This window comes from Melozone crissalis, unplaced genomic scaffold (genome assembly GCF_028551555.1).
Source record: "Melozone crissalis strain CALT ecotype California unplaced genomic scaffold, PUWL_Pcris_2 ptg000027l_1, whole genome shotgun sequence".
NCBI classification, from domain to species: Eukaryota; Metazoa; Chordata; class Aves; order Passeriformes; family Passerellidae; genus Melozone; species Melozone crissalis.
The window spans coordinates 60,454,913-60,513,219 of record NW_026535805.1 but is presented as its reverse complement, the minus strand read 5'-3'; the positions used below and the strand labels follow the sequence as shown (position 1 = coordinate 60,513,219).

The 58,307-nt window shown below is 38.3% G+C and overlaps 1 protein-coding gene across 1 annotated transcript; it reads left to right on the top strand.

Moving 5' to 3' along the window:
- Positions 1-480: 480 nt before the first annotated feature.
- On the top strand, positions 481-55,555 carry GREB1 (growth regulating estrogen receptor binding 1). Its single transcript, XM_054279605.1, has 32 exons — positions 481-637; positions 5,243-5,368; positions 6,075-6,251; positions 12,927-13,109; positions 13,396-13,539; positions 14,822-14,947; positions 16,884-17,006; positions 17,869-18,006; positions 18,174-18,359; positions 18,889-19,239; positions 19,947-20,075; positions 21,629-21,754; positions 22,205-22,402; positions 22,493-22,673; positions 24,144-24,336; positions 24,917-25,053; positions 26,021-26,360; positions 27,905-28,020; positions 28,734-28,933; positions 30,700-30,789; positions 32,155-32,729; positions 39,710-39,812; positions 40,527-40,685; positions 42,390-42,532; positions 43,294-43,455; positions 45,254-45,458; positions 46,275-46,449; positions 47,367-47,585; positions 49,849-49,984; positions 50,527-50,727; positions 52,660-52,798; positions 54,461-55,555. The coding sequence occupies exons 1-32, from the start codon at positions 481-483 to the stop codon at positions 54,622-54,624; spliced, it is 5,802 nt and encodes a 1,933-aa protein (XP_054135580.1). The 3' UTR covers positions 54,625-55,555.
- The last annotated feature ends 2,752 nt before the right edge of the window (positions 55,556-58,307 follow it).

Genomic DNA, 58,307 nt, shown 5'->3' with positions numbered 1-58,307 from the left:
TTAGCCAGGTTCAGCCATGATGGACCGTGCAAAGAAAAGTACACAAAACTGTGCTATTGCCCAGATCATTTATTCTGCTCAAATCGCTTGAAATAGAAAGGCTGTTTAACAATAGACTGATGACTATTGAAAGCACCTCTCCTCAGTTGCTATATAAATCAAGGAATTACTTGAATCAGATTTCTAGTCACTTTTTCAAGAAGGTGCTAAAGCTTGCTGCCTTTCTGCTGAATTAGAGAAAGCTGTTACTTTTAGATAACTTCCTGTAATTTACCAGCAGGATCTGCTCAGTGACTGCTGCAGTCAGTGTTCTTTGCCTTTCTTTGTGGACAATGGAGCATTTCTCTTTCATGAGAAATGTTGAGCCTGGCGTCAGCATGCAGTGATGGAGTTCTGGGTGCTTAAATTGTAATATCTTTCTTTTTTTTTTTTTCCCTCTTCCTCTCTCTTTTGCCTCTTTTTTGTTTGTTTTTGGAGAAGATGGGAAATTCTTACGCTGGCCAGCTCAAGACAACACGGTTTGAAGAAGTGTTGCATAATTCCATCGAGGCCTCTCTCCGCTCAAACAACTTGGTTCCCAGACCAATCTTTTCTCAGCTGTATTTGGAAGCTGAACAGCAACTATCATCACTGGAAGGTAGGAAAAAATGGGATTTCTATTTCTGTCAAAGGCAATTCTGCTATTTGCTCAGCCATAGCCCAGCATACACATTTTAAATCATAATATGGATAAGCATAAGTTTTTATTTGGATTTTTTTATTGTCTGCAAATATATATGCATTAGAATTGGATTAAAAATAAAAAATGCACTGTCTCTTATTTTGACAAAATCAAGCCACTTGCTCAGATTCATCTATACACATAAATTGAAGTTCTAGGAATTGTTCCATTACATTTATGAGAAGTCTTTGGAGATTTGGAAAATAAATCTGTTATCCTATAATTTATTATGTACTGCTCAAAGTCATGCAGTAAATGGTAGAAAACCCATTATAGATTTGTAAAACACGTATGCTAAGACTGATTTTCAATGTGCATAAATACAGCAGAAATATTTTTCAGCTTTTGAGATGGCTTATAATTACTGCAGGCATAATATTTGTAGTTATTATGTGGTTGCTAAGGTAAAATTTAGGATGTGTAGTCTCACAAACTCTGCACAAGTTGATAGTTAATGAATAGGATTTCTCACTGAATTTGTGGGTGTGTTTACAGAAGCCTGCTTTCTCAGTAATGCAGTTTAAATGAACTGTATGGATCTGCTAAACAAACTAGTGATGCAGTTTGGTGTCTGTTACTTGTAGTGGTCTTGTGGTTTTCAGTGAGTTTTCTGGTGTGTGCATGACACTGGCATGGTGGTGTAAGGTTAAGTTTTATAATTTGATTATTTAGTCATTTCTGTCAAGAGGGTGGAGTTTCATGTCTTTTGTCCACACCTACTTTCCCTGTCATACTTTGCTGCTGTTAGTGAGAAATGCATGAAGGTCCACAGTAACACACACACACAAAATCAGGCCAAGGAGTAGTAACAGATAACAGTATTTTGCACAGATTAAAGTCTTTGCTATTGCCTCACAGTGACAGCTGTGAATATTTCTTGAAAAATAAAATCCACTTGCACATCATTAGTAATTTCCTCTTTTCTTCTTTTTTTTTTTTTTGCTAATACAGGACAAAATAATGAATATACAATAATTGTTTAAATACATATGCTGTTTATTCCCTGCACAAAGTGATCCTTCTATCAAACCCTTCCATAGGAATTTAATAGACTTACATGGTAGCTGTGATGTCACAAAATTGATTATGACATCATTTGGGAAAGATAGCACAGGAGCAGATGCATTGTTCAGGAACAAAAGTGCAATTTCACACTTCTCTAGTTTCTTTCTTTCTTTCAAGACTTTCAAAGAACTTTGCAAACCTTGAGGGGCCGATTCTGCATTTGTTGTAGTTAATGGAAACAGAGTTGAAGTGTAATTAAAAGTCTCATAACAGCCTGGCAGAGAGCATTCCTTTCATGAAAGTTTCAGACAAGGGGAACTCTGAAGTGACCTATAATAGAGTGCCTCCTAGGTTGTTCCTCAGGTGGAAGAGGTCTTCAAGCTGCTCTTACGTACTGTAGCCTTGTCAGAAATTGAGTCCTCCACTTCTAGCTACATGAATCCCTATGCTCTGAGGGCCAGGAGGCTCCTGAATCAGAGAGACATCCTAGGGGGCTTGGGCAATGCTAATGAAACCCTTTACAGGTGGCAGCAGCTCATGCTTGAGTGCTTTCTCTTTTACTCTTTCCACTTTTGAACTGAAAACGCTGTAGGTCTAATTTCTTAGTCTCCACTTCCATTTTCCATTTCTTTCTTAAATCACCTACTATAGTTGAACAAACCTCACAGTTTAACTCTGTCCAAAATGGAAATAAAACGTATTCTATTTTGTTCTCTTCACCTATCCATACGGTACCATTTTCTCCCTTTTCATGAATTTTGCCATCTTTTGGATATTCCATTCTGCTAATTTAATACATAAATCCTGCAAAAAGAAAAGAGGAAATTGGTCACGTTTTTTTTCCTTAGTTGGATTTTTTGCTGGTTAGCAAGCTGGGATGGCTCAGGAAAGGGTACATTAAATGTCAGAGCTGGTACAAAGAGGGAGGGAGGGAAGGAAGGAAGGAAGGAAGGAAGGAAGGAAGGAAGGAAGGAAGGAAGGAAGGAAGGAAGGAAGGAAGGAAGGAAGGAATTCAGCCCTTTTGCATTGCATTTGGATATTAGTCAAGGTTATGTCATAACACATAACTTACCCTTTACTTTAGTAGCATAGGTGAAGAGTTTCATTTTTCCCTTCATTCAATTGCAGCATTTTTGTCTTTAGACCATACCCTTTAAATAGTTGTGTTTAGTGTTCTGTTCTTAGTTGTGTGCACCACAGAACTGGAGCTTAATGTTCAGAGTTCAAAAGTAAATGTACCCTTCAAATCCTCTTCTAGATTTGACTGTAAATCTGAATGACCTTGACAGATAAATCTTTACATTCGAGATTTACTTTCTCTTCTCTAGCTCTCATTTATCCTATAGTAGTTGTCTAGATGATTGTGAATAATTTGTCAATAAAATAAAAGGATCTTCTGAGGCGAGTCATAGGAAAGAAAAGAGAAATCCTTGGTGATATCCTATGGGACTCTGAGTACCTGATCCGAAGTCAATTGAAGCAAAGAGAGTACGTCCAGTTGTCACTGAGCTTTGGAGGATGACTGCTCTGCTTCACTGTTTTTCTGTTTCAAGACTAAAACCTGGATCTGTCAGGACCCAGGACATCCCTCTGGCTGTCCTGAGCAGCCAAGACCCCTGCCAGGGGTTTCAGAGACCCTGGCACAGAGCCCAAAATGCCTGTGGTTTTGATTATGACCCATGGAGCAAATTACCAACCTTGTATGGAGATCAGCAAGCCACAACAGTTTAAGTAGAATATTAGTGAAGTTATCACAGGGTGGAAAAGTAGATTTTAGGGGTTTTGGTATGGGGGTTCAGGGGGCAAGATGGAGGGAACTGGGTGTGTCCAGCTTTTTTCCTTCTTCTTCTTGGCCTCCGTCTTCTGCTGTGATGTCGGCACTTTTAGATTGGTTTAGAGTAGAAGCTCACTGTCTAACATAGGTGATAGGTATTGGAAAGTAATTGTAAACATTGTATACATAGTTTTTAGTCTAAAGACATAACACCGTCCTGTGGGCAGGCAGAGTGCCTCGGACTATCTTTGTGAGGTGACCTCGGCAGGGCCGGAGAAAATTTTTTATAGATAAGATAAAATAAACAACCTTGAGACCGAGAAGTGAAGAGCCCTGACTCCTTATTTAAGCGCCCGGCTGGGAAGACAGACTTTCGAACTTTTCTCAGGGTCACTCTGACAAGCTAAAGATCCCGACATGGATCAACAGTGTAATTTCTATAATTGCCTAACTGCTCTTTTACTTGCCCAAATGCAAGCAGCTATTCAGCTTCCTGCTGGTCCTCAAGTACCTATAGCCCTTCATGACCCAATTTTGTCAGGGGAAGCTCTTGCTGTGTTTGCTGCAGACATGTCCCTACAGATCCCTAGAAGCCTACAAGCCTAAGACACAAACCCCACTGGGTTCACTTGGTACTTGTGCGCTGTCTCTCTTGTATGTAAAATGTTCCTCAGTCCTGTCTGTGGAAGTGTTTTCCCCTTCTCCAGTTAATTGCTCTCCTCTGCTTGCAACATTTGTCCGGTTTGCCTGGAGCATGCCTGAGCCAGAAGAGGGGATGGAGCCATTGGTCAGTATGGTCAGTTTTGCTGGAGCTGTTGAATCATTCATGAAAAAAACTCTTTGGGTGGAGAGAGGAGGCAGTCTCTAGTTGAAGGGGTGAAACACACAGCAATAAAGCCCTCTGAAAACACCTAACACATTCTAAAAATCGAAGCTTACATCATGTATTCCTCTCCAGCTTTTAGTACTACCTCCATAGTGCCTCCTGGACTAGCATGGCCCAGGTCCAAGAGCAGGCTGGAGTGAATCATCTTCCTGAACATCTGCCTTCCCTTGACACTGTACAGGGAGTGTTGGTGCATTACTTGGAGCTCTGGATTCTGGTAGGAGACAGACGGGCTGAGAATTATGTGTTCTTGTCATGGCATCATCTGTGGTGAAACTAGTTTCTAGCAGGAACTGTTTTTTCACTGTCCTGTACAAAACCAAGGACATGGTCAATGCCTAATTAATAAATACTGTACTTGGACTGTAGCCAGGACATTCTAAAGTGCCAAGAAGTAATGACTTTGGGTTTTATTGGCTGTTAATATTCTAAACAAAGGATACAGTTACACTGTTTTGATCAGCAAGAGGTCAAGCATTAGAAGCTAGTCCCCTAAAAATTGTGCACTTATCTTAAAATATTGGGATTTAAAAATTAATAAGTTGAGGCTTCTTTTTGTTTATACTTTAAGGTGTTTTACTTTCTCAGGTGCAGTTGAGTCATGTTTTTTAACTTGTTTTGCACAGGAACTAACATCTTTATTTTCTTGGTTAAAGACATTCTATCATAAGCATGACTGGAAGTTGGAGCTTTAAGGAATAACAACTATCAAGAGTTGGTAACAGTAAAGTCATTGTCAAGAGAAGAGAATCCAGTTTGCTGTAATACTTTCTGTAACTGGGTCACCCTGTTCACTCACTGATTTGTTGCCAGCATTTTCTGGTGTCCAAGTCATTTATGCTATGAAAATTTGCAGCAGGCAGCAGAGCAGATAATGAGGAAGAAGAAGAAGAAGAGGAGGAAGAAGAAGGCTCAGAATCAAGTAGTCCTCCTGTTTCTTACCAGGTGAAGCCTCCCCCAGAAGGATGTTGCACTACTGATGGTAAGAATACCAACTGTGCTGTCAGAAGCATTTGCCCTACTGAAAAGGGTAGAATTTGGGCTGTTTCCCCTATAATTTTTCAGAATGAGATAATCTATATGATATAAAAATCCTAAAAATGTCAGTGTTCATTACCTGCCAGATAAAGCTGGATGGCTCTCAGTTGCTCTTCTGTTTGACAGGGTCTTTGTTAGGTGTCAGATAAGCATTTGTGTTGGAATGCCTGGCACAAGGACAGAACTTCTGTTTTCTTACGCAACATAGCCTTGAAATTTTCGAGTTTGCAGGCATAGCATTTGCTAAAATGAGTGTGATAATTCTTACTGCTTTATCATCAGTCTTTCCTGTTTAAAGTGTAAAAGTGTTTTAAAAAATATTTGAAAACCCAGGAGAAGCTGGTGAAATTGACCAGATTTTGAGACCTATTTTCTCCCTTTTTGAATGTCTGACCTAAGTTATGGTGTTAGTGATGATAGTAGTCCCATAAATATGTTAGTTACAAACTACCACCAAGAGAAACTTCATTGTGCATTTTGTTTAGGCTGACCAAAACAAGGAAAGAAAATTCTCTTTTAGCATGCCCTTGATCTTAGAGGGTAAGACTTTGGCATTCAGTAAAAATATAGGAAGTCCTTTAACAAAGACAACTGTGAGCAGGAAACAAAAATATCTTTTCAACTTAAAATAAATTGAATTTTTTTTCTAGGTTTCTGCCAGGCTGGTAAAGATTTGAGACTGGTTTCAATTTCTAATGAACATATTGAGGTGCCATCTGGATTTTTACTTGTTGGTGCAAAGTCACCAAATTTACCTGATCACCTGTTGGTGTGTGCTGTGGACAAAAGATTCCTGCCAGATGACAACGGGCGCAATGCCCTGCTGGGTGAGTGTCTGACTGCAGTAACTGGGTTCTCCTGTGGCTTCAATTAATAGCTACTTGTGGTTTTGAGTTCAGCAGACCTTATTTCTGTTCCACATCTACAGCAATGCTCACAGGTCATGCACAAGAGGATAACAAGTCAGAGCTGGCTGTGTTTGCTTTGGAAAGATACAGAGTGAGCATCTTCATTAGAGATGCTTCATCACCTTCTGTCCATCAGGCCAAGGCTAAAGTCATTATTTGGCTGGTGCATGTCCTAGTTGCTGGAACTGCACCTCTGGTAACTGGACTGGTTGAACTGCTGCCTATGTCTATTGTGGCTTTCCAAATATGGATGTGTACAGACTGTAGGCCTGTCAAGTGGAAATTTCAGGTTCTTATATACATATAAACAGTTTAATGATAGTTTAGACCACAAAAAATAATGACCCTTTCAATTTACCTCTTTGAGATAGGGATAACATTCTCCACTGTGTTTTGAGCAATAGCCTGGGTTCTGTTCCTAACCTATGACTTCCTGCTATCATCATAATATAAATAAATGAGTGATTATAAGTTGAAATTTTTCCCATATGTGCAATCAGTTAGCACTGTGTGTTTGAAAAATACTCTTAAGAGGATGTTTCAATTTATTGTGTTTAATCTACTTAAAAGTTTAATTTCTGACATAAAAAGAGATCCTTCTTCTGACCTATAAAAATAGATCCTTCTATCTATTTTTATTGTAGTCATTCTGATTGCCATTAACTTTGTTCAAATCAAGCCAGATAGGGAAAATCTGCAATCATGTGAATTACTTAAATGAATATTAATGTTATTAAAATGGAATATTTTTTATATTGGAAAAAGTGGTGCATAATTGGAGGGGGAACTCAATTTTCAATCAGGCACTCTCAGGTATGTGTATATTGTTTTCAGAGTTCACAAAAAAAAAAAAGATGCATCATATATTTGTGCACCAGCCTGAGCTTTGAATAGCAAAAGGGAAACATTTCCCAAGAATTCTAAGAGGTTTCTTTCACAAACACTGAGGGATATGACATGAGTTCAATTGTTATCTCAGTTTGAGCAGGTCTCCAAGGCATTTGGGTTGACAGTGGAGTGTGAAGGTGCATAATGTGATCCTATGTACAGTAATTTCTTTTCCTATGTGATCTTGTAGAGTTGGATTGGTCACAGTGCATTTGACCAGTGATTGTAAAAGAATTAGGAGGGTTGTAAATCACCCACGTGTTGTCATTTTAAAGATAAAGACAGGAATGTTGTACCACTCAAGTCATTCAGTGCTAGCACTATTAACAGCTTAAGCTCCTTAGGCTGTTGGCAGAGAGGAAGTAGTGTATTTGTTAATTGCGTGCTAAACAAGAACAGAAAAAGGCAACAGGAACATAATTGGGAGGGTTTTATGCTACTTGCATCCTCAGTTTGCTTATTTAATACATTTTAGTTTCCTGAAACTATTGAAATGCTTATTTTTGACTGTTGTTATACACTTAAACCCCAGTTAACCATATTCTTTTGCAGAGAATTCTAGTAACTCTGTAGTATGACTTTTATGTGTTCTACAACAAGCCCAAATACAAAAGAGCTTACATGCTGCAAGATCTGAGGTCTCCATCTGGAAGGTGGAGATCAAATAATGTTCCTGGTCCCTAATCTAATGAAAAACTTATGTATCATAATACATAATTTAATAAAAAATTTATGTCATGCTAGCATGAGGATGGTATACCATTTGTACAGTAGGACACACTGTGGATAGAAAGGATTGTTTGTTTCAGGTTTTCATATCCCAGTGCAGGTCAAATCAGGGGAAGTAAAATTAGAAGTAGACATGAGTAGTCTGATGGTTTTGGACACATAGTGGGATATAAACCAGAACCATCACTGCTCTAAATAATCTCCTAATGTAGCACAGTGACCTCTGTGTGGCAGTAGGTTTAAACTGAAAACACGCCATATGAAGAAGGGAAATGATTTAGTGTCTTGCTTTTCAAGACAGCATAGAGGTCTTATTTTTGGTATTCTGAGTTCTGTCAAACATGTTGGCCTTTTGAAACAGCATGGAAAGTGGTCCCTTCAAGCCTTTGTAAGTTTAGAGGGAAATTGAATTGGATTCATTTTGAATTGAAATTAGCTGTCATCGGTCAGAGTATATATCCCACACTTTTAGTAAGGCTTGTTGGTGATATAGACACAGGATTTGTAACCCTTCAGCCTCACTGTTTTTTTTTTTACCTAATTTCATGTTTTTGCTCTTAATACACTGTATTTTTGTAAGGCAGCTGTTCCTCAGTACTGCCGACTTTTTTCAGAAGAGTTTATTTAAATAGAGAAGACACCAATGAGTTACCCAGTAGTTTCCTGGTTTCTTACGGGTGTTTGTGAGGCTGCCTGTGGATTGTATAAAAAGACCAGAAGAAAGCAGGAAATGTCTCAGTAGTTTCAGGGCCAGATTTTGACTTTAGATCTTGTTCCCATTTGGGAATGTTGATATTCCTCTGAGGCATGTGCCATTTTATTGATAACGCTACCAAGTTGTCCCACCAATCAAGGCAGATGTGCTTGTGATTTGAAAGCAATTTCTGTTGGAGGTTGTTTTGTTTTTTAGTTTTTACAATTAATGTATTATTCCATAGGAAGACAACCTCAGCAGTTTCTGGAAAAGACGATATTTTTGATAAGGAAAATGTCTCTAGGCATGTTCTTCATCTGATTCTGTTAATCATGTTAGATCACAAATTTAACTGCTTTGCAAAACAGATGCAGGTTTTTGCCTTTAGGAAGCTGTTTCTTGGGTTCTATGCAGTCTAAAGGAATGCTTAGATGGAGGAAGTGATCTGTGAAAGTGAGATATTTATTATTTCCTAATTAAAGCAGCAAACAAGTATCACTCCCAAAGGTTTTTTTTCTCTTCTTGTTTTGGTTTTTTTCCCTAGTTCTTGCTATTCAGGAGTGTCTCTCATGATAAACAAAACACCTATTCACCTATCATCTTCCAAAAGACCAAACAGCTGCCTACTTTCCTATCAGGAAACAAGAACTTTTTTTTTTCTGTAGGACCCTGAGGTCAGAAGGACAGAGGAAAAGATTAGTTTGCTTGCATTGTAAGCTGTATGTAAGAGGAAAACATTGTAGTATAAAATACTGTGACTGCTTCTTATAAATATGCAATGATCTGTTGGGCTTTTGTAGCAGTACTGAGTTGCCATACAATGGAGCTCTCTGCCCTGACCATATTGATTTTATTCATTTTTTAAACTTAGGACTTCAGTCTTCAAATGGAGTGGTACTGAGTAGGTGGGAAAACCATTGAGCATTGTCAGTGTTTGAGTGCCTTTTTCTATGAGTAGAACTGAAAAGAAGAAATACTTGTGGTGAAAAGTTGAAAATACAATTATTCTTTGTTTAAGCAAGCTGCAAACTTTCCACCAAAATATTAATGTTAATTAAAAGCCTATTACTCATTTAAAACAAAAACAAGAAGGAAATTTTCTACTACTTTGTGAAAGATTTGACTATGAAATATCAAGTGGATGTCCTTCCATTCTGAACTCCTCTCTTTATCCCTACACAAGCTCACTGTTGATCCAAAGGAACCATTTTATCAGTGAGAAGGTAGGTCAGGTTTCATAACCTTTTGGTGCAAGGTCCTTCTTCGGAGCACAAGGTCCCTGCTGTGGAGGAGCTTTTTAAATTATGGGCCATTGATTATTGTGATGTGAGCAAATTCAAGCAAATGCATATGACAAATCACAGATGCAATCAAGCACCTTCTGATTAAACAAACTTCAGAGGGAACAGCCTTTAGTCACAACTGAGCCGAGCTCAGTATGAACCAATGACCGAAGGGTGAAAGGCTTTTAGCCCCTAAACTCCAGGCATTGATTTCTAATTCTCCTGTGAAATCAATCCCATGACATAGATATATTGGGTCACCTTATGGCTGACCCAAGTCCCCTGACCTTTGTGCTCTCTGTAATGTATGGAAGAATATTTAATGCAGCTTGTTTATGAAACAAGCTGTCCCCTCTGTCAGCTGCTGCCTTGGGCCATGGCATGAACAGGGCATTCAGAGGAGGATGATGAAATGTTTGGGTTCTCAGTGTTACTCAATCTGCCACATGAAATGCTCTGAGCTGGGGTGGCAGAGCCCAGCAATGAGAAATGACTGAACAGCATTTTATTGCACTGGAGCTGTAAGAGCATGCTGTGTTCTATCTGTGGTTTCAGAGCTGAGCAGCATTAATGAAGAAATGGCTGTGACCAAAGAGTGTCAGTCAGAGGGAATGGATGGAAAAGGATGTTGGCAAGAGCTTGCAAGAAAGGACTGAGTCACACTCAGAGGGCTGGAGAAACTAGACATAGAAGATGATAATTTAACTTAAAAGAAAATTAAAATATAAACTTTTAAAATGTCCAAGAGTTTTTCAAAACAAGTGGACAATTTAGATCTGTTTAATCCTTACTAGCCTGACCTTATGCTATATAGAGTGTAAACTAATTTCCCTGTAGATGCTGCAGAGTTAAGAATAGGTGATAAGGGCAAAAGGTTTTTTCAGGTAAAAGTTATTGCTAAATCTAGTTTGGGCAGATGTAATTTACAGAAGTAATCTGAAAATCTGAAGTCCAAATGACAAGATTTTGTGTCTGCTATCCAACTTGGATTGAACAAATACTTTAATATATGGCTTTGTCAAGTTGCTTTTTCAAGACACTGCTAGCAAAATGGTAAAACCTAAAAAGTGTACTTTTGGAAAAAAAAAAGAGTAAATTTGAAAACATGCTCAATCTTGCAGGTGGCCGCCAGGCAAAAATTGCAGTGCTGCTGCTGTGATGCTCTGTGTGCTGCCAAATAGATGGGAAGTTTTCATTTGCCAGCAAAAGCATTTTTGATGATTTCTTAATCGGCATAAAATGCATGCAAACTCTACAGCTTTTGCCACATCCATTCTAATTTTGTTTCCTTTTGTTGTTGCTTTTATTGCAGCTACTCAAGGCTCTGTGATGTTAGACAGATGCTTTTGTGCTGACTGATATAACACAGAGGATTCTGCAGAGTCATGACTTGTCCTGATTTTATGAGTCACAATGACTTTTATCATCCTACTGACTAGGATCAGAGAGATAATAGGCAGCTTTCAATGGTTGTTAGCCACTTGTTCCCATGGATACCAGACCAATCTCCACATCAACTTTAGTTTTTAATAAATTCTTCTGAACCTTTTGAAAACTAATGAAAGTGCTCGGGTTGAAAACCAAACAACAGGTGTTTACAGAGAATTATGTTTCAGTGTTTGTACTTTACAAAAAGAAAAAAAGCATTGATCATTAGTTTGTAAATTTAATTGTTTGAGATATGTGATGGGAATTATAAATTTCATAAATGTCTCTTAATTTGATTTACCATATTATTGATCCTTTACTCCAGTTTTTTCTTGGACAATGGTATTGTCCACCTTATGTGTAATATATTTCCTTTATTTTTACTGTGTTTCAATTCACTGAATAGAAAGGAATGCTTAGATGGAGGAATAGACCCTGAATAGACCCTTTTCAATTCCTGTTATTACACATAAAAATGTACATTACATATGATTAAAATTAAAGAAAAGTTCATACTTCAGGTCATGTGTAGGGAACAGAGAGAAAATTTCCATGGGGAAGATTATCTTCTAATTGCTCAGTATAAGATGAGAATAATAATAATAATAATAATATTTTCAGATAGTTGCATTAGTCTGATGAAGATGAAAATGTCTTAAGAAATACTTTGTAAAATGGGCAAAAGAAAGAAGAATCTTGAGGCAGCTGTGTGAGCAGAGCCCTTTATTTACGATGCTAATGACATCAGCACATGAGCCCCTTGCTGAGGCCCAGGCTGTGTATCTCAGAATGAGAGGAAATGGCAGTATCCCTGGAAATGCCCCATCAAGCCTGAGTACAAAAAGCTTTACGGGGAAGGACTGTGTCTCTGTTGTGTCTATAAAGTTGCAGACACTTTGTTCTTGTAATCATAAATAGTTTCAACTGCTGTGAAGTGCTGACACAGTCCAGCCATAATTTGACAAAGCTGTTTTAATTTAATTGCCCAGGAATCCTTTAGTAGTTTCTCCTCTCTAAAACAGTGTCTGTAGCAGGAACTTGGTACTGAAATATGTTTAGATCTATCTAAATATGGTAGGTTATATATACTTAATTTCTTGAGACTTAATTGCATCTTTCATTGAATTGAGTGAAGTGAAATTCAGTGAAATTGAATGTATGTCAATGAAAACTGAAAGAGAAGTGAAGCATGTATGTGCTGTGGTGCTGAATAGGGCTGGGGTTAAGCAATTGACTCAGAGCTCTTCAGTCAGACACTTTTCACAGGTAGGTAATAAATAGGAATTGTGATATTTTTCTATGGGAGAAAATGGAAAATATGGCCCATTTTATTTGTTTTTTAAATGTGGGGCCATGTTTTTGCAGTCTGTTATCTAAAGTGCAATACACTTTGTGTACAAAGTGCAAATACTTTTTTTGAGGAAAACAGTAATAAAAATTTCACTTTCTGAAAAAACCAACCCAAAACCCCAAACCTAAATACAGCCTTTTCTCTGGAAATAGTCATGTTTGAATGTTATTAATAGTGACCCACCTATCTCATTGGATTATGTGTATTGTTTATTTTATCAGGCTTCTCTGGCAATTGTGTTGGCTGTGGCAAGAAGGGTTTCTGCTACTTTACAGAATTCTCAAATCACATTAATCTTAAACTGACCACTCAGCCCAAGAAACAGAAACACTTAAAGTATTATCTGGTCAGGAATGCACAGGGAGCTCTGACCAAAGGATCTGTAATCTGCTGGAAAGGGGCAGGTAAGATAATGAAGCTGTCTTCCTCGAGCTCTGGTTTTCATCATCCAAGCTTAGCTATTATGGGGTCTGGTGTCTGTGTAAAGCCTGAGAGATCCTTTGAAAGACTGTCTAAAGCCAGGTGACTGCTGGAGCAGCTGTAAAAGCCATTGTCTGACCTAATATGAGCCTGGCATGTCTGAAGACATTGGTTCCTTCATTCCAAGTGCTGTAACCTCTAAGCAATTCATGTGTGAAATTATCAGAGAGATAAAGAAAGTTCTTTTTTTTTTTTTTTTTTTTTGTTAAGAGTTCAGAGGCCGGCAGTCTTCAACCAGTACCTGCTCAAGCACCTTGTTCCAATTGCCAGAAAGCTCAGGCCTCTCAGGAAGCACCTCCAGTGAGCCTCTCCCACCTGCAAATGCCAGTGCTCCAGCTGGGACTCAGCCAACAGGTACCTCTTGGAGGGAAAACATGCTGGGGTTCCACTTCCACTTAACTCCTCTGTGCTTGCGTATTTGGGTGCTTGTACTTGTGTGAAAGCAAAGACAAACAAACAAGTGAGCACATTGCCTAATAAAACAAGCTGAATAGAATTAGACATCTATTACAAACAAAGAAAGCAATTATTCTTTGAAGGCTTCTCGCTGTCCATTTTCTCACATCAGGTTTGTGTATAAAAGGTTAGCAAATAGTCAATAGGTGTTCTGCAGGTTACTCACAGCTGAACGAAATCAGAATGCTTTAAAAAGGCTTTATTTCTGAAGTGTTTTTCCAGCTGTCACTTGTCTGGTCACAGATGACAACTGTTACAGCATCCTGTGTAATTTTAGCTTTTTTTGTCTGATCCATTCTATTTTATGCTATGACCAGAATCCTTTTCAAAACAGACAGTATATGGGCATCAGCTTGAAAGCTTATGAATTTTTTCTTCTGCTGAGAAAAGTGACTTTAATATTAAAAAACAAACTAATGGTTAGTATCTGTAACTTTCCTTGTATTAAAAATTCTTTTTCTGACCTTTACTTTTCCATTAACTTGACATAAATTAAATGTGATAGATGACAGAGGCTAGAGTGATCTCTCTGAGCTTCTTATAATGAAAACAGCTCTTTAGTGTCTTGTGACTGTTACAGGTTTTTCCTGGGTTTTTACACAGGGGAGCTGAGCTGAAGCACAGCTGTAGTTGTTATGTTCTATATATTCTCTGTGTGAGATAGAAGCCTGTTAAATAGTTGTGATCTGGAGTACTGGTGCCCTTCCAGAACAAATCATCAATCTATGGTGACAGATTGTCTTTTTCTTTTCTCAGATTTTACAAAAAAAGCTACATTTATTACAAACATATCAAACATATTAGGCTTGAGAATTTTTTTTTTTCTTAATGCAGCACAGTTCAAAAATCTTAGAGAAGGATTGGGATGGAGGCTTAGTAAATTTTAAACATGTCTCTTTTGCCTGGTTCTTGAGTAAACTTTATGTAAGAGCCAGGGTCATGCAAAGAAGTTGTAGTTTCTGACATATGCATTTAATTGAAGAATCAGATTTTGCCCAGGCACTTAATTGGGAGTAGGAGGTCAGAAGTGGATTGTTTCATTCATTCATTGTATTCACTCTTGGGCAGAACCCAATGGCTCTATTCAAGTAAATGATGAAATGATTTATTTGTTGTATCAGCTGAGGATCTTGACTTAGAAATGTTTAATGTGAACACTTTGGGTTTTTTTCCTTGTCAGCTGCAGCTGTAGATCACATCCCTTCAACAGCTGCATTCAGCTCAGCAGTTTATAATGGCAAGGAATCACCTAAACAACAGATGATGAAAAATAACCTGTCTGCTCTGACAAGACCTTCAGTGCTAGGTATTTGTATGGATTTGCTGTTTAATAACCCTAAACTCTATGTGTATAACAGAAGCATTGAACAAATGATATCATGATTGTAATTTCCTGAATGAATAGAAATTACCATTCCCTTCCAAGTCCTTTCTGACCACAATACTGTTTTCTGTATTAATTTCCAGGGAAAAAATTTCTTTAGATGTTTTCAGCCACAGTTTTGTTACAGTTCATAATATTAGCTGGATGTTTTCCTCATATTTACAGTTCATTAATTTAATAGAGACACAGACCAGATTCTGAACCCAGGTTCTTAAGGAATGTGTCAGTTTGCATTGATTTCACCAACAGATTTTGTGAAGGGAATTAAGGAATATTTATTAGTAATCACTTATAGGATGATTCCTATTGCACTTCCTATTGAACTGTTGCACCTCACTTTGGGATGGAGAGCTAGACTTTGTCAACCAGCTCCAAATTCAATAAATTGTCCTCACTATAGCATTATTATTAGGATTGTTGTTAATTGTTTTCTGTCCCAAACTGTGTCACTGGCTTGTATAAGGAAGAAAATTAGTTTTCACTATGGCTAGACACAAACTATAGCTCTATTTTAGGGTAAGTCTTCCCAGGTTTCCCTGCTGACATCACAGACAAATTCTCTGCCCATTCAGGCTCTTAATCTCTTTTTTCCATGCAGCAGCCCATTATTGCTAATTCATTTCATAAGGATTTATTTCACATATCAACATATCTGCACGAAAGAGCACAGCACTGCCAAATAAAAAATCCTTTGTATTGCTCAAAGTATCTTGTGACTTTGTCCCAGGCAATGCCAGGAATCCAAGCGAAAGGATGAGCAGCAAAATGGCCAAAGGCTGCCCTCGCGTGGCAAAAGTGTCAGGGACAAACTCACTGGAAATCTGTGTCTGAGGGTCTGCTAGAGAACCATCTTCTTCTAGATCTGAAGGCCTCGGTTTTTTTTTTTTTTTTTTTTAATTTTAATAAATTTTTAAAAATTAAACCCGCACTTTTTATATTAAATTCTTATGTTGCCTTGCATTTTATGTAGGACTAACTGTTCTGCCAGGAGGTGCAGCCTTGGCAGGGTGAAGCAGTGCTATGACCTTTGGTAGTCATGTCCAGAAGCAGAAATAGCTCAGTCCTGTGAGTTTCTGAGCAATTCCTGGAGGACCATTGACTCCCAATAATTGGAAATTCATGATGTTAGTGGAGGCTCATCATTCTAGGAGTTTGCAGGAGTGCACAAGGAGACTCAAGAAAATGATGAAAGAAAATAAAAGAAGTTAGTCATCAGGATCTCCTAGAGAAACTGTGAGAAAATTGCTTTCACAGAAAAAAAAAAAAAATTGAAGGTATTCATCAGTAGGAGGAAGGTGTAGAAGTAGTTTGATAGGAGTTGATATGGGATAGAAAAACCCCAAAGATGGAATCAGCAAGAAGTGGCAAAAATCCACTTTTTTCCACTTTTTTTTTTCCCACTAAATGGGAAAATTGTTGAAAAGAACTCAGATGTTTATTGCTATTATTCTGAAACCCTTGGGAATATTATTTTTTAGTAAGTTACATGTAACACTATGTCATGTGTTCAGAAATAAAATGAGCAAAATGCCCACAGTCTTGACTTCAAAATATTAATACTTTTAAGGATTCTTAGTATGTCTCCTACTATACTTATAATGTACTTTTCTTAGTAGAGAGAAAGCATTGGTATAAGATAGGAAAATCTGGATAATTAGGAGTTCTCTGCTCCAGAAATTTCCAAGAAATTTAATCAGGACACAACAAAATAAAATAAACCACGCAAATTATTATATTCATAGACTTGATCTTTTCTACTACCGTACTCATAGAATACATTCAGTTTATCAAAAAATATTGAATTACCATGCACAAAACCTGTATATATTTTATTCTAATATTTCTCTGAAACATTTAGGCACATTAACAAATTCAGGGCCTCCAAAAAAGCGCCATAAAGGTTGGTCACCAGAATCTCCATCATCCACTGAAACTTGGAACTTGCAGCTCAATCCACAGGCTTCAAACAGAATTAAAAATGGTAAGCTATACCCAAAGTAATGATTTTGTCTCATTATTCAGAAAATAATGGGTGGAGGGAGGCATTATTTTAAAGACATGCAGATTCATATGAGAGATTTCTCTGTGCGTACCTAGATGCTTTTTTTCCATTGGTTTTGAGGCTCTGAGCCTAACTCTCCTTAGGTTCCAGTCACTGAGTCATTAAAAAATACCAACAGATGCCTGGATCCATTTTTAGACACAAAAACACCTTAGGAATATTAAAATTAGTATAATAACTCAAGTCCATGATAGCAGTACCGTTCATTGTTTCAATTATTTGTCAAAATATTTGTGGCACTTGGATTTTAAAGTCTAGATACAGACAAGAGTGGCATGCAGTGAAACAAACCCAGTTTCCCCAAAATATTTTCTTTTAATGTACTATTTTTAATATTAAAATTACCATAAAGAAGTTATGCCTGAGCAAATATTGAATCATGTTTTTTCCTTTCTTCTTATAGCAATAAAAACTGTTTAGAATGAGTGAAACTAAATATATCACATAGAACTCACAAATCATAACTATACATGTAATCACAGCTACACAATATCACATAGGTCTCTCTATTTATGCATTCATACCTGGAAGTGTTTATTTATAAAAGTTTCAAAATTTTTAGATGCATTTGTGTTGTCCAGTGTTGCAGTGACATAATTAGTCCTCCAAGACACTGAGCACAATAGTGTGGGTTGTAGTAACAGGTCATGAGCTGTTTGATGGAGCCACAAAAACCAGTTAATGCTGATAGCAAATGTGAGTATGAGATGATGCTGAATACCTTCTCTTTGAGGAAATCCTTACCAGACTAAGTCCAGTAATAATTTGTCTAAAATTTCAGATGGAGGAAGCCTGTCATCTTTACCACATTCTGCTTTGGTGGGACCAGCCTCCTCTCCAATGGTGGGCTCAGGAGAACCAGTCTCAGTTCCTGACAACTTGCTGAAAATCTGTAAAGCAAAACCAGTTATTTTTAAAGGTAAATCCCCCAATCCCACAATAAGGACTCTATTTTTTGCAAGAGATGTAAAGATATATCCCACTCCTAAACACTATCTATTTCAAAAGGGTAACTATTAAAACTGTTTAATGCACATATGAAAAATGATGAAATTAATGTGATGTGTACATACATTTATTTTGTAGGTCATGGAAACTTCCCATATCTCTGTGGGAATATTAATGATGTGATAGTGAGTCCTTTGCTGTATACCTGTTACAGAAATTCACAGTCTTTATCTAGAGCATATGAACAATATGGTGCATCCACAATACAGCCTATTTCTGAGGAAATGCAGCTGTTGCTGACTGTCTACTACCTTGTTCAACTAGGTAAGATTGTTCTACATCCAGGCAGACTACATTGAATGTATTACATGCAGGCAAATGAGAAGGGGAATATTAGGGCAGGACAGTAGTAAATATAAGTCTTTGATAATATGATATTAAACTATTTCATTCATGGCTATGGAAGAAAATGAAGTGACTATGTTTTGAAGGCCAGACAGATTGAGTTATAAAAATACAAAGTTTGTTTTCTGCATCTGGGACCTCAGCAATGAAAATTAAAGGAAAAGAGCTGTAATTCACTGTTCTTGCAGACAATCTGGTTTAGAAGTATGCTGAGACAGGCAGTACTCAACCTCTTAAATATTTCTAATTACTGGTACTCAGGTTCAAATTAGGGCAGCTTTATCTGAGTATGACAAAGGCATTTCAAAATGAAAAATTTGCTTTTCATCTACTAAAGGCAACAGAGTCATGCATGCAGAAATCTGAAGCATGGTTTTAAAAAAAAGTTTTTAACTGAGGAGTTTTGTTTGTTTCATAATCTTTCCCTCTTATTATTATTTTTTTTAAGCTGCAGACCAGGTGCCCTTGATTGAGGATCTGGAGCAGATATTCATGCGCTCGTGGCGGGAGTCGCACCTGTGTGAAATCCGCCAGTACCAGCCGGCTGCTCCCCAGCCCTTCCCGCAGCTGCCCGGCCCCATCGCCCCGGTGAGCTCAGCCCAGCTGCCCTGGCTGGCAGGGCTGGCAGCCAGCTCCTGCAACGACAGTGTCCACATCATTGAGTGCAGCTACTCCCTGGCTGAAGGGCTCTCAGAAATGTTTAAGCTCCTCATGGAAGGAAAGCTAACGAAGACAAACTATGTGGTGATCATATGTGCCAGTAGGAGCCGAGCCATTGACTCCTGCATTGTGATAACAGGTAATATCCCAAGGATCTATCTCCTTGCAAACCAGAGCGGTTCAGTGCTGTGAGGGGTTTGGTTGGAGTTCCAGTGAGCTGCCTCACAAAGCAGAGCTTTGGCCAACCAGTAATGGGCTTTGATGAAGCCAAGCTGACCCTGCGCAGCTGGGTCTCTCCACAGCCACCTTCTGCCTGTGTTGCCCATTTTCTCACCAAAGCATCTCAGCCAACTAGGCTGCAGACAAGAAATAGTGAATTACAGCACACACAGTGCATAGAGCTCTCCTGCTCTGTGCAACTGGGATATTGCTGCAGGGAACCTTTCCTTAGCTTCTAAAAGATGGTCTTTCAACGTCTTTCCCTTCAACAACCTGCTCACAATTAAATAAATTATCTGAATGGCCATTCAAAGATTCAATGTGATTGTAAGATAGTTGGCAATTCCTTTCAATATTATTTAGTCTTTTTTATATCCTGTATCAACGAATACTTTCCAAACTGGGAATGAAATACAAAGAATTGTAAAATATGAATCTATTTTACATGTGTCTGGTGCATACATGTGTTGGAGATATAAAAGACTCATCTCTGCCATTTTTGTATGTGTGGTATTCATTTAGTTGTAGAGTATTTTTATTATGACTTAGAGGAACATTCTTAACTAGTTTGAAGAGTTTTCAAAATTCCTTTTTTTTTTTTTTTTTTAAATTTTTTTTGTCTTTTAGGAAAGTATCAGGCAAGAGTTCTGTCTGAGAGCATGCTCAGTCCTTCAGACTACCAGAAAGAAGTTAACTATCAGCTGGTCACAGGGAAGGTGGAAACTCTGGGGTCCTTCTTTAGCACACTCTGCCCAGGTACCTAACAAATTGTAAAGAGGCATGTTTCCAAATCCCTGAAACTTCTAAATCTGGGAAAACACCTGTGCTCATTTCCTTACCAGAAGGAAGACACTCTTAGAAATACATGAAAAATGCAGGATAAAGTTATGAAAGTACAGTTGAATTGAAATTCCTCCTAAAAGCGTCAGTTTCTAAAATCCATTGGTTTCATAAAAATAGGCCAGTAAACAGCTGAGCATATTATTCTTAACTATGCAAATCCATCCTTACATTACATAAATCCATATGCATATGAATGTATAAATTCTTTTGCCCTAAGCATTTAGAGCAGAATAGATCAGAGCTATTTTATGAAAGATGGGATTTGCCCCTTCAACATTCCATACTTTAAACCTGATTGTGATGCCTGGGACAGAGAGGAAAATTGCAGAGAGACTGGATCATTTTTTAAGTGAGTGTACTGAGAATTACAACAGGCAGGATTATGTGGGGATAGATCAAGCTGTGTGGAAGGTTAAATCACAACTAGGGAAAATGCAGCATATTTGTCAGGATTAATGAGATGTCACAGTCTTCTTTGCCATTCACATCATGTTGGTAAATAGATCACAAGAACCCTTCTGAATGCGTCATGGTCTTTTGAGTGGTCACTTAAGGGAATCTAATTTTCCTTAAATCATCTTGCAGTCATGTATTGTTTATCTTAGTATCTTCAAAGCATGGTTCTCAAAATCAGAGAACCACAGAGAGATATAGAGTTCTCTGCAGCTGCTATTGTTTAGCAACATTATTGTTTAGTTGTTATTGTTTAGCTGTTGTGTAGCAGAACAGGTAAATGAGCATCCTAAAAATAGTTGTCACCCATATTCACTGGACTGCTCTGCATCTCAGAGGGCCCTGCCCTTCTGAGCTCACTGCAGACATGATCAAACATCTTTTCCACTGCTGAGAAAATACTAATGCCTGGATCAGGCACATTGTACTCTGCACAGCTTTCATCTCTAACTAGGGCCCCGGCTCTATAGAAATGGGTATGTTTGCAGATATGCAATACTTCAATAAAATACACCTTGCTTGCTTCAGCATTGACTCGTGTTTTTCTTTTGGCTGTATTAGAAATTATTTTTCTTTCTGTCTCTCAAAAATGTTAGAGTTTTAAAAATGTTTATCAGATGTTTCTCAACTTCCTTGTAATCCTTGTTAGTGAACAGTATGGATCCATGGTCTGAACATAAACTAAGCCAGTTTCATGTCATTGTTGTTGCTGGTTTGCATCAAGGCCTTAAGGTTAGTTTTCTACCACATTCCATAAATGTCCTAGCTGGTCTGCAGAGAGGGTTTGTCATTCTCTGGTCTGGTTTTCATTTTACTAGTGATACTCTGTAAAAAGAGATGCAATAGAAAATAACAACAGGGTTCCTGTATAAAACAGCCAATAAGCCAAGGGCAGGATAGCTAGCAAATATATATATATATATAAAGTTTTTAAGATTTACAAAACAAAATCAATATGAAATGCAGATCTTATTAACACGGATGTTTATTCCACTATCCCTTCCCTTTGACAGAGGGTGACATTGATCTTTTGCTGGAAAAATTTTATCAAGAAAACCAAGGGCACATCTCTTCATCGCTTTCTGCTTCAGTGAATAAACCAACAGCAGTGAATGGAGCTGGAACAGCTGTGTGTACAAGTGAGTAAGGAGGATGTTCTAAAGAGGTAACAGAGTAGGGCACTGGACACCAAGTTCTGGGTGCACAGTGAGATCCCTCTGGGCAGAGCCCAGAAAGGAGAGGTCCTGAGGCAAACTGCAACTCATGTCTTGGAATATTCAGATTTACACTGATGGATGTTCTGCTTCATTCCACTGGTGTTACAGTGTTTGAAGCTGTAAGTTTTACTTCTTTGGTAGCAGAATGCTATTGTTTAAATTCACTTTTAGGTCTCAGACACTTTACAGGACCAGTATGTCCAAATGCAGAAAGATTTCTTCGCATATTCTCTATAGATTTTCATAAATGAACTCCTGTAAATAAGCAAAATACTTTAAAGGGTAGATCAGTTACTCTTTGCCAGACTCTTAACATTTTACATTAGATTGGACTTTGGGCATATATCTAAACAGAATTTTGCCTTTTTCCAGGTTATGAGATTGAACGACATCAAATCCGTCCATTCCAGCTAGCAGTGGCTCAGAAATTGCTGTCTCATATTTGCTCAATTGCTGACTCCAGCACTCAAAATCTTGATTTGGGCTCCTTCGAGAAAATTGATTTCTTGATTTGTGTTCCACCCTCTGAAGTGACTTACCAACAGACTTTATTTCATCTCTGGCACTCAGGTGCTCATTAGTTAGCTTTATTTTAGATTTACACAATATTCTTAGATGTAGTCATTTTCAGAAATACTGACACTTGTTCTGTTCTTTTAGGTATATTATTAGAACTTGGATTAGAAAAGGAACACCTTACAAAGCAGAGAGTGGAACAGTATGTTATGAAATTAGATGCAGAAGCCCAAATTAAATTCAAAATCTTTTTACAAAACTCTATGCAGAATCCACACACACTGTTTGTCCTAATCCATGATCACGCACACTGGGATCTAATGAGGTAAGAAAATTGAAACTTGTTTTTAGAGAAATTATTATTATCTGCATTATCTCTCAGGATTAATTTTCAGATTTATCCCTTCCTTCATCTTTGTTTGCAACTTTCTGCTAGCTCTACTTCCCCATGCATTGAATAAACATGTTTTAAGGTCCTTCATGATTTAGTCTTACCCTGCTTATTATATTGTGCCTCAGTAGAACATTTCAGCTTTTTTTGCTCCCCATTCTTATCTACTTTCATTACAGCTATTATTTTTTTTGGCTGTTTGTCCTTTGTTCAGTGAAAGTACACAGAGCTCCTCATCCTCTGTTACTGTCCTCTGGGCTGTAAAATTTGCAAAACCTCAACCCAGTGAGTAGAAAGTGGTGAGCCAACACTGCTGCCTATTTTTTTAACTGACTGGAAGTTTTGCAGTTCTTTTCTATCCAAAATCAATGACTTGTAAGAATTGAAAGCTTCTGTGGATTCTTAGTGATGCCAGGTAGAGTTCTGAGGAAAAGAGAAAGGTTCCTGTCCAGTGTTTACCAAGTTCCCCATCAGCTCACTCACATAACTCATTGCTTCCCTCTTCCCTCACAGAGCTCTGTTTCCATAGATTCTCAACAACCTGCCTGCTGACAAGTGGGGCTGCTTTTGCTGTCTGGTTCTGAGGCTCTTGGGGAGGTTGGAAAACATTCTGAACTCCAGAAACACCAACATATTCCAACTTTGGGATTGTGGTAGTGTTTCTGAAACCAAACACTGGAATCTTACTTGTGAATGCAGGTTAACAAAGATGACTTTCAATGAAACTGCATCTGAGGGTTTCCTGTTCAGCTTCCCTGTCTTGGGAACTTACATGGACTTTTACAGCTGTCCCAGCCTTTGAGGCATTTATTCATTCATTCCTTGAGCGGTAGGGATGTACCTATGTTGCTGCTCAACTCTGTTTTCTGTCTAATAAAGATAAATAGGCAGGTAAATGCCAAAAATTCAATTAATTTGGACTGAAATTTTGCTCAGGAGCAAGGAATTGACTGTCAGTATTCCATGATACTGTGATTTGCTCTAAGAATAACTATTCATTTTTTCTCTTTTTCTATCATACTGACTTATCATCTGTACTTTTCTATCTTGATTTTGTAGGTTAGAACTATCCTTTGTTAAGGGCAGCACTAACAATCTGACCAAAGTTACTACAGGACTATGTCTATTGGTAACTTCCACGTTAGCTTCCTTTCCTACTTTATCTCTCATATTCTGGTAGCGGCAAGGGATTGGTAATTTGCTAGTTAGACAGCTTATCAGAATCACCAAAATTTTTACTTGCAGTGAAATAATTTACATTTTCTTCTCTGCAACAATTTCAAGGTCCAAGAAGAATCCTAAATTCCTGTAACTTTGATTTCACATCCAGGTTTAAGCTATTACAGACACAAATATTCCGTTTTGCTGATCACTTTGGAGAGTTCTGGGTTTCTTTTTTTGCAGTGCTATGCATAGTCTTTATCCTCAAACAGAGCTGTCGGCGGGACTTGTTGATAGACTGTTGAACTGCAGGGAGGTGAAAGAGGCACCAAATATTGTGACCCTCCACGTGACTTCCTTCCCCTACGCGCTGCAGACACAGCACACTCATATCAGCCCTTACAATGAGATCCACTGGCCTTCTTCATACAGCAATGTAAGATGGATGCTTTGAGGTGCTTTTCTGAGCTTTTCATGAGTTATTTTCCATTTATGTACTTAATAAAACAATGAAGTCCCCATGATTTTTGTAAACAAGAGTGAAGTTTGCATGACATCCTGTTCAGTCTGTGGCAAGGTAATTTTTCCTTTTTTGTCCTTTCTAGCTTTCTTTTTCTTTATTCCTTTTATATTTTCCATAAACTTTAGTAGCTCTGCTCAATATTTTTGAGCTACATAAATGGAAATCATCTTCAGTTCTGTCTTTAGTGCATTACTGCATAAATATATGTGCATACATGGATTTTCTTCATATATGTGCATATTTAGTTTATATAGCTGGTCTGTCTGTGTGTTTGGATTTATGAGGAGAGAGAAAGAAATGAGGAAAAATTTGGTGAAATTTTCATTCTCTCAAAATAGCTAATTCTGTTTCTTTCTCTTCTTGCTTTAATATGTCTGAGTAGATGTATGTTTATTAGAGAATGTAAGTATATTAAGATACCAATAGTTAATCACTCATAAATTAATTATTGATAGACTTTATCCTTGTATTTTGATTGCTTCATTTGCTCTAGGGTGTAGATTTATACCATGAAAACAAGAAATACTTTGGACTGTCAGAGTTCATTGAGTCCACCCTCTCTGGACATAGCATTCCACTGCTCCGGTACGACAGCTCTTTTGAAGCAATGGTCATGGCTTTGGGAAAGAGGTATGGGGCCCTCCTTTGCTTCACATGGGAAACTTGGGAAGTCCTTTTTATGGCCTTGAGTAATTAGCTAGAAGACCATTTTATTTATTTATTTATTTTACTTCTCTCTGTCTTACACATCATTTACATATGCAAGGCATTTCACCTGCTCTAATTTTCTCCTATGTATTTAGTAAATACTGGGCCTGCAGTGTCATCAGTTGAGGCTGTCTCTTACTATGAGCATGCACACTGCTTAGCCCAATTTACAATATGTTCTTGTTGTGACCTGTAACTCCTCTATATTGTAATAATCTACCATTGTATCATCACATAATTTTAAATGTGTTATTACTTTTGTCCAATATTATCACTTGCTGGCCCTGGCTGATTTTGATTTTGAGTATACTGCACTTGGAACACAAAGAGAAGTTAGATACATCACTGTGGCAGGTACACATAAATCAGAAATAAAATCTTCACAGCAAGCCATAGTCACAATTCTGAGCAAGCCATTGCTGCCTACATATTCAGTCCTCTTGAACACAAGAGTAAATTGGTTCAGGGCTTCACTAATAAAACAAGAGAAACACCCAATCTTTCTCTGCCCCTTAAGAATGGCACACAATTAAGAATACTATTCTTATTGATAAGAAAATGTAATTTTGTTTGACGCTATTACTGAGTGCCTCCACTAATATTGTATGATAAATTTTGTAACAGCAGTAAGGTATGGATAAACTAAAGTGATGTAACTTTACTGGACTACTTGCTTTGTAAACTTTTATGAGGAGAAATGATGAGACAACATCAGTTCTGATTGTGAAATGGTGCCTTGCAAATACTCTACAACTGCAATTGATGAGATTCTGTTGTATAGTAGATACAAAGGATTCATTACAGGAGAAAATCCTGAGTTTACTATATTTTGTAAAAAATAACTTTTTCGCATCACCCTTTATACTCTTTAATTCACCATTTATTTCAGGTTCCCCAGATTACACAGTGCAGTGATAAGGACTTTTGTCCTCATCCAACACTACTCTGCAGCTATGATGGCAGTGTGTGGTCTTTCTCAGATGAAGAATTACACCTCAGTTGAAACTCTGGAAATCACCCAAAATCTAATAAACTCTTCAAGGCAATGTCCTAGTGGCCACGGCCTCATGGTCGTGTTGAGAATTCCATGTGTCCCTCTGGCTGCAGTGGCATATGAACGTCTGTATAATGTAAGGGAAAGACTAGCCCTTGAAGATAGCTTTGAAATAATCCTGGGAAATCCTAATTCTGGAATCACCATTGGGAAGCACTTTGTGGAACAACTGAAGGTAAATTGCAGAATGGCATGTGCTGGGAAGCTTCCTTAGATGGGTAGGTGGGAAGACTTTACTGGTGACAGTTATAGCCATGAGCTGAAGTGTGCAGTCCTAAAGTAAAACCAAAAACTGCAATGAGGAGCATGACTTTTACCTTTTACACATACTCTCTGTGACACCTCTCCTGTCCTGCCTGTGGTTAATGCTCAGTGAAGTATTAACTAATACAGTTAGCACTTGACTTCCAGTAGCAACCCTCAGAAACAGCCGAAATGCTTTTATCTAAAGGGACTATGAGAAATACATTAAAAAGCCAAATAAAATGTTCAGTTTTAGCTAAATATTCTCACAAAAACATCACAGTGCAAAAAGGTTTTAATCAGTGACTAGTTGATAGTTAAATTATTCTTGTCATCAGCAGGGGACTGAAAGACCGATTTGCTTGATCAGTGATGGTAGTTATGGATCCTAGAGCAGCCCGGTGTTCACAGTTTGGGATTTTATGCTTTCTGAATCATGTTTTGGTTTATGGATTAATTTATATCCTTTAAGTCCAGAAGCGTGGGTCATCTGTTTAAAAAAAGTGTCCTTTACTCTTCATAAAATTACCATCTTCTGATCTCCAAGGCAAAAATGTATTTCCTCTAGAATGTTGTAATATCTATATATGTTACACTGTTTACTCCGTTTGATCCAATACATTAGATGAAGTCATTTGAGATCCAGAGCCTAATGCTGATCTCATTCTGCTATTAATTAGGCACCACTTACCCTGAAAAATCAGAATTAGTTCTGAGTCACATCCTGATTATGTTCTCTGACACATATAGAGGGGAACATGAGTAGATGTCGGAGGTGAGTTGTTGCACTGTTGATCACAACATAGATGCTCCTTATCTGTAGATCAGTCTCACTGCAGAAAGGACTGACTGGTGAGTAAAGCAATACAGCCTGAGGCTGAGCAGTCAAACAATATATGGACATGTCAGATTTCTCATAAAGTTACCAGGAAAACTGATAGCTTTAGGGAAGAGTGGGAGACTCCAGGGGGTTGTAAATAGGGACAGTGGTGTGTGTTGAACACTTCCAACTTTCTCCTGTTCCTCTAAAGTGAAAAACTCTCATTTCTAGCTTAGTTTCTTCCTTGGACTCAGACATCCATATATTATCTGCCTCAAGAAGCCTCTGTATTCTCTTCCCCAAAACTCCTGCTCAGCTTTACTCTCCATTGTGCCATATTTGTCATATGCCCTGGTCTCAGTGCTATCTATGCAGGCTGGAACATACTGTCCCAATGTGCTCAGACTAACAGCAGGCAGACTGCTGCCTGTAATGCTCTAGAAACTGTGAGAACTATCTCTTTTGAGTTGGGCTCTGTAGTGTGGCTTGTCTTCCACTGTACAAGTGGATTATTATAATGGATGATAAAGTATGTCTTACTGTCTTTTTATTTGATATAGATATATCTCAAATATATGTATATATAAACTTCTTATATAGTTACAGATAAGTCCAACATATAGATATGTCCAACAGGGTTTCTCTACCTTGTACAGATCTGGCAGAAAATTGAGGATGTAGATTGGAGGCCACAGACCTATTTGGAATTGGAAGGTTTGCCTTGCATATTGATTTTTAGTGGGATGGATCCACAAGGGGAATCTTTGCCACGGTAAGAAGATCCACTCTTTTCTCAGTGGCAGTGTTTTATCCATTGCTTATCAAATAGCTAAGGATTAACTGTGTGATTACTTGTGTCAGAGGAGAACAGATTTCAGTATCAAGGTGTTTCTTTGCCATTTTTGGGGCAGTTTTTGTATCATAAATGCAAACTCCATATTATTGATAATAAACTTCTGTTTATACAAAGACATAAATAGCTTCAAAAATATTATAAGAGTTATCCCGGTTTAGAGGAGAGAATGGGTATGTTAAAAAAAAATAAGTATATCTGCTTAAGTATAGCTGCTTAGGTTTCTTTAGGGTAGCTGAGAAATCTGCTGATGATGTTTCTATGTGTGCCCCAGGATGTGTGGAGTGCCTTCTGGAATGGCAGCTGGAAGAGAGACAGGATGCCCTGGGGCACTAAATGCTTTTGTATGTTCAACTGAGTCCTATTCTGTGTGTGTTAGGTTTAGAATCCAAATGATTATTCTTATGCTGATGCTAATGTTCAGTGCAGTAAATAAAGTTGTGTAATTGGGTTAAGAGAAAGAAAAGCGTATGCACCACAGTGGTAAACTTATTAAGCACAAAATACTGTGTTCTATCTCATCCCTCATTGAAGCTAATTGTGAAAAAATTCCCCTTTGGCTGTGTTTCTCAAAGAGATAAGGCAGTAGATTACAGTGAGTTTTCATAGTAGCTCCTCCTGTTTCTCTCCAGATCACTGAGATACTGTGACCTACGTTTAATAAATTCATCTTCTTTGGTACGGACAAGCCTGGAGCAAGAACTTGGTTTGGCAGCATACTTTGTGAGCTCAGAAATTCACACAGAGAAACCAGTTGTGAATGATGTGTTAGAAAGTGACCCAGAGAAACTAAGCAGTACTGACAATGAAGACGAAGAAATAGCAACAGAAGGTATTTTTTATTACTGGTAATAAAAGAAGCTGTAAAATGAGTGAAAATGATTGCCAAAAGCAGCAATTTATGGTTGAGGTTTTCTCACTTTAGTCTTACTGAGTGAGCTCTGCTCCTTAGTTTTGTTTCATCTCATTGAACCTCTGTTTCCTCACCCTTCTGCTGGTGATGCCTGTTAACTTCTTGCAGTTCTACTGCTGTGTCTGTTTCTCTCTCCCTGTTTTCTGGCTCCCTCCTGTGTTCTTCCTTTGCCCTGTGTGTTCTGACAGCCACCAAGTGCAGCTCGAGTAGGAGCACCAGGTGACACTCACTGTTCAGGTGACACTCCACTCACTGTTCCAGGACCCTCTGCATCTCCCTCCCCAGCAGGGAAGGGTGAGATTTGCTGTCTGAGAAGCAGCAGCAGTGACTGCATCCCTACCCTCAGTGGCAGCTCCAACTCAACTGTTCCTGGTGCTACTGAACCTATCCTTACAATGATGTCACTGATAAAGATTCCTTTCAAGGAAAGAGCTGAGTAGTCCCTACCTTGTAAGGGGTTAAATAGTATGGATAGAAAATATATCTCAACACAGAAACTTCTGAGTTCTCCTTGAAAATGCCCATGAATTCAAATTAACAGTGTAGAGTTGGTGAATTCATGATTTCTTAAGAAACCAATTGAGAACATACAAATATGTAAAACCCAACAATAATTTACCCATTTTTTTGAGTTATAATTGATGGACATTATCAGTTATTTATTAGTTCTTTACACTTTTGTTTATTATCTATTGTGCCTATGGAAAACAAAGGATTTTTATCCCTGTAAAGTATTTTAAATCTCAAACAACGTGCCTTCATTTCTTTTTCTATACTATGAGGAGGAAGAAACCCAATTACCTTCCAAGTTCACCTAGGAAGTTCTTACTCACTGAAAATGACAGCAGAACAAGCTGAACAAAAATACTTTCTTTAATCCAATATGGACTCTTCATAGAGGAATGAAATGCCTGAGGTCATACTCAAAGCGTGTTCAAGAGATGCCTGCTTCAGATGTGATGGGTACTCCTTGCAATGAGCAGTTCTGCCCATTTAGTTGAAGTATGCTGAGATTGTATGTGATCTGAGTCAAATGGGCTCCTGTGATGTCTAAGGCTGCTCTCCTGGTCCATGAAGTATGGTGTGATCATCCAGAGTCCAACTCAGAACATGTGAGATAGGCTTACAGTCTAAGTTTGCTGATGACAGTGCTTATGTCTCAGTTTATCACGTTAATACTGTACAGAAACAAGCAGTTTAGCTTAGGAGCCTGAGCTAGGAATCTCAAGTGAATGATGGCCATCCACCTGAGGATTTTCATCTCTGAAAGCTGAGATATAATTTGGCCATAAAGCTGTGTGGGGTAAGAGGTAATTTCATAACATACTGACAAAATAGAGCTTGTTGCCTGCTGCTTTCCCTGACACCGGATTAGTGAGAAATGTAAGACATGGGTTGGAAGAGAAATCATGGTTGAGACAGGCCTAGATATTACCAGCTCCTGGTTGCAGCACTGATTTTTGTGAAGCTATTGCAGCTCAGCACATGTAAATTAGACCATAGGCTGATCCGATATTCTGTGGTGGGAGCAGATACTCTCCACACTGGAAACAGTGTCAGGATGAGGCCAAATCCCACACAAACCCGTCTGTACTTCTCCTTACTTTCACAGTATAGCTGTGACTTATAGGCTTACCTAAATTATATTTTGATTTTCTTTTCCCTTACTATCATTCATGAAACAGGTTCTACTTCAGAAAAGAGAAGTCCTATGAAAAGAGAAAGATCACGTTCCCATGACTCTGCATCTTCATCTCTCTCTTCAAAAGCTTCCAGTAAGACCATAAGATCATCTCTGTTAATTTAAGTTTAGGACATAAAAGATACCTTAGCTTATTTGATAAATAATAAAAGGCATAAATCACTAAGGTTTTGATCAAGCCTATTTTAATGGGATCACTTAGGATGACTAGAAAATATAGGGATTAGACTTCTGAAATATAGAAAATAGGATCTTTTCTTTCTTGAAAAATTAACATGCCATGGGGTGCTCAAACTAGGTGCTTCCATGTGGTCTGCCCATGGCTCTGCCCTCAGTACAAGTGTGGTTAATTAAATATTTTTCTTTCTTTTTTTTTCTGTGCCACTGGATACTGGTATTTTGAGGGATGTCACACTGGTGTTACTTGCAGCGGTTCACAGTGCTGGTGACACTTTTGTGTTTGTTGTTAATGGCTATTACTGACTACTTCAGATTAATAGACAGAGGATAGCATTTCTTGAAATCAGGAGAAACTACTGACTTTTGTTTGTACAAAATGTGGGGGTTTTTGAGAACCAGCATGGTTGTTTTCACCATGAGGGGAAATCTAGTTTAATGTATGTTCAGCCTTAGGCACATATTTCTTATACCTTGTGTAGACTGATTCCACAAGCAGTTCTCTGTCTACTTTAAAGACTGTGAAATATTTGCATCCCCTCTTTCACTAAGCATTAAAGATGCTCAGAACCATTTAACATATGTTAAACTTTCAAGAAATCTTAATAGTTAAAATATATAGCTTTCAGAAAATGCACAGGTACCTGCAGGGTGTATCTACATCACATATTCCCAGGCAACATTCATGAGTTCAGCATGTTCTCTGAGCTGACCCAAAGCCCTGTGAATGCACTAATGCATTCTGTAGCACCAGTTTGAGGGCTGCCAGGTTTCATTAGATCAGCCTAAGTGCTGCAGTGACCCAGACATGGGTGTCAGAGCAGAGCTGACTCAGAGGACTGTTTTTAGATGTCAGTCTGAGTAGACATTTCTGTAGTGTGGTGGGGTAATAGCCTGGAAGTACTTATTTCCTTCAATGCATTTAAACAATGGTTTTAGTAATTTTGTATTTGTCTTGAGTGATTAAAGTATCAGGTGAGCACCTTCAGCAAGAAGTGTATGAGGGAAATAGAGGACAGAGCAATCACTGACATCTTTCCTATGCACTTCAGGTCTTTAAAAGCCACTTTCTGCATTGAAACAAGTACTACAAGCTAGTCCCATTATGGCTTCCTGTACGAGGAAGGTCAAAGCAAGAGGAGGAGCAATGTTTGCTGGACAATGTATCAAGAGGATTATTTGTTGTGTTTTGTTTAACTGTGGCATTGACTAGAAGAGATAGTTGCACTGTGTTGAAATACAAATTTTCTTTTAATTACAGCATTCTGCACTGAGTCATCCCCTCCCCAAGCCCTAAGTAACAGCATTGAAGAAACTACAAGTAACTATGAAAGGCAGAAGCAGAAAGCAGACAAGGGGGCACAAACAACAATCAGCAAACACTTGCCACCAGTAACTGAACAGCTGGATATGAAACAAAACATAAAAAGTACCCAAGTCTCCATCACCTCATCATCTTCCCCACCTTTCTCCTCCTCTTCTTCCTCCTCTGCACCTACTCATAACTCCTTCATCCTACAGACATCTCAGTGCTCCATGACCAAGGCATCTAAACAGCCTCCCATAGTTTTCCTGCCCAAACTGGTTTATGACATTATTACTTCTACAGACAGCAGTGGACTTCCCAAATCCTCTTCCCTCTTGCCTTACCATTCTGTTATGTGGGCAAGTTCTTTCCGTCCCCTTATGAGCAAGATGATGACGTGCACGGAGCAGTCCCTGTACTACCGCCAGTGGACGGTTCCCAAGCCAATCCACATGGACTACAACAACAGAAATGAGGGCAGAATGGACACCTTCCACCCAAGGAGACTGCTGCTGAGTGGGCCACCACAGGTGTGTTAAAAGAACAAGGTATTATCATTGATTCATTTTGTTTAAGTTTATCATAATCTCAGAAAAAATATTTAGTCATTATTATTCATACTTGAAGGGGTGGGGTTTTTTGTGGAGAATAAATTACTTATATTTTATTTCTTAATCCCTTCTAATAAAAAATATCTTCCTTTCTTTACTGTTAGCCTGAGTTTCAATACAGAGACACTGCAGCAATATTCACTTTGTCAGTCTCTCTCCATTAAAATGTTTTAAAGACAGTTTGCTCAAGAGATAGAGTTCATGTGTAATTTCAGTTTGTTAAAGTTGAATATGCATTTACATTTTAAATAAAGATCAAAGATCTTGACAAAGCAACTTTCTTATGATCAGTGTGAAAGCAGTTGAGTTTGTAATTAAATTATTTTGTTTCCTTTGCACAGCAGACAGAAATAGAAGCTGTTGTAAATAATACATGCAAGAAGGCCAGTTCAAAGTAGCAGAGCCATATTTAAAAGATGAGTAGCTGACCCAGGAGTTTTTTTACATTACTTTGAAAATATATATGAAAATAGGTCTAGTTCTAAGAAGTTAATTCTCGTGTAAATTCTCCAGGAATGTTTAGCACTTATTTCTGAGCAAGGTATCTCCTAGTTAAGTGCACATGTTACAGGCTAAAGGTAGAATTGTGCCTCATGTTTTACTGCAGCATGAAGCAAAAAGATAGGAAGAGGCACTGTGCCTGCTGAGAGCAGATAGATTTCCTGTCAACCTCACAAGTCAAACAGGATAAATGCAAACCAAGACAAAGGTGTTTCCAGTTACTGTAACATCAGCCCAAAGAATTAATCCAAAGACAGGTACTGAATTAGATTGCCACATGATCCACTCTTCTATGCCCATCCATGGCAAAAAGCAACTGCATATTGCTATTTGTAACATTATTGTTTTCCATTGTGTACCTAAATATATGGGGTAGAAGGAGCATAAATGAACTCTTCATATTGGGAATTCCCACAGATGTTACTCTGAAACTGAGGATCAGTTTTTCACTGTCCATTCCTTTGATCTAAATAGTTTGTGTTTGCCAAATATTGAGGTGTTAAGTGATAAAGAAACTGAATTTCATACTCAGCTGCAGCATAAAAATGAATACAATGTGGAGAGAGATGTTAATTTTCATCCCCAAAAAAACCTCAAAATGACAGGCTGTAACAAAAGGACAGGCTCTAACTTCTGTTAGAATTTCATATTGCATTTACATCAAACCCCATAAAGATATGATTCTGAAAGCCATCCTAAACATTCAGATTAACCAATAAGAAATTTTTTCCTTGATATTTGAGTCCCAAATGTAAATTGTGGATCTAGGAAGAGTCATTCAGAGACTTCTGACAGCATACTACACATGGTGAGAAGGTTTTGATAGTTCACACACTTGATATTTGCAATTTAACTAACTGTTATCAAACAGATAGCTTGTTTATTTGTCAGCCCACTTTTCACTATCAAATCTCTCTGGTTTTTTTTCCAAGTATGGAATAGGATCTTGCTCACCTCTGTACAGCTGTGAATTTCAGCCTTGGTAACAATTCTTTTACTTGAAACTCCATCTCTTTTTCAGCTGTCTTCACAATGCAGGTTATTTCCTAGTGTTGTATGGGGTCCTACAGTTGGATTAGTTCCTAAAAGATGCTTTTTATATGTTTATTCATTTTATATTCCTCAGTTCTTTCTGAAGAATATACCTGTTTCACACAGAACAAATTCATGCTCATCAAATCAGGAGTATCATATCTTCTTTCTAAAAAAAAAAAATGTAGGGTTATATTTTAATTTAATAGAATTTACCATTTATTATTCCATGGAATTCTCTTAATTTATTTCTGTCTTCATGGAAAAATCCAGCAACTTTTCTACCTTTACTGTTTTAACCTCCCAAAGTACTTAAAACACCTGTAAACCAAACAAACTGCTTTAAAAGTATGTGGGTTAATTTAAGGTATAACAATGCACTGGTTTTGAAGGGAAAAGTAGCAATAAATTATGCAGTAATTAGAATTGCCTTTCTCTTTTGAAAAGAAATAATTTTCCTTCCTGAAGTAGGTTTTATTCTTTTTTTTGATAATATTAACATTTCATGTGGACTTAATACTTACTCCATCAAGAGGTATAGGCAGAAATGAAAACAATTATTAGACAGCTCATATCTAAATGTTGATAACATCTCAGCCAAAATATAAGATTTCCAGAGTAGTATCTTCCCAAAAATTAGTAATTACTTGTTTTTTTTATCAGGCAGTGATTCCTTTACTAAAATTTAAATCAGGAAGCAATTTTCTGATTAAAATGAAAAATGCTAAATCAACAGAGCAAGAAAACATTAGAGAAGCAAAATGACAGTTCTCACTGTCAGGGAAATTAGAAACAAAATATACTCACCCTTCTCTCATGGAGATATTTTACCCTATGTACTGGTCAAAATATTTTGCTGGAAGACTTGTCAGATTTTTACAAGGACAGTTATGTACATTAGAAGGCAAGAAATGTCTTATTTTTACAATAAGCTGTAGGAAATGCAGTAAAAACTGGATAGGTATGGACTAATTTATCTGTAATTAGCTCATATGATCAAAGTGAAGCCATTGATTAGTGAGTATAATTTAATATACATCAGCATGAGCAATACATATCGTATCTACGGCTCAACATCTGTTCCCTGGTACCCCCATGCAAATGCCTATATGGAGTTCTAAATTCCCTCAAGTATTTTTTCCTCAGAACATTCATCTTTAAGTTCCCCAAACTGCAAATCAGGGTTTCGTATGTTCAGTTTTTTAACTGGATTTTACAATTTAGAACTGGCATTTTCCTGAAGCGTGCAAGCTGCTGGTGAGCACAGCTCAGTCCTGTGGCACCACAGCCAGGGAATGGAGCAGGCATGTCTTAAAACACTTCCTGAAGAAGAAAACTGCTGCCCATTTTATTACTCTAACTTTATTAAAAACTCCTTACAATGAATGTATACACCATTCAGCTTATATAAGAAAAATATTAGGGAAATATTTAATATATCTATTATTAGCTGTATTTTAGAAGAATGTAGCGTGTGAAAAACATGGAGAAGAGCCATCAACATTTGACCAACTGTCTGTGGATCATCAGCATGTTTTCTGCAAATCATCATTGATTCACAGGCCTCAGTTTGAAAACCACTGTCATGGTATGTGAAGAACCGTCTTACCTGGAAATTAGAATAGAAAAGCCTTATGGAATTATTTCCCCTTTTGCCATATTTCTCCACATGTGAGGCCTGAAATCAGATGATGCTTTATACCAAGATGTAAGAAGAATAAAATACTTCTAGTGGTCCTGGTGTCCAGCATTTAGAACAAGTCAAAAAAGGAAGCTCATTACTGTTGCATGTTCTACAACAGCACTTTTGAATGTAATTCCATGGATGCATGGAGGGACACATGCAGTTTATCTCACTGGAATGCTCTCTCTCAGATTCTTGGTTGGTTTGCACCCTATCCTTGATATCTATGGCAAGCAGAGTTCAGTGGTCAAAATCTTTGGAGAGTTTCCCCCTTCTCTTTGGTAATATATGTCTTTGATATAAAAACTAGACCTTCATATATATGTCAAATTTTCTTCAGGAAAAAATTTGAATTCATATTCCTTCCTCTTCCTCATAAATGAAGAGCTTCAGAGTAAGCATATTCTTAGTATTTTAAGGGCTAAACAATCCATGACATTAAGGATGAAAATAGAAACAAACCCCCTAAATCTCATCAGGCCCCAAATTCCCTAGTTATCATCAGTTTTCAAAAGATTTGAGATTTTCATTTCTTAGTCTTCTGGGATTTTCTTCTTCCAGGTCTGATTCTTCAGACTTCTGTCTTCCAAACTCAGATAGACAGGAACCAATTGAGTAATACTTCCATTATTTGGGAATATTGCCCCCCAAGTGCCTTAACTTACAAAGCACTGAGCACTGCCACATGTTTGAGGAACCTTTTTTCTGGAAAGCAGAGCTGTTTGTCATAGTGGCCCCTCTCATGTACATTTTGTTTCAGAAATTGTAAAAATACACCCCAGATCTAGGTTCTTTCAGTCTTTTAATCTGTTTGCAACTTAGGTATCCAGAGCAAAGACAGGATATGGGGAAAAACATCTTGCTCAGAGTGCTTCCTTACCAGTTTTTGTCATTATTAGTATATCATGCTTAGCCCAGAGTCACTAGTTGGGATCAGCGCAGCATTGTGCTTGACTTTCCTAAAGCCATGTAAAGCTGCAGACCAATCAAGTATCCACTTTAAAATTTCTTTTCAGATCTCCTGTTTATTGCAGTTAGGAGATAGGTGATGGGCAGGATCCTCTTATGCAGAGCATTATGCTTCAAAGGTGTGCCTACCTTGCTTGCAGGATCTCCTTGTAGCTACTTACAGTGCACAAACTCTTGGAAAAAGGGGTAATGACAGATGGGGTGAGATGGGGAGATGTAGAAGTTGTGGTTTCCGATTGTTATTCAGTTTATTTTCACATTTTATTTTCAAACAAAGAAAAAGTCTCTGTGCTATTCCATTTTGCCTGGAGATGGTGCACTTATAAAACAGTACGATTCATTTTAGAGGTGCATTTAGCTATCTGGGGATGTTACAAGTTCACTTGTTCAAGATTCTTCCTTTCTGGAGTAAATGCTGATTGTAAATGAGATGTCATTAATTTCTCATTTTCTTTTTAAAATCTTCTCAAAATGACCTGGAAAAGGTGTTCTCTCTTTCACCAGTTCATTTCTTGAGCAGTAAATGCAGGCAAATGTGCAATTGAATGGAGTCCAAATATGAATGCTGCATGTGCTCAGCCCAATCTCTGGCAGGGAAACATTCTAATAACATGGAGATATTCCTGAAAGTTCCCAACAGCTTTTTACACACAGCATTGCTCATACCTAGCAGTTCATAAAACTCACAGTATTGAATTGGAAACTTTTAATGTGACATAGAGATTGGGTAAGATCTGATGCGTGCAGTGGCCTAAGTGCATGCATTAGATTAGTGGTGTAGCACTTGTCATCCTGTGGTTTCCAGCATTTTTGAGTCGTGACCCTACAGTTTGTGTACACTTGAGCCTGGTGACTGATGCTTTTCATCTCAGCACCATGCAGCAGTAGCCTCATCACTCCCACATACATTCTGAAATACATGAGTTTGATAGAACTTTTTTAATGCATACCAAAAAGAAAAAGTAAGGCTTTCAACATGTTGTTCTGTTGACAATTCTAAGTATATACTTCAAACAGATTAAGAATTAATTTTTATATAGATATCTAATATCAAGGAGACAGGTGTGCTTTTGATAAATGATCTCTTGTTTGAAATTCGGAAACTTAATATGTCAGGCTACCCTGTGTTTAATGAAAAGATGATTAGAGGCACTTTAAAAGAGTATGTTCATAACAGAATAAAAAGGTAATCTCAGACATGAGGAAAACAAATGAAAGTATTTTCTTTGTTTGCCTCAGATGTGGGAAAATAAGATGGTTTTGTTTTAGCTCCTCAATGAGTAGCCATTGCTGCCAAGTTTAGAACCTTGTTCCAGGGTCAGAGGAAAAAATTCTCATCAGTTTCAATGGAGTTTACATAAAAAACTGTGAGTTAGAAAAAAACTGGGAGTTAGAAACATCTGGTCCATAGGCTGACTATAGTCCATGCTGTCATCTCCTCTACTCGAAGTTACTCTTTTTTCTGTGTTACTCCAGGATGACAGAGTTGTGTGCTGACATCTGATTCTCAACAGAGAACAGGGATAATGAGACCCTTATCCACCCTGTGCAAGCAACTGTTCAAACTGCAGTCTGATATGAGAAACAGATAATGAGCTTTGACCAAAGCAAATGTCTCTTGCTTTGAATTTAAAGCCTCCCTTCCTCAAGTGTTGAGAGAAAATGAAAATTTTTCTTGCCATAGATGGAAAACAGTAACTTAAATACTCTGTTTAGCAATTCCAACACCCTATGCTTCTGACATGTCCTAGCAGTAATGGAAGTGAAGCTGGGTTTTCAATTCAGTAGTAATATAGACATAATCCAAAATCTGATGCCCCTTTGTGAAATCAGACATTTGCTGTCCAATGTGTTGTAACTGATCTATGTGCTAACCTCCCCTGTACAGCCCACACATACACAGAATATCATGGTTTCTAAAGCTGCCTGCTTGGATATGGCCTTATTTACTTGATGCTATCATCAGCAAACTATCTGTGAAAGACAGAACAACCCACTGGATAAATCACTGGCTGTGGCTTAAACCTTCCAGCAATACTCTTGATGTAGTGAAGGGAAAATTTATACACTGTGTTAATGGGGTGAAAAAGAAAGGAGAAAGTTGTATTTTAAGATAATTTTAAAATGGACTTTTAAACGATAATTTTAAAAGATTGGAAGGGAAATATTGTATTTTCAGCATGAGAACAGGACATTTTTGCACATACCATGTCCTTCAGGAGTGGAAGTGGCCAGCGGGAGCTCTCCCAGGGATGTGTTGCCACTTTCACTCCTCAGGAGAGTGACTGAATTCAGTAGCAGGCACTGTACTGGTGAATCATATGGAAATGAAAGGCTTGGGATAATTCTTTAGTAATCTTGTAATTCGAGGGTTCTTTGTACATTTTATGAGCCTATGTGATTTTTAAATGTTCATTGCCTGTGTAGAACCTATAACATCAGGAGAGAAAATTCTTGTCTCTGGGCCTGTAATTAGACCTGTGATATAAAATGTGTTTTCCATCTAAGCTCCTGCACAGAGAGAATAAAGCTGTTGAACATTATGCTTTTCATTTATGCCAAGGAATATACAAATAACAAAGATATCCAAGTCGTGAATATTAATATTCAGTTTCACCACAGCTGCAATTTCCAGATATGTGGAAAACTAACAGGATGAAAAGAAAAATTTTACTTTTCTTTTTTTTTTTTTTTCTAATTTATATGTTTACAGATAGGGAAAACAGGTGCCTACCTGCAGTTCCTCAGTATTTTGTCCCGAATGCTGATTAGACTGACAGAAGTGGATGTTTATGATGAGGAAGAAATCAACATCAGTAAGTTCCTGGAATAAAAATATTCTGGAGACAATAGAAAATTGTTATGCTAAATTGAAATATAGTTGTCTGTATATTCTATGCCTATTCTATCCTCATCACCTTTGCAATTGCTTTACATTATATAAATACTGTAAGAAAAATTTTCTGAGATCTTCAACTGATACTTAAGAATATTTTATTATTTTATTAATTGTTTAGAATTTAAGCAAAGAACCTACCTCTGCTTTTTGTGGAAAGAGATCAACAGCATTTATGTATATTTAATGATATCCAACCATTGGTCTTCAGTGTAGAATTGGAATTAACTTCTATGGTAAAGCATAAAAGGAATCATTGAAATTTTGCCAGATTTATACCCTGAGGAGCAATGTCATATTTTCTTATTACACAAAATTATCCGAGGGAAGGGAGTTTCTGCTCTCTAATATCTAATTTTAGTCCAAACTTGCTTTATTTGCAGTGTATTACTCCTCTATGTTTTCAGATGTATTTCTGTCAGACAGGACATGAAGATAATTTTTAAAAGGTAGAGTTGCATTGAGGTGCATTCATTCATTTGTGCAAAAGTTTACCTCTTGGTGCATAATGATATTGTGTCATCAGACTAATGAAAGAAAAAATGAAGCAGGAATAATAGGTACAGCAAAACCATCTATAGTAATATAAAGAGCTTTAAAAAATGTTGAATTCTTATTTTTCGATATATCATAGACATAAAAGAAGAATCTGATCAATACTACCATCAGCCTGGAGATATGTGGCCAGATTTGGAGACATTTAAGAAGATGCCTTTTGACTACACCATCCATGACCCAAAATATGAAGATGCAAGTCTGATTTGTTCAAAGCTTCAGACTATAGACAGTGAAGGTTAGAATTTTTAAAATCTGATTGGTACACATTTATGTATTTATTTGTTTTTAATGTGAGAATCCTGTTAAACTTTTAAGCAGAGTTAAAATACCAGAAATGCTTTTGATTAAGTAATAGTGAAAAAAGATTTCAAGTTTTCCAGATGAAGTACCAGAGTATGACCCATATAAATTACTTAAGGAATATTATATGGATAGTCTTTCATTAAAAAAGCTCTAATTCCTCAATAAGTTTGTGCATTTGAATGATTTTATAAAGTAGCATTGTCCTGCTCTGTAGCAATGCAATGATTTCTGTGCATAAAGTTAGCTTTGTATTTAAAAGTATCTATAGGTTTCTTTTTTAGGTTTTAGGTTAGGTGTGGAAAGCATGAGATGAACATGCTCAGACCTAGATTCCTGGAGTATTTCTGTGAGAGCCAGTGTTCTGAATTAGCCAGCTGGACATGCACAGGCCCGTGGCAGTGGGTGGCAGGGAGGAAACCCTGCTGTTCAGAAAGGCCTTGGCAGGCTGGAGAAGTGGAGCCTCAGGAACAGTTGAACAGTTCATCCAATGTGCCCCTTGCACTTGGGATAGAATAACTTTATTCAGCTGTACAAGTTTGGGGCCAGCTCTAGAGACAGCAGCTTTGATAAAGGTGACTTGATGGTGCTGGTTGACAACAATTAAACATGAGTCACCAGTTCTCCACTGGGTCAATGGCTTACTAATAACCTAGCAACAGGTCAAGGGAAGTGATTATTCCTCTGTGATGGCAACTCTAAGGCCACATCTGGGTATTCTGTCGAGTTTTTGGCTTCCCAATATGAGAAAGATGTTGACATCGAGAAGTGAGGCCAGTGAGCAGCCACTAAGATATGGAGAAAATTTGAGTGAATTTGGTTTGTTTCATCTAGGGACGTCTAACAGGTGCATCTGAATGCTGTCTTCAATTTCCTAATGGGAATTTATAGAAAAAAGCTATTATAGATGCACAGCATAAGGACAAGAGACAACAGACACAAGTTGCAATATGGGAAATGACAATTAGATTGTATGAAAAATATTTGCAGAATAAAATGTAGTCAAACCATGGAGCAGGTTGCCCAGAGAGATTATGAAAGCTCTGCTCTTGGTGATTTTTGAAACTTAACATGACAAGGAAAAGCTTTGAGCAGCCTGATCTGATGCTAAAAATCTGAGTGGAAGATTAAATAACAAAGTCCTTTTCAGCAGAAAATATACCTCATCTTCCCTCAGTCTCTCACAAAGAGGATCCTTTGAAAAATATGGAGATACATGAAGGAGCAACATCACTAAATTGCCAAATTAATGTCACATAATCTATTGTGATGTCTGTCACAGAATGGCAAATGTTATAAGGCTCTTTATTACTATTTATTGCTTTTGTAAACATTCTACCAATAATAGCAACAATGAAATTTTTAATGGTCAGGCATTGCTTACATCTCAGCCTTATATGAAATCTGTAGTGAATTACCATAATCATGAATTTGTAGATAATTCCTTGTAGTTGTCTTTGCTCTACGTAGTAATTTATAAAATATACTGTGCTCGGAATGAATTCATGGTTTGTTTTGTAAGTGTTTTATATTGCCATTTTCCTAGAAGCTGCTTTTGGTGACAGAAACAGTCTGTCACAAGAGAATACATTCTAGCCTTGAATATATGTTCCATTTAATTTGTTTCTTTTCTCTATAGACAGATCAGTGAGCAGGAGGCAGGAAGATATGTACACGTGCCGTCAGACAACCAGGATGAGACTGTCCAAGTATGCAGCGTACAACACCTACCATCACTGTGAGCAGTGCCACCAGTACATGGGGTTCAATCCCAGGTACCAGGTGAGGATTTCCAGGTGTTACTCTGCAGATGAGAAGCTGAAGCACTCACAACCCAAACACAGTTTGTGTACATTCACTGTATTTTGATGGCTTAGAAGTTGTGTGTGTGTACACATACAGCTGATTTACAGATTTTGTTATTTCTTGAGGTTTGCCTGCCTTGGCTAGGCTGCAGTTTGGGGAGCTCAGAGGACTGACCCTTGTGTCATTTACACTAGTTTATTTGGTGCTGTGATCTGCATATGTACTACCAGTTAAAACTACTTTCCCAGTAAGATTTCCACTGGGCTTTGTTTAAGTGGAAAAGTTTGCACCTAAGTGACTGCCACAAGTGCTACTTCTGACACAGGAGTAGTCCAGCACAGAGTAGTCAATGTGTGGTATACAATTTGCTTTTACTCAGAATGACCCTCTAATTTCTTGCCTGTTTTAATGTGAGGAAGAAAGTGTCAGCAATGCAAATACTGTTTTGTATGTGCCAGTATTACTGAAAGCCAGGAGGGGCCTGTAAGTATTGGTGCCATCTGTAAGATGAAACTGAAACAACAGTTTCAAAAGAGGGAACGCTTTAATCTGTATTTTTTTAGTGTAAGCTCTAGCCTAGGGATTATTGCTTAACACTTATGAATAATGAAGCTAAATCTAATGTCATACAGTAAGTGACTGTAATCTGTTCAGCAATGTTGTAAATGTATACAAACTGCACTGAGACCTTGTGGTTTGACTTTAACTGGAATTATCATATTTTTTCTCATCCTTAGATTTATGAGTCAACTCTGCATGCATTTGCCTTTTCCTATTCTATGCTGGGAGAAGAAATACAGCTGCATTTTATCATTCCAAAATCCAAGGAGCATCATTTTGTCTTTAGCCAACCAGGAAGACAGCTGGAAAGTATGAGGCTACCACTAGTCACAGATAAGGTAGCTGGATTATTTTTATTTATATTTGTGGCCATATATGGGAGAGACACACCACCAATTTCAAAATCTGTTGAATTAGTATCCTCTATACTACTGTTCCTACTGTCAAGAGACAATGAAGTTGTCCTTATGCTAAACTTGTATTTTCTCCCAGAAAGGGATACGTGAAAAAAAATTTTGAGACACCAAAAAGCTCTATCTTTTGGTCATAGTCAAGGTTGATCCTTTGGTATCAACACTCTTATCTGTGACAAAAGGTCTTTGGTTATGGGTTTAAGATGTTAAAGTGAGAATAGTTTCTGCAAAGAAACTCAAAGATATGATTTCATTTATCATACCATTAGTAAGAGGAAGCATTTTTTTCTGTAGAGAAAAAGCAGTGGAATATCCTGTTTTATGCTGCATAAATGCTTAGTTACTTTCATATGAAAATAATGCTTTCAAAGAATCTTAGCTTCAAGACTGTATAAAGAATTACATGTCATGCTTGTAGAAAGGTATCTATTTGACAAGCTCTAACCACAGAATCACAGAATAAATGAGTTGGAAGGGACCCACAAGGATCATTGAGTCCAGCTCCTGGTCCTGCACTGCACCATCCCCAGGAGCCACACCCTGTGCCTGAGAGCACTGTCCAAACAGTTCTTGAGCTCTGTCAGGCTGGTGCTGTGACCACTTCCCTGAGGAGCTGTTCCAGTGCCCAACCACCCTCTGGGGAAAGAATCTTTCCCTGATATCCAACCTAAACCTCCTCTGACACAGCTTCAGGCCATTCCCTCAGGCCCTGTCACTGTCACCACAGAGCAGAGATCAGTGCCTGCCCCTCCTCTCCCCCTCCCAAGGAAGCTGTAACTGCAGTGAGCTCTGCCCTCAGCCTCCTCCAGGCTGAATAGAAAAAGTGACCTCAGCTACTCCTCACACAGCTTCCCCTCACAGCTCTTCACCGTCTTTGCTGCCCTCCTTTGGACACTCTCTAACAGTCTAATATTTTTCTTATATTGTGGTGCCCAAAACTGCTCAGAATATTCAAGGTGAGGTCACACAGGTGCAGAGATGTTGACCTTTACAGAGATTCCTGATGCCCACTTAGGGCTAAGGTGAAGCTGTGCCTTGCTCAGGCCACACTGCTTGGAGTATTGAAGCAATTTGTGGAGCAGCAGTAAGCAGTATAGCACTTCTATCCTGGAGAAAATAAACTGCTTCCAATAAACACTAATAAATCAATATCACCCTCCAGTTCAAGTTTTAAATAGAAGAACCAAGACAGTAACACAACAGCAATGTAAGAATGACATCTCCTGCTCTCCCACATCCAGTAAACTTGTGCTTGGCTACATGGTCAGAGCTGTGTGCTGGGTCCTTGTGGATTCTTTTCTTGCTTCTGCCACTGGCCTGGTTGAGGCTTTGACATTTAAGGACTATTCTTCCTTTGCTTCTTTTTCTATTCCCTTGCTCCAGTCAGAAGAGTTGTACTGTAGTTTTGGAGTAAGGTGTTTGTTGCAGCCCTATATCATAGGGACCTAAATCTTCTTGCAGATCTATCCTCAAGGTACCTCTGCACTTGGCAGGCCAAGGTTAGCAGTCCTGTCCATCCCACCACACTCTCATTGGTCAATTAAGCTAAATGATAGTTTTCTTTTTTCCAATTCTTATAAAAATTGTTTATTTTCCTGTCAAGGAGTTTTAAAATGTGTCAGTTTGTCTAGTGTTAGAGTATCTGAATTATTCTCCTGAAGAATCTATTTCTCCTTTTTCTGTCCAGATTAATACAGAAGTTCACACTTCTTTTTACCTACAGAGTGAAGATTACATAAAAAGCCCCACTTTCACTCCCACCACTGGCCGTCACGAACATGGACTTTTCAATTTATATCATGCAATGGATGGAGCCAGTCATTTGCATGTTTTAGTTGTCAAGGAGTATGAAATGGCCATATATAAGAAGTATTGGCCCAACCACATCATGCTCGTTCTTCCAAGCATTTTCAACAGTGCAGGAGTAGGTAAGTGTAACAAGAGGTTCTAAAAAATGTGGACACACAACTTGGGCCCTTAGGTGTTGCTATTTGACAGTGAAATGTAGACCCACAGCTTGCAGCTAGGATGTCTGAGCTGGTGATCTGCATTCCCTCTGAAGACAATGTGTCACAGCTGAAGATAGACTTCTCTTAATCCAGGACACCTAGAGCAAGCTCAGTGAGTTGCACCCTAGAAATACTTAACTCTTCTATTGTCTTTGAAAAAAGCTGAGGGTGTTAAAACTCAGATGGAGTTCCACAATTTCCACAATTTCACTTGTGGAAATAAGTTGAGTGCTACTTGCATGGGCAATGATGCTCTGCTTGGGTACATCCCTCAGGAAGGTTCTGCTAATATATCATCTGTGAAATATTCAACCCTTTGCTTGTGCTGCCGGAACACCTTATATACAGCAGTAATGACAAACATTCAGAGTAGATCATCAGGGACAATTTCCAGTGTCATTCACTGGAAAGCTGGTCAGTCAGCATCTCTAACTCTTTGCACCTAGAGATGCTAATGAACACAAATATTGTCATGTGAAAAGAAGTAGTCACTAAATCCTTAAGACTCTAGAAAATCTTTACCACAGAAGTGAGGCATCATTTTTCATCCTTGCCAATGTGGTTCTTTAAGTCACTTGCTTGGCAAGCTGGCTGTGGGTGGTGGTGGGGTTAAAATCTTCAGAGTGATTTATACCCTTGTCTGTGCAGAAATATTCACTTCAAAAGGCTTCTGAGTTAAAAGCAAACAGTTTCTGCCCCTATTTTTAATCTGGTGTTTTATGCCCATGGTTTCAGGTGCTGCACACTTCCTGATTAAGGAGTTGTCCTATCACAACCTGGAGCTCGAACGGAATCGGCAGGAAGAGCTGGGGATAAAACCCCAGGATATTTGGCCTTTCATTGTCATTTCAGATGACTCCTGTGTTATGTGGAACGCAGTAGAAGTTGATTGTTCAGGAGAGAGGAGAAGGTAAATAGTGAAATATATGCTTTTTCATCTGATCTCTTTTAACTTTTATCTGCATGTAATTTTGAAATTGTTTGTTACTACAACTTCTACCCTGTACAAGCAGAGAATTATGTTTGCCCAAGGAGAGCACTTTCCTAGGTATCTGTCTTTGCACAGCATGTAGCGTAGTGCGTGTTGTTCATTCCTGTCCCCTGAGGATTTATGTGCCCTTCAACCATTGCTGTTGAAGCTAGAGTTACTTGGACTGCAGATTTCTGACTCTGTAAACACTCCCTGATACACTGGACAACATGTCAATTTTTCACCAGATTTTTCTAGGGAAGCTAAATGACAGTTCTGTGCAAGTTGTGCAACTGATTTCCTTTGGCTCTTCTGTCAGTCCGAGTCTGTGTGTCTCCTTTATGAGTTCTCCAAATTCCTGAACTAGCATTTTTGTTTTCATTGCTTTAGAATAATGTTTGTGCTAGATTTTTTTATCTATTCCATGAATAGATTATGCAGAATTTACAGCAGACTTTCAGAGAGAATGACACTCGATGAAAACTGAGATTTATGGACTCTAGGGGTGGGCTAGAAGGATCTTAATACTTTGTGCTTAAGTTATGGGACAAGTCAGCAACTCTCCAAGATTCATTGGAATATTATCTAGGTAACTTTAAAAGTTTACATATCTGAGTGAATATTTTGAGAGATGTAGAGTAAATTACAGATCTGTCATACCAGTCACTACCACCTAAGCACTAGTCAATTTTAACTATAGTGAGAGACAAAAAAATACAGTCAAGTAAGACAACATTGAAGTTATCTACCTGAAAGTCATAACAACTTCCAACTGTTAAAAATTGCTGTTCAGCAGAAAGAGATTCTGAATGTTCTCTACATATTTTAAAATTAACACATTTTCATAATTATTGTAGTGACTATACATGGACTGAAAGGAATGTTTCCCTGAAGCAAATTCTGCAACACATTGAAGCAACTCCCAATGTCACTCATTATGCCCTAATTGGAATGAGGAAATGGTCCAGTAAAACAAACAGTGCTGAGATCAAGGAACCATTCTCCTGCTGCCACGTGCATGACTTCATCATGCTGAATGTGGATCTGACACAGAATGTACAGTACAATCAGAACAGGTAAGTGAATCAGTAGCACTTTTCAGCAGAGGTGATGAACCAAATAAACCAAGTTTTTTTACAAAAACAAACAAAGCTTAAACAAAGCTCTTGTTTTTTTAGGGAAGTTGTGAATGGCATACAGACAGTTTTTGTTTTCTTACTGGTGATTCAAATCCTTCCCAGACTGCCAGAAGTTGGAAAAAGACATTAATTTCTATAGTTCCAAGTAAAACAGTGATAACAAAGTGACAGGATAGACATAGACAGCAGTGTACTCTGCAGTATTGGTGTACTCCAAGTGGCTTTTGGCCAATAATGTCTGCCTAACTGCTCTCCCTTCCAAAGGAAACAGGAATATATGGATGATTGGTGCATAACCAAATCTCATTCAGATATATATATCTGGGCTTTTTACCCTGAGTAGCACAACAGTGCAGCATACCACATGCGTGCTCATCAGGACAATCAGAAGAAAAGAATAAATAAGTCTTGTTCACATTGGTGGTTGTTTCTCACATTCAGCTGTCTCAGAAATCCCACTTTTTCAGTTATTGTGCCACTTAGGATATATCAGATTTTAATTTTTTCATGCGCAGCATTACAACAGTTGACAGAACTGTATTCACTAGATTCATAGTCTCACAGAATTTCACTGATCTGTGTGAAATAAACTATGTGTTTCCTCCCATTTCTGAGGGACATGCATTTATAACAACAGAATGAAGTGTATATATATCACTAGAGGTGGGATTCACTTGTCCAAAACTGGTCTTTCAGTGCCTTAGAATATGGAAGACATCCATATGGGGCTGGCAGGTATGACATGAAATGTGTGGTTTTCTGTAAGCTGTGTGGGACAGCCCAGGTAATTAAAATGGCTCTAAGTTACACTTGGGTAACTGAACATCAGTCACTGTGCTTTTCAGCACTCTGCTAACTCAGAAGATATCTTTTGAGGCCCAAGCTTACTTCTAACTGCAGAGAAGCATTCTGCATTCATTATTCTCTGAATAAACAGATGTTCTATATTTCTGTTGTCACCAGCCTGACATCTTAAAAGAACAAACTTTCCCCTGTGCATTTCCTATTAGAGAACTGTGCTCCCAGGCTGCCTAAGTGTGTTACCTTATGAAGCATTATGCATGAAGGGCATATGGAGACGATGACAATAAAGTAAAATGATATGAGTACAAGCAACAATGTTAAAATGTCAGGAATGCCACATCACACCACCCATTTCCTGCCTCTGTCTTTGAACCACAGGAGGCTCAGGTTAATCCTGTGTGGGTACTGCTGACTGTGAAGTATTGTATGGCATTCCAAGCCTGGGCAGGAAAAAGGTACATTTTAAAACCCAGAGGCAGTGACAGTCAGGGATATCAAATAACCATGTAGATATTGCTAAGATCAAAGACAAAACTTAAAAACTTATAATTGAATGCCATGTTTCTCACTGGTGTTGACTGTTGCACTGGTTGCTCAGTTAGCTTAAATTCAAGCCCTGGATGTCAATCCAATGGTTCTGCACATCTTCCTGTTTCCTTTGCAATAAATATATTCAGAATGAAGAACTGATCCTGAATTTTCCAGAGATCAGAGTATTTGAATTTAGTCAGCTTTAGGAGTTTACCTTTTATTCTGTTCCCTCATATTTTTTAAATGGGTCAAATTTAGCTGAGGGATGTTCCGCCTCATTCTGCTTAATCTTTTCCTGTGTCTCAGCAGTTCTCTTGTATAAAGACTACCTGCCTTCAAATAGTTTTTGTTTCTAAAATACAATTACATTAGTTCTGTAGAGGAACATTGAAAAAATTGCTAGCTATTCATATTCTGAGGGGAAAATGAGTAGTCAGATACTTCTGTGCATTTGATAAGTCATCCCTTTCTTTGGAACTCAAAGGAATTAATTTCTTTGACTGTATTTGGGGTAGTAATGTATGTAGCAATTTCTTATGACTCCATTATTGTAGTAAAAGGCAAAAAAAATGTTTTAACTCCTGGGTATTTTCCTTAGCAATTTACTGCCTTTCCACTTTATGCTTTTGATCCTTTCCCTCCATAAGTGCTTTCCTCCCTCATTCTGGTCTTTTCAAACTGATGCTAGCCTGGTTTATTACTAGAAAGCTGAATCCCCTTTCCCTGACTGATAGGCACTGGTGGAGGGTCAGTATGTTTGATATCTGTCCTTTCTGTGGTGCCGATCAAAGGCTCTGCGTGCTTGTATTTGTCAGTGTGCGATGAGGAACATTCCTCTCACCTGCTGTGATTTTTTTCTTTCCAGATTTACATGTGATGATGTTGACTTCAACTTGCGTGTCCACAGTGCTGGCCTCCTCATCTGTCGGTTCAACCACTTCAGTGTCATGAAGAAGCAAATTGCAGTTGGAGGACAGCGATCCTTCCACATCAAGTCTAAGGTGGGCACTGAGACCTCTGTTGCACTGTTGTTAAAATTCTGTTTTCCTTTCTTGTCTTTTTTAACTAGGAGACCTGAGGTATTTTGGTGCATCATCTGTTGCCAGTAATGGGGGATGTCTGCCACGTGGGGCTTTTTTCAGTATTTTTTTTCTGAAATCCACAATATTCTTGTCATAAATACAATTTTCCTTAATAGTTTTCCTTCAAAACTTTGAAAAACACATAAAGTTTCTCTTTGCAATCCAAGTACCCATTCAGGATGTGGATTTTATCTACAGCTATAGAATTGCTCAACTTCATGTGACTTCATAGGTAGGAGTACTTTGAGTTCAAAGAAGAAACCTCAAAGTCTATAAACACAAATATAATTTTATGAAACTGAAACAGTTTTGGTAGCAGATATTTTTTGCTGAATAGCTTTTTTTCTTATGTAAAACTTAGATTTGTAGGGTAGAGATGTATTTCATACAAACCAGAATTCACACATGTACAGCTTGATGGATTAAGATTGATCTGTACAAGAAATATTTTTTCCTCACAGGTGTCTGACAATCCAGTTTCAATCTCCCCTGCTCAGTACATTTGTGCTCCTGACAGCAAGCACACCTTCTTGGCAGCGCCTGCTCAGTTGCTCCTTGAAAAGTATCTCCAGTACCACAGCCATCGCTTCTTCCCTCTCTCACTGAAGAACTATAGCCATCCAGTGCTGTCTGTGGACTGCTACCTTAACTTAGGACCACAGGTACTGAACAAAACAATCTCCAAGTAGCTCTAGAAATGTATAGGCTCTGATTTGGATGGGTTATTGATTTATTCCTTTGAAGAATGAGGCACATTCCTATAATGTTGCAATCAAATTCTTAGTCTTATAGAGATATTGTCAGAGGCTTCAACTAAAGTACATGGAGAGAAATCCCAGAATTGTCCTAAACACTAATATAGTCTGTGAAGTGCTTTCTCAATCTGCTATAATTTGGCTCTTCCTACAGAAAATTTCTTCCACGAGAGGGTCTTACAAATACTAGATAACCCTTAGAAAGCACTTCAAATATACAGATGTTTTAGTTCACTTCAGGCTGATAAGCTGAGGCAGGGAATCAAATATTAAACAACCAGTGGGAATGGGAGATGCTGATATTAGGTCTCGGGAGCTGTTGGCTCTCTCTGATGAGTCTGGATCTAAAGCCAAGGTCATAACTCAAATATGTTAATAGAAATTTGGTACTAAGGTGGTGTGGTTCAGGAGAGAGAAACTGTGTGGAATTTACATTATTTGAACAGTAAGAGACAATTTTCTCTCTCAGGTTTTTCCTGGAAAATCTCAGTGAGGAACCTCAGAGAAAGAGAAAACAATTCTTATCTCTATACTCTGCTCTTGTTTTTGCACATGTGGAATGTGTTAGGAAGATTGTTTACCTGAAGAGGTTTAGTAATTAGATTCTAGGGATGGTTGCTTATATTAATTGATCTTTTAGGTCAAATCTGTGTCCTGGCTATCTGGAGACAGTCACGGGTTTTCCTTTAGTATGTATCTTTGTATAGTATAGTACAGTATAGTATCTTTTTAGTATAGTTATAATATACTATTAATGTAATATATAGTTTAATAAAACAATTACTCAGCCTTCTGAATCAATAGAGTCAGATGCTAATAATTTCCTTTGTCAGGGGCACCCTGCATAATAAAATAGGACTTTTTTTATCTCTTCACTGAATACCAAATGAAATTCAGTCTTTCTGGGTTTCCTGAACTTCTCTTCCAAAGAGCTGTGTAATAACCTTCCCATGTATGCTGCTCCCACAACATTTTGAGTTCTTAGGCTTTTGTTTCCACCGTGTTTGGAAAAACAAGCTTTGTGGGAGGGCATTGTACTGTTACTGTCTTCATCCATTGCATCCTTTCAGCTCTAACCCATTCAGCACATGAAATTATTTCACTTTCATTTGGAATTGCTGCCTGAATTGTAATATGATACAGCAGGATTGAAGGAATATGGAATAGGAATACTGGTACAGAGTCTTAGTTGCTGAAGTTCAGCCTTCCTCCTCCACTCAATCATGCTGATCCATGCCAGATGAGGGTGTATCCCGGCTAAGTAGTACAGTGGCACTTTTGAAACTAAGCCGTGTGTGGAAGATACCCTTAATCTGAATTTATAAATCCTGAAAGAGTGCTGTAAATATTCCTGTTCCTAGTAGATTTCAGGAGTAGCCATAAAAACAAACTAGGCAAGAGGAAACCTCATAAATTCATGTATATGAATAACTCTACTGACTTGAGTAATCATTGAGAAATCGTAATGTAAATGAAATTTGGAATTTCTAGGGGTTTTTTTCATGTCTGAATGTAGAGTTATTGTATTTACTCACATATAAATAAAATGTGCTGGGCAGGTCACAGCATTATGGTTGTGGAGAGCAATTGTTACTGCAGCTTTCAAACTCTATCACATCTAAACATAACAACAATAACAATAACAATAACAGTAACAATTATGATGATGAATTGTGCTTATGTATATTGTTAATAAGTAGTGCTATGTTTTGGAAGAACTATAAAGCTCACAATATTTGGAGTTGGAAAGAAAGTCTGAATTTGAATCAAGTGCAGATACTGGAAGCTTCATATGGAAGCTCTAAAGATGCTAATGTTTTTCCACTCTCTCCCAATCAGATTGCAGTTTGCTACGTGAGTTCTCGGCCTCATTCTCTGAATATCAGTTCCTCTGGTTTGACATTCAGTGGTCTCTTACTGTACCTCTGTGACTCCTTTGTTGTGGCTAGCTTCTTGAAGAAGTTTCATTTTCTTAAAGGTGAGCTGCAATAATTTTATTACAAAGAATTAGGTGACATGGTCTCTGAGAATGTGGGGAAAATCTATTTTATCTATGTTTTAAATCTATTATATTTATTTAATATATATGCATTTATACATATATGCATGTATTCATATTCTTCTTTATTTGTCCCAACTTTGATGCTTGATCATGCTGGCTCTGCACTGTAGTAAACTGGTATATAGCAGTGCTATAAGTTCTACAGATTTCTAAGTGAGAAGGAATGTTGGATCCATATCATCATGCCTAGAGTATGTGCACAACTCCTTAATCTGTTTGAAAACTGAGTATTGAAGATTTATGCATGAAGAATTTACCTACTGTGATCTTACAGCTTTTTAAAATTTTGATGGAAAATAAGTGATTGACAAGCATCTATCAAAATCTATTTCCTATTTTTAGAAATAGAAAGTGGCTCATTTACGATTTATTCCTGACACCCAGTTTCTCCATGCACACCTTATGATGCTGTGCAGCAGTGGAGACAAGTAACTTCCACTTGTGTTGCAGACAGTCCCATTGCAAACTTCCTTTGGATCCTCCTGCTGCTGTCTTAGGCATTTAGTGCTCTGGGGCTTTGTTTCTCTCAGCTACAACTGTCACTGGGAGAAGAGCACTGTGGTTAGTGCCTCTCAAAGCTGGCGGAGTTGTTATAGACTGCTGTGTTCTTCGTTGCAGCTAAAACAGAGGCTACCAGTCAGTCTCATTTTGCATGAACCAGTCAATTTTTATATCATATAGCATAAAGTATGTTTGCTTTGGGATTTCTCCATCTCTCCTGGCAGTTTGCTTGATTTTCTAACCCATCACATAGGAATTAAACACCATGTGACTCTCTGTCTTGTTTCTTTTTATTATATTCACAGGATTTTTTTTTGTCTCGGGCATTACCACTTACCTCACCATTTCTCATTTAGATTACTGCATGCTGGTGAGGTAAATATTTTCTCTTAAAGGAGGACTTTTCTCAGCAGCCATGAAGCCATGCATGCAAGTTACAGTGGTTATCAGCATGCCAGACTGGACAGTTGGAATTGGTTACTGAAGTATCATTTTTTTAGTTTGGCATTCTGGGTTTGCTTGTGTCTGTAGCCACATAGACCAGATTCTTTCTTGCCCGGACATGAGTTTACCAATCCAAAGGCCACTAAAATTTGTGATTAGTTTTAAAGACATGTTTAGACCATTTTTGGGCAGCAAAGCACAAAGAGCTTAGTCAGCCATCACAGTGATTGCCGTTTGGGTTTTGCTGAGTGAGGGCTTCACGCAACAAAGGTAATGATCAGGAGGGCTACAACAGGAATGGATGTAGGGCTTTTATCTGGTTTGCTGCCAGGACCCTTAGACCTCCTTAGACCTGCCAGTTTTACTTTTCCTACCCTAGGGATCCTGAAAAGTGCTTCTAGTCCTGTTTACTAGGTGATTATGAGGTACCTCAATTACACAAGAAGATCCTGACAAATAGGTAGCTGAACATAGCTCTCCTCAAGTCCTACCTGAGCGGTTTAATTTTCTCCCAAGCCCATTAGTAACTCCTGATGTGAAGTGAGTAGAGTTCTCCATGCAGGGTGGTGGGAGGTGGGTGATCTGAGAACAAAGGGGATATTCACCTGAGTTCCTTTTGAACTGTTTGCCCAGGTGCCACGCTGTGTGTGATTTGCCAGGATCGCAATTCTCTCCGCCAGACTGTTGTCCGGCTGGAGCTGGAAGACGAGTGGCAGTTCCGCCTGCGGGACGAATTCCAGACTGCCAACGCCAAAGAGGACAGACCACTGTTCTTCCTGACTGGACGACATATTTAACTGAAAAGAGACACATTTCCTGAATTACACAAGACACTAATTGCCACCATCTCACGAAATTACTTTTGAGGCACTCTGCTTTCTGAACAGAAACAGGACTGTTTCCTGTTGTTTATTAGGATGATATCTAATCAGACAGTTTAAGATCATATTTACAAACATTGAAGTGACTTTTCTAATTTAATGTTCTGATGGAAGTCATCCTTAATTCCTGATAGAGACACAGAGACTTACATCGTGGAAAGCATTTCATAGCAGAAGAGAGGTCAAAGAGTGCACTTCTGTGACAAAGAAGACCACATGCAAGTTCATAAAGAATCTTTTTGCACATTCCAGAAATAGGAAATGTAAATTTAGGAGCAGGTTCTGATTTACAAGTCTTATTTATCAAACAGTCAGCATAGGGCAACAGGAGTTGATACAGTTCAGTAGTATACTGCTTCTGATTGATCCAGGTAGGCTTTTTACATGAAGATTTGTAAAGTATATTTCTTTAACAGTAGGAATTCAGTTGAAGCTTTAATTTTTGGAATAAGTGCCACACTGGATAGTTTTACCGTGCAGGACTGTTGGAGTAAAAAGACTAATTTTATGTCTGGTTTTATTAGCATAAGGAAGAGAGTTAACAAGATGGTAAAATGAGATCTGAACATTTAAACCTGAAACTGATATTAACTTGAATAACTGAAGAGATCAAATGGTGAGACTGACCTGCAAGTGATTTATTTCTAGAACAGTGATGTTTTGTGACTAAATTGTAGACTGGCTCTAGACTTCAAGCTGAGGCAAGTGCACTCAGGAAAGCCTATGAAATGGTTCTAAAACACTCCCAATACACTTTCTGGGGATATTTTCTTGCCAAGGTGCTTCAAAGGAGTGAGAAAATGGAGATTACAATGCTGAGAAATTCAGGTGAAAATCTAAACCCATGTTTTTGAGCAGCACCGGGCAGTCAAGGTGTAGGAAGGATGAGTATAGGCACTGTCAGAGGATATCTAATATTTGGGCAGGCCTTTCTGGCTGGCTACACCAATGAGGGGATCATTGGCTTTATACAGATGAAATGCCTTTAGTGGCTGAGTCTGTTACAGTTACTTGCTGGCCTTGAAACGCAGGCATCCCTATGACTGTGCCAAAGAGATAATTTAGGTTAATTTACAGAGGAAATGTAAGTTCTGTAAGTTGTGAATTCTGTAAGAGATGTGGATTGCTATCTACAAGGAAACTGCTGGCAATCAGTGTGCTTCTAGATTTCATTGTTTGTGTTTCAGAGTGAGAATTCACTTTAAGTTTTGTGAAGAAAGGTGAGCATTGGCCTATGTAAATAGTATTACTGTTCAGTTTTCATCAGTTTATTAGTTAATTTAAACTTTTTTAAAAGGAAGTGTGACATTTATGTCTTTATAAATAAAGTTCATGCTGCATGGACACCTGTCTTGGTTATGTACTGGACCAATAAGTACACACACTTTTGTAGTGGAAAAAAACAGAGGAAAAGCACTGGCTGAAAGGAGTTAATATAATTAAGGAATTACCTGAACTGATCAAGAGAAAATACAGGACTTCTTAAAGGCCTACATCATAACACAGCCTCAAAAGTATAAGGATTTTTGAAAGAACTCAGATTGAAAGACAGTGAGTTGAAATTTCCTTTCCTGTAACCAAATATTTAAACAACTTATACCAAGTGTCCATTAACTTTTTTCTGTGTTTTAGGTCTGACATTTGCTTTGTCAGCCTTTAGACACCCATTTTCTCCAAGAAACTAAAAAAGCCCCAAAGTACAAAATAATAAAGAAAATAAATAAAAAATAAATCACATCCTTCCTTAACATTCTCTTCTGCCACAAAGTTTCCAAAACTTTGACAAAATACAGCTAACAGTCACCTGAAGCCGTCATAGTCCTGAGTGTTGTTTCATGTTAACCTTTTTCTCCATATGGTATCCTGTATACCTGACAGGAGTCCCAGGGCCTGGCCTCAGCAGACCTGTGTCTGTTGTGTGACCAAGTGCAATCATTCCCCGTCATAGACTATATTTATGAGCAATTGTATGTGATGGAAGTTGCATGCACAGCCCATTGCCTTGGAGAGCACACCCTGTAATAAGACCAGATATGCCCTTACTCTGACCAAAATGCAGGTAATTCCTGTCATACTGTGGGAGCATCTGTGCACCCACATGGCAGAAAAACACAGCATTTTGCTCACAGGAGGCCAAAAAATGATGGAGGATGACTCAGGGAGAGACAGCCTCCAGAGCCCCATCCAAAAGTTTCCTTATCTCTGACCTAGTTTACAAGCTAAGCCCCCCTAAAGTGTAAGGCTTTCATGGAGAGGGCGATGTAGGTTTTCTGTCCAGCTGGGACTCTGAGATGATGAAGTAATACAGATAAATAATAACGATAAATTTTTGTTTGGGTGGGACTGGCATCCTGTGCTGCAACCCTTGGTGCAATGGTTCTTTACCATATGTGCATGTGTAGGGCTGGGAACCCAGGTCCCAGATCCACACTTTTCTTGCCTTTCTTTTGTGAGAAGGAATCACTGGCTTTCAGTCCCAGTGACCTTTGTGAGAAAACTTGGCCCATGCCCATTATGCACACAAATCTTTTAAGCATTTCCTTTCTGGTTTTGGATGTGGCAAGAAAGCAGAACTCTGCATTCTGTGGATTCACTTGACAATGTGATAGCAAACAAACTTTTTATAGCCTCTGCCTTCTTCTCTGGCACCTTCCATGCTTTCTGATTTAGTCATCCACTATTATCACCTGCAGATAGTATTATTAGCATGTTCTGAATTGTCAGTCAGAGAGAGAAGTAGTTTATGATTCAGCTTCTGTAAAAGACAGAGTCCAAATATAGAGAAGGTTATTGGAAAGGTGACATTATTTTCCTTCTTACCATCCTCTCTTCCCTGTTAAAGAGCTCTTCACGAGCACTTAAGCACTAATATCTGGTATCTAATCACTGGAGGATGTAAGGGATTTCATCCCTTCCTGTTGTGGTGACAGGGAATGTACAGATCTCAGCTCCCACTCTGCATCTAAAAGCAGTTGCTAAACATTGCTTGTGAGGGGGTTGCTTTCCCAAGGCTGAAAAGCACTCTGTGGTAGAAGGTATCACTGACACAAAAAGGAAGGTACAACAAACCCAAAGGATGTGTTAAGGGACAGGGTAGAAATTGCAGAGCAAGTGAAATGGGGACTGTGAATCGATCCAGCAGCATGGAAGAAGTTGGGGGGCAAGTAGAACTCCTGGCTGCATTTGGAAGTGTTTGCAGGGGATCAAGGACCCTGGGCAGGGACTATGTGCAGTGTGAAAGAATCTGGATTTCCATGGAAGTTGGAATTCATGTGGGTGTCATCCCAACAGGACCTAGCTGTCTGCCACGAGCTGCTGCTCTGGTCTGGCTGTGAGGGTGAGTGAGGATTGTCAGCCATCCCTCCTTCCTGGGACCATCCCCCAGCCACAACCCAGTGCCCGTGCCAGAAATGATGGTGCCAGAGCTGTTTCTCAGGGTAGTAAAGCACTGCAATGACCATAAAGCCCAACCTCTGCTGGCATCCCTCTGCCATGTGTGGCTTGCCCAGAGAGCAGAGCCCTGCACCCTGGTGGGCACCCACGCCCCATGGCACAGCCTCTCACCACACCACACACACCACACGAGGCTGCCATGCTGC

Coding starts and splice junctions, on each gene's coding strand:
- GREB1 (XM_054279605.1), top strand. CDS start 481: ATGGGAAATTCTTACGCTGGCCAGCTCAAGACAACACGGTTTGAAGAA. Junction 638..5,242: donor GCAACTATCATCACTGGAAG/GTAGGAAAAAAT, acceptor GAAAATTTGCAG/CAGGCAGCAGAGCAGATAAT. Junction 47,586..49,848: donor GTACAGTACAATCAGAACAG/GTAAGTGAATCA, acceptor TTTTCTTTCCAG/ATTTACATGTGATGATGTTG.